The sequence below is a fragment of the Schistosoma haematobium genome, chromosome ZW (genome assembly GCF_000699445.3).
Source record: "Schistosoma haematobium chromosome ZW, whole genome shotgun sequence".
Classification (NCBI taxonomy): Eukaryota; Metazoa; Platyhelminthes; class Trematoda; order Strigeidida; family Schistosomatidae; genus Schistosoma; species Schistosoma haematobium.
In genome coordinates this window covers 17,925,919-17,998,007 of record NC_067195.1, presented here as the reverse complement: position 1 = coordinate 17,998,007, position 72,089 = coordinate 17,925,919, and the positions used below count along the sequence as shown (strand labels likewise).

Here is a 72,089-nt window from a genome sequence, read left to right as displayed (position 1 = left end):
TATATGAATGCTTTAGTTCTAAGGCTTTCAAAATCTCTCTAAAAATGTAATCAGACTCTATGTCAAGTACGAATCTGCTAGAACTATAATGAATGGTTCTCAGTCAATTAATATGTATAAGACGAAAAATGAAGCCCTACAAAGCTACTGGATTGTTGTTTAGATTTTCTTAACGTCGATGGAAGACTATAATAAACCAGGCAGCGTTTATGTCCTTAGTGTGATGGGATATATGTCTGAAGACGGTTTACACTGCATTCTTGGAACTATTTGTACCTTAAATTTTAAGTCTGGATGAAATATGCTTGAACTCGACTCTGTGGAAGAGGAGACTCAAAATTAATCTTGTCTTTTTCTGTAAAATACTGAACAAACTATCCTTTACATTCAATGAAATAATTCAATAAGCAGAAATCCCTAGTTATAGCATACGTAACCCTTTTTCATTGGCGAAACAATCTCATTCTAAATCTTCTCTCTTTATGGAGCACCTTATCAAGAAATTTTTGAGACCGGAACATTCTACCACAATCTGTCCGTGAGATAAAGTCACTCTCATCCTTTGTTCGCTGCATCGATGCTTACTTCGCGTCTGGAAATGCCTCAAATATTTTCACACCTGTACGTATACCCTGGTTCACAAGTGAGATTATAGGAACTTTAGATGTCTAATCGCCTTTGTTACTGAACACACTAAGTAAACCTCCCTATCTGTAGATACTTTACACTGACATCGTCCCTGGTAACCTTAACTAACCTGAATTATATATATATATATATATATAATTTATTTTGCTGGCTAGTGTGAACTGCATTTTATTAATTCCACTTGTAATAAACAAATCTGACGGTTACCTTAAGTGATTTGATGAAGATAAAATTTTATGGCTTATGAAGATGAATTCGTTAGGGAAGGTATCCTTCTCCTCATCAAAATTATTATCCCAAGTACCTTGTTGTAAATTGTTTGAATACTTTTAACATAGACCTCAAATAGGTAGTACTGTCGAACATAGCCGGCCATAACCTTCATCTTGGCACGTCATTCGTGTTTGGTTGTTGTCTTGAATCGCTCGACCTAGATAGACTGGAACAACTACTACTTAAGGTTTTATTGTCTCAGACAAGTCTGTGGGGAAGATGTAGTAACAAAAGTTTCAAATTTAAGGTCTGGAGGGAGATTCCATGCTTCAACTTTATTGATAATGCGCTAGGAGCATGGTATTTCCTACAAACAAAAGATGTCTCTAACAAAGATGGCCTCACAGAACAGAATGGAGACTGGAGAAGTTCAGTCACATTTTTTCACGTTGAAAAGACCGTCATCACATAGTCAATCATTTGGTCACAACGTAGAGCGTGTACGTATATACATCGGTTCAAGCCACCATACCCATTAGCACAGAGATGAAGTTGTCAGGCCAAATCCATGAATGGTAGAGGTAGTAACGATATTTGAAATTATAACATAGTAAAATTATCCGAAATTTCTTGAAAATGTACAGGGTACCACCGAACCCAAACATATTAGACAGTGTCTCCCCAGATGAATTAATGTTGAGAAGGAAAATCCTCACCCCTGTCGTTGTCTTGTACTTGAGGAAAGTAAAGGCTAGAAGTGCTAAACATCAGCTTCCTATGCGATCAATGTGCATAAGAAACATTACACAGTGGGAGGGTACTCGAATTTTGGGGATCGTTATAAGGAGCGTTAGTGACATGATTTGGAGAATGAACTCGCGAAGACAACATCTGAGACACATGAACTACATACAACCTAGAGAGTATATGGCAACAAAGGGAGCACCTGTTCCCCATTAGTTTGGTGAGAACTAGTTAATTCAAGAAATCAAAGGCAGTATGCAGACTCTAAGAAAATTGTAAAGAAAACGTTCCTCACCTCAACTCATGCAGCTGAACCCCGAAGTGAGGATCTGTTTTCAGAAACGGGGAGATGTTAGGCTGGGTAAAATCAGACATGTCATATGTATGCGCTCATATACTATCTAGAGGCTAAGCTCTAAGTGAAAGATGAAAAACGAGGCACGCTGCTGGATAATGCTGATTTTACACTATCAGGTCTTAGCTTATATATCTGGGTGACGGACGTATATATGTATTATTGGTTAATGTACATTTCATTTGGTTTTCAAATACGGATTCCTGTTCATTGTTAGCCTTTTCATCAGTTTAGTACATTAAGGCAGAGTATAGGAAGCGTTTTTATATAAGTATTTGAATCTAAAGTTAATAAGACGTAACTAAAATTAAGCAACATTAGACAATTGTTTCGTACGTATTTTCCTTGTCATCTTTTTCTTACCATATAACTATTCTAATTTTTGTATTCATAAGGTGCAATTATATTTCAGTTTATTGCAACCTTGGTAACAAAAAAGTCGAACATGTTTTAGTATAGTTGTAATTCAGCAGTGAAATCCAGAATCCGTGGGTCGTTTTATTTTCAGCATGCCGTTTAGCAGTACATTAACTAGTGCCGACATTGGTGTTAAGACATTAACTCAATACCCAATATTTTGAACACTGAAGCTCTATACTTTTCGTGACTTGGTCACGATAGCTGTGAAGTTGTTTAATGTATGTGCGATTTATTATGAATTTAGTCGATGTCTATTGGGTTCACTTTTAAGTAAGAACATTAACGTTTCAATGCTAATGTATTAAGCTAACGAGTTTAAAACAGCATGAAAAGCACGCTCTGCGTTTAACTCTAAGCCCTCTTATCGAAATATAGTCATTTTGCAAGAAGAATTATTATCAATCCATTCGTTAGAGTTGTCTTAAAAATTGGTTATACTTAGTCATTTAATGTCAGAAAAAACATAATGCAAAACAGTAGCATTTTTCCAACAACCCAAATTATAGTAGAGTTAATGAGCTACAACAAATATCCGTAATTTAATGGCGAGAAGAAAATATATGTTATTGATTCAACTCGATAGAAAATTATGATTAGAAACTACTTAATTTGGTTTAAGTAGTGAGATTCATTTAAATGCTACCTTATCCATAAATTCAATAGGAATTTTACAAATCTATGGGAAACAGTAGTCTCCAAACTAATACTAGTAATAATTATAATGATAATCACAATAGTATTAATGCTGTATTTAACATAATAAATGTTATGCCATGTTGTTTACTTTCTCTAAGCCAATGAAATTGGAAACAATTTTTTTAGAACTATTCATATGTTAATACTTATAGATGATCTGATCTTCAACGCCATCAACTCCCAACTAGGTCTAACCAAATAAAATTGTTAGGCGGTTGAATAGAGCATACAAAAAACAGGGCCACTATAAAAAGCAAAAACAAACAGACATAGCACTAGTTATACAGTAAGGACTCTTAAAATTCTCAAGTCTTATAGTGTAACTATATTACCATTCAGTTATTAGAGTGGGTATATTTTTCTAACAACAGCTAATTCGAGGCATAGTTCAGTTGAAGGGGTGTTGTAAAGGTGATTCTACTGCTAAGATTTAAATTAGGAAGCCATAACAATTTACACAACCAGAAATAAGAACACGAAAAGCTGATTCAAATAGGAATTTTTACTAACCCTCCAAAACGTCGTCTTAAGTGAAATATACACTTATCTATGCACATGCTTCTTATACGTACATACAATTGATCATGAAACATCGCCCATATATGTTGGGACCGTAGAGGGATGGATGATATTTAGTAAAGATAGTAAATTAGTCTCTGAGTTTTTGAACCTGCATTGATTATGGCAGTTAGGATACTATCTAAATCGATGTACTATGTTTTATGGCTTAGGATCAATTTAGAAGAAAGGTAGGGGCAGTCAAATCAAAATGTGGCTCCAGTCCATGAAATACCTGGGTGTTGAAATTGTCTAAGTTTGAGGTTGCCTTTGATATAAATTCATAATTAAAGTAAGAGAAATTCAAGAAGAAAAACTCCACCTTTATATTTTCTTCCAATTCATTAGCCTTAGCAATTAAATGTGAATTAGTTCTCACAAAAACAAAACCATAAACTTGCTAATATTTTTAACAAGTTTATTGGTCTCAAGCCGCTTTCTTTTTTTTTTTTTTTTGGATTTATAGAGTATTCATATTATCCTATACTACATATGTTTCAATGTTATTAAAATTTGGCATTAAAATTTATTTCATTTACACATATTGAAAGATTAGTCATCTGTATGTAGTGCAAACATTTAATCCATCACCTAACCCTTTCTTTTAGTAATTCTGACATTTTTCTGTTTTCAATAGGTTAGATAAATATAAACTGTCACAGTGAGAGTAATTCATATTAGAACAGTGTATTTTGTGTATTCTCCAAGTTCATATTCGTATTAAGGTGAACGAAATTCACTCAAATTGGCTTTAGTTTATTAATAATGAACTAAACTTTGATTACTGTCATGATTATTACATTCATTTCTGATGATCATAATAATCTCAGCTAATCAATGACTTGTCTACATATTTAAATATATATATATATATATATATATATATATATATATATATATTCAGTTTATAAAGCTTCTGAAAAGCAAAACACATTCCGTTCACAAAATCAATATATTCTTCCATAAGGTCACTAAAGCAATAATTGTTCAGTTCTACTGATTTACACCAAGATGAAGATTGAATGATTTGAAAAATTAAACTAAATTGTTTTTGCTTACTCTTCATAATCTTTATTTAGCTGAGAGAAAAATAATTTCAAAATGAATAATGTAAGATAGTGAAATGATGAAGGAAAGGCTTATTTAAAGCTCAGTTAAATGGTTCTAGTGTTGTATTCTTTCTCAATGTAAGATTATTTTGCAATAAAACATGTTATAATATAGTCCTTCAATTTGTTAAACATGTATGAAGATATCAGTAAGCATTAGTTGTTGTCTGTTGTTGATATCCAGGACTACACTTGATCACTCTATTCCCACATGTGCATCCTCAAAGATTATCAGTGTGAATATAAACATTAAAATGAAGGCGTATACCGGTGACTAGTCCTTAATAAGACAAAACAATCTTCCTGAATCCGATTACTAGACACATATGAAATATACCAAACTTTATGAAAAAAAGTTATATTAAGGTAATCTATTCAAGATGTACATTTGACGACAGAGTGATCACTTGCAATCCTGAATCTGAGCAACCAGAAATTATTAATCTTCACATATTTGTTCACTTAAATGATGCAATAGATTTCAGCGTATGCTATTGGAAAGTAGTCTGATAACGAAATATATATTAGAAATTACTACAGATAAAAGAACTTAGTGATGTCAACGAATAAGGGGAATAAAACCGAAGTGAAGAGACCATGTATTCGGTAGTTATAATGCCAACAATATTATTACTTAATAATGAAATTAATGATCTAGTTGTAATGTCTTAATCAGTAGAAATTAGAAATTCCAACATTTCGCAACTCCGTGTAAGCCACTTCTTGATATTAAAAACCTTTATATATATAATTACTAACTTGATGTTTTATCAACTGTATTAAAATCTATCGGTTGGAAGTGATATATGGAACTGAAAGCAAATTATGACTGACCACTGAGCGTGGACAAACACAAACAGCCTACAGACTATTAAATATGTGATTTCCCTTCCTGTTATTGATTTCTACTCTGGACTCGCTGTGACTGCTTGCATTTGTGTTGAATGAAGTATTACCTAGTGTTAATCTGATTTTCCATTTTGGGTTGTCAATCCTAGATCTGATACAACGTGACTAATGTTATTAACGTACTAATGTATTCTGGAATTATACGTGAAAAAAAAAGACGAATTATTTAAAGTATTCGTTATATCAGAAACTTAATTTAAATGATCTGAGTATATTAAAATGAAAGTATTCATAATCATCAGTCATATCATATGTTTTATATGTCACATTTGTGTGCCAGTTATTATCACAGGTATGCTGAAATCGATTTATCTCCTAATCATATTTGTTTTTTTGTTTTGTTTTAAATTTTCATTTTAACTCAAAAAAGTTTTTCACTGTAAAATCTAAGAGATTTTTAATCTACAAAACTGTTCAACATTCAAGTTCATGCAGATTTTTTGGTAAAGTGCACTTTGTCAATCAAATAATTATGACAGAAGATAATTTTAGTGATCATGAAAGACAGTATAATATACAAGTGTATCTGTGATTAGAACAAGAAAGAAAATATATGTAGTATAAATTAAAAGTATACATAGAAATTATTATATAAATGTTGAAAGAGATAGGCCGACAACCAGGATTCTCCAATCGACTTTGTCCTGGGCTCTCCAATCCAGTTGTTCTCAATTTCTGTTCATTCTTTGGATGTTTGCCTCCGATTCCTGACGCAATCTGTTCTTGGGTCTTCATCTTTTCCTTTGGCCTTCCAAGTCAGAAATTTCCTCGTGATGTAGTTTGATGACCTCTTCGATATATATCCTATCCATCTCCAGCGTCTTTTCCTCATTTCCTCTTAGCTTGCGTAATATATGAAAGTAATTAGAAAGCATTATCCAGTCTAAAACATTTCGACCTAAAATTTATTTGTAAAGATTTATATTCACTTTTGTTGACGATAAAGACTCCAGTAGATCGTTCTTTATTGGTAATGTACATCAATAACATGAAAGTACAAACCTCTACAAATAAAGTTTATGTCTGTTGAACAAACTACTGGCTAATTGGACTCAGTACTTACTTACTACTTAAGCCTGATACTCCTGGTGGAGGAGCATAGGCCGCCCACCATCACTCTCCATCCAACCCTGTTCTGGGCAATCCTTTCAAGCTCTTTTCAGTTGTTATGCATCATTTTCATATCTGCTTCTATTTCCCGAAATAACTTATTCTTCGGCCTTCCTTTTTCGCGCTTCCCTTCAGGATTCCAAGTTAGCGCTTGTCTCGTGATGCACTGATTCCCACAATATATATCCTATACACTTCAACGTATTTTTTTTATTTCTTCTTGAACTGGAAGATGATTTGTTCTCTCCCTCAGTAGTTTGTTGCTGATGTTATCCGGTCAACGGATACTGAGTATTGTTCCAATCAGTATTGCTTTTCATTTAGGTAGTCACAAATGTGCAGCAAACAAGAAAGTATCATAAAAAGAACGTGAAATGCTGTCCATTAAATATCTTCATTTCATCCCAAATTTACTACTACCCTAGGATTTTTGTACTGAGTTAGATTCAATTATCTGAATAAATTTGTAAATTGTAATAGTCTTGGGGTCATAATGCTAGGTGGTTGACTTCTGTTAATCCTTATAGCAAACATCTGTGTAATAATCCAGTTTTCCTTTAAAAAGTCCATTGATAGGGCTAATATCACAAGTTCAGGAAGGAATTGTAGTGACTCACATTTATCACGAGAACACGACTGGTTCAATAAAAACAATTATTATTATAACCAACTGTACCAGTGTTTGTTTTAATGTGCTTTTGTTTGACTGTGCTAATGACAGCTATATTGTGCTTCCATTCTTTTTCTTACACTTTGATTGTGACTTCGCGCGAATTCGGTTACGTTCTGTAACCAACCTTGTATCCTGGCACGATCTCGGTATCCTTTCGATACCACGAGATCGCCAGCAAATATATCTCGACTTGGTCCATTAATTGCCTTCTGATATTTGGCTTCTCGGGGATTTTATGGATTTATTTGGTTACGTTCAACCTTCGCCTTCTGATTTATTTGGCACGCGATCCTTTGTAGCGGTGTTCATAGTCAATCCCAACTCGACACCACGCTACAGAATTTTGAATCATTGAATGAAAACCCGCGACTTGAATTTATTTCATCTCGGATTTTAAACCATTTTAGTCCATGGCTACAAAGTGATTTCTCCCGGCGAGAAAAGTTCCCACTCTAATCACTATCCAACAAGATGAGTAACAATATCATATTGTCTTTAATTCTGCCGTAAGAACAATAAAATATCCAATAACCTCAATAACTTTTCACAATGGAAACTGTGGTTCTTTCATTGATTTAGTACCTAACTCTAACCAAATAAGAACCGGTGATACTATCTGGCTCCCGACCGAAGCTGCTACCTTGACGCGGTGGTCATGCTTGCCTATCGTGATGACTCAACCGAGCTATATTGGCTGGAACATACGTTCCTATAGGTTCTACCATGCCAGGCAGGTCGATTGGTGAACGGTAAGACTAAAAGCAGCAACTCAAGGTCTGAGGGCGAAGTCGTACTGCTGACTGAAGAGAGGTGTGACAGCAGTAAGGTGTTTCCCTCGGACAACCAGCATGACAGTGATGCTGCCTTCCCACAAGGAGGGGTGGAGTTAGAAAAGGTCGACCCTAAAAATGTCACACCTCATCTTACCTCACGGATTTCCGTCTCCGGCGGTAAGGCCCTTTGAAAAACGGAGCTAACACATTAAAAACCTTCCACAAAAAGGCCGTGAGCGACCGGCCTCAAGCAGTTGTCCCTTGGGCTCTGCGGTCACGCTCCCAGGTCTTTAAGACCAACACTAATCCAATTTCTTTTTCAGGTTCCTCAAGAAATACCCTTCCACGGTGTGGGCAGCCGGGAAGTGACATCAGCCCTCATACCCGTAACAGCACACGAGACCAAGTTGGTCACATTCAAATCCTTCCTACACCTCCTAATACCTCTCTTATCTCCATGACTAACCCTCCTCACGTCGCTTTATCACCTCGCACCGCTAGGGCAAACGATTCGAGTACGTGGAACGCTATTCTTGGTCTCCTGAAACCACGCTCTAAACTACACGTAGGAGCTTTTAACGTACGAACACTGTGCCAAATAGGACAACAGGCTTCCTTAGCTAAGACTTTAGAATCTCGCGCCATCGATGTGTGCTGCGTCTCCGAAACGCGCATACAGGATCTGAGTAGCATCATTCATTTGACCTCACGACGCCAAAATATAGAACCGACTCGATTTACGCTTCGTGTATCTGGAAGCCCTGATTCTGCTTCCCGTGGCTTCGCCGGCGTAGGCATTGCATTGAGTCTTAGGGCAGAACTAGCTCTCTTAGAGTGGATCCCAGTAGACAGTCGTTTGTGCGCTGTCCGACTGAACGGAACAGTAAGAATCCGGAAAGATAGGGACACTCGTCGTTGCCTCTTCATCGTCTCTGCCTATTCTACCACTGACTGCAGCTCAGATGATGTAAAAGATGAGTTTTACAGGAAGCTTTTGGACCTTCTCCGAAAAGCTAAGCGCTCTGATGTAGTAATAGTGGCCGGTGACTTTAATGATCAAGTAGGTAAACTAAGCGATAGAGAAAGACACCTAGGTGGATCTTATGGTGTCGTGGCTCAAAGAACAGATAATGGCGACCGTCTGTTGCAGCTATGCTCAGATAACCGCCTGTTCCTTGCACATACTAATTTTAAGCATAAGGAAAAACATCTTTTAACATGGCGACCTCCTAATTCGTCCCAACGTTGGACCCAAATAGATCACATCGCTATCAGCCATCGATGGAGAGGCTGAATAGAAGACTGACGCTTGTTGTGGAGCACATGCTTGGATTCACATGATGCTCTAGTGCGAGCACGTATTTGTATGCGTCTTACTGTACGTAGGAAAGATGCTGCAAGAAAGCCTGTTAGGGTTGTACTTAGTGGTAGCCAAGCTAAGTATATATTTGAGGAACAACTAGGAAACCAGTTAGGGAGTCATGTATGTGATGCCCACCCCGATACAGCATGGAATGATATCCGAAAAGCTGTGGAAACAGCAGTGATATCTGCTAGTAAGGTAAACCAGAAGGTTAGGGAGCAACACTGGATCTCAGCAGCATCTATCGCACTGATAGATGCTCGGAAACTCATTCTACCTGGCTCTGAACATAATGAAGAGCGGAGTCAGCTTAAGCGCAAGCTGACAAGAAGTCTACGCAATGATCGCGAACAGTGGTGGGTAGCGAAATCAAGAGAGATGGAAAAGGCAGTGGCAATAGGTAATAGCAGACAATTGTTCAGACTCGGTAAGGAAACCGGAATTAGGAACCCGACCGTTAGCGAAACAATCTCAGAGAAAGATGGACATGAAGTCACTGACAAGTGGACTGAGTCATGTTGGTAGGTGTAGACTACCTGGTTGGGGACCACGAGATGATAGCAACCGATGGTTAGAGACCTTGAATGACATGGCTCAAAATCGTTTGCAATGGCGCAGGTGCATCTACTCTTTGTGTTCTCCCAAATTCTAATCTTCTAAATTCTTCATGTCCCTTTTTTCCTCTTTCCAAATTTATTTCACTATATTATACTCTTTAAATAACACTTCCAAACCCTAATCTCCCCGATCACTGCTTATACTCTTGCGACCTCTACCACTACGGGATTTGAATCGACAACTGCATCTCTGTGCTAATGTGGTGTGGCAACTCGAACTGATGTACGTACGTACGAAGTTCTGTGTTGTTACTGACTGACTGACTGATGTGGCTACCCAAAACTTAATTAAATGGAGCTGCGGTACGAAGTCGGTTGTTGAATCAAATTTCAATGTGATTCCAGTCGAACCCTAAACTATCGACAGCCGTAAATTACTCAACATGTAAGTGTTATAGCGCTCAGCTTTCACTTTGTCTAATGTTATAACGGTTGGGTTTCCACGTTACACGTATGGGACGTTAATTTACCTTAAACGATTGTCTACACTAAATCCCTCCCAGTATCTATTCTACAGGACGTCAACACAACTCAGACCAAGAACACGTAATTAGCCTGACCACAACGTAAATATATTCCCACCGAAAACCGACAGTCCACAACAACGAACAATCAATTATAAGTGCCACAGTAATAAGAATAAGGGAATATATAACTTATCTGACACCTGTCAGACTATCTACATGTCTGGCTAAACAGACAGCCAATCATGATCATTCTCGCACACACATCACCTCCCTCGCGAAGTTTGATCGTATGACTTCACTTTTGGGTCTATTTGAAAAAGTCACGTTTGTTTTCGTTCCCTTGATGATCTTTGGCTAGCTTCTGACTTCAACTCATTTTCTCTCATTTCAACTTGTGGTGGTGGTGGGATATTAAATGTATCGCATAATACTTCCATTGGTAAAGGTTTGGCTTTAGGTGAGAGATAGTTGCATTTCTCCAAAAAGAGTAATGTTAATTCCTGTCGCAATCTTAGCGTTATAATATGTAGGGTGATATCGAGGTCAACCGAGTTTTATATAAGTCACCCTAGAAATTAAGGTTATGTCAGACCCCGTATCAATTTGCAGTTTAACAGGTTTACCATTAAAAAGGATAGTGACGTACTTCGTTTTAGATGAAAATTGAACACTTTTTGTGGCCAGAATAACATTCGAATTATGTGGGATCTCTTTTGACGTCTGCTTCTTATTTCCTTTACGAAATTTTTGCTGATGATCGACAATCTTTCGCCCACTTTTACAACATACTTGTGCATGACCATATTTACCACAAAGGAAACAAACTCTTTTTTAAATAGCAAACATTAGCAGAATGACGCTTACTGAATCACCAACAAAACGTTTTGGGTTTCATTTGCTTTGGGATTTGGTGAGAGTACTGATTCTTATTTCCATTAAAAGCTTTCCGCAAAGATTTAACTTCCACGTGTTCACTGTTCCTTTCTACTAGATTTGTATCATGCTTCAAATTAACCATTCTTTGACATTCTTCAGATACTGATTGCAGACTGATATTAGGATCTTGTTCTATTCTCGTTAAAATACGTGTTCTACTGCAAACCGTAACCGACATACAAAGATGAGGCATTTAAATTGATCTAAGGACATTTCCCGTAAACGGAACCATTCACATTCCCGGTTCACGATGCTTGCATATTTCATATAATCGTCCTGAGGCTTTTTCACAAGCTGGAGGTACTGGTATCTAGTGTGAAAAACTGATGATCATTCGCCGAATATACGTGTCAGGCACTCTGTTGTTTCTCTGAAGGTTATGTCTGTTGGCTTCTTTGGGGGGATGAAGTTACAGAACTTTTCATGTTCAGACACTCCGAGCTTCCGTAATAATAATCTCAGTTTTGAACCTTCGTCCCACTCTTTACAATCAATAATAAATAAATCCTCATAGCGTTTAAACCATGCCTCAAAAGTAATCCCACATTCTGGATCAAATCTAAATTCATCTATTGAGTTCGCGATAGAGTCCGTAGTCATAGTGAAATTAGATACATTGGCTCTTGAGAATATTGGCATATTTTTCACCAATAATTCGATAAGAGAATTTTGCTGTTGCAATAAAGTTTTTAGATCATCCATTTTATTGTTATAAAATCCACATTAACTGAATATATAGGCGTAGATCTGTTTTAATCACCGTCAGCATTGTTATAACTTGTGGTTTGTACCTTTGATTCTTTGTTTTTCACCCCGTCGCCAATTGTTATAACGCTCGGTTTCTACTTTGGCTAATGTTATAACGGTTGGGTTTCCACGTTACAGTAAGCGATTTCCACACTGAGGTAGTTTGTCATGATATCCAACTCTTAGTGAAACTATCTCAGATAGAGATAGGCGCTATTATTCACTCTCGATCCAGGAGAATGGACCTATATGCAGAACACTCCAGAGAACAGTTCGACTGATCTTTAGCCACACCTCAGTTACCCATCATATTCAAGCATTTTGAATGAAAATTGATGTAAGTTGAAAAGGCTATAGGCAATCTCAAGCAAGAGAGAGCATGAAGGCCTGATGGACTAACCACTGGGATTTTAATGATGGTGGTCCAGTTTAGGGAATTAGGTTAACTGAAGTCTTAGCTAGAATGTGGGAACTGGACATAATGACATCTGACTGGTTAAAATTGCTGATCGTTCCAATCTATAAGAAAGGACAAAAATCCTATTGTGACAATCACAGAGGAATGAGTTTAACCGATATATTGTCTAAAATGTTAACCTCAATCCTGCCATAAATAATGCTAGAACAAAATAACACATTTCTTGATATCGTTTGTGAAGTTCTTACTACATCAAACACAGTAATTTTCTAGTTTACTACTCTGTACATTTCACGATTTTGATTCAATATTGTGTTATATAAATGAAATTCCATCCAAACCATTATGCAAAGTACTAACAGGTGGAGTCGTGATTGCACACTACTGAGTCTCACACTAGAACACAAAAAACTGAACAATACTTCTTGGTATTCAATGTTTATTTGATTGACGTCAATTTGTGACGTAGGCCATAAAACTGAACTATTCCCATAACCGCATGTTCTTCATATTTACACAAGCTGTTTAATTTATGGAAAAATATAATAAAAATAAAATTTATTCCTGTTTTCAAAAATAATACTCCGCGCCTTTATAAATGGAATCTATGAATAAATTTCAGGACTCCAAGTAGTGAGTCTTGCTGAACAACTCAGTAGGCCGGAGAAAAAGCGAATAAAATTGTTTCATTTCACAGTTGACTTCATGTTGTGACCTTAAGTCCGGCTAATTATCACGTGACTTATTCGCCAATCGGAATACGACTTATACAACTTTAGCACTGTTTCAAACCAATGACGTCTGATCGGTATGAACAGCTCAGCGTAGTTACTGGTCCCTTTTCCTTCTAGCCTTGCCAGTTGAGTGCAGAACACCGATAACAGCTTCCACTATGCGAATCATTCATTTCAAACATACTTGGTTTATATACAAGCCAAACAGACATCATCACACCACGAAATAGGAAATAACATTGATGCAAGATCTGGTCAAAAAGTGGCTGTGATTGTGGGAGACGGTAATTAATAAACTGAACATAATTTTAAGAACGGTAAATCGTATAATGATAGTCTATAAGTCAAAATGAGGCTTATAATAAAAGGATTACAGATATACACAATCTAGTTACTGAATAGTTATGCAATAAGGATATATATACAATATTAGTTCATTAATAGTTCTCAGAAGTTACTCGTAATTTAATCTTCACTAGGATATAACAATTATGTATTTTTTCATGTCATATTTTATGTAAACAGCTTGGAAAAGTTTTTATTTTCTCTGTGTAGAAGACGATAACTGTTCGGTTTGTGCTAGTATACCGTGCTTTGACATTGTCATGTATCAACAAATTAGGTCCCTATAAAGAGCGAGCTACACCAGGTAGCTTGAATTTTTAAAGAAATCAACCCATTGCAATAATACCTCGAATATCGAACAAACGTATCTTGTATGTTTTTTTAATGTCTGTTGACTTTGGAAGTATTCATTGTGACTACTGAATAAATAAAAGTAAGCATACGTTTTCTATAAAATGTTTCGAACTCTCGATCGAAAGCTTCAAGTGCATGAAAATTTGGAATAGATTCCTCTTCCTTTAAATGAGAGTTTCATTCAAGATTGACATGTATCAGCGTCTAAATTAATTATAAGGCATGAAGTGGGAGATATTGCTGACTACTTAGCTCATCTTGGAAGTCTTCAACTAGATGCTTAGTTTCAATATTATATGATACGTTTTCTTTTACGAATTCATTTTGCCTTTCAAAACTAAATTCCCTATATCTAGTCTTTTTTAAACTCCGCCTGGAGTCCCTCCGGAGGCTACTGCCGGTCCCAAGCCCGGATAAAGGAGGAGGGTTGGGCATGGGGTTAGCGACTTCATCCCGTAGAAAACTAACTCGCTAAAAAAACGCTAACCAGAAAAAAAGTAAGTCTGTTTCTAAGTCATTACTATCATTATTGTTCTGGTTAATTTTATCTAGTTGTGATATCATTAGGCAACTTCGATAGATGCTTATTTTGTTCAAGTCTTCGTTGATCATTACCGGACTCGTTACCAGTGTATAAGCAAGACTCTAAACACAACTGAGCTTGGTACCTTCTAGTTACGTATTGAGGATGTCAAACTAAACGTAATTTTAGCTAAGACCCTATTAGTTAATTCAAAAACAATAAATTTGTACATTTCCATCTACTGATTAACAATTAATCGAATTAGAGTATACTATGCTGCTGTATAACTGATTATAACAAAGAAAATCAATACAGATTAGCATATCAGACTGTGAGCCACGTATGCCTTTTGTAAACAGTAATGATATTCTCTAGTAGTCCAAATCTCAACAGGTATTTTATTGTTATAAACAATAAACCCAATAGTTTGAAATCTGTTGCCTAATAAATTTGGTTATTAGTGATTTTTAGTATAATGGTGTTACAAACTATTGAAAAAGTTTGATATATCTCAACATCTTTGAAAAGTATATATATATATATATATATATATAAGGTTGTATGCTTAACTACGCCTTTGTAAAACATATTCAATTGGACAATTAGGACATGACTAGTCAGATAGTTAACATACATGTGAGTAGTCAATCATGCACTTATAGTGAGCAAGTACACTTTGTGATAATTTATGCGTAAAATTGAACAAGAATCAGATAATCAATTAATAGTCACTTTGTTCAACCCAAATGTTATGGTGAAAGTTGGTGAATATAGTCATTAAAATGATGATATATTCACAAAGTCAATTTGAACTCGTTGATCTACAATTACTTAAGCGAAATGGATGTCATTTAAGGTGATTCTACACAGACTGCAGATAATCAAACTCCCGAACCTGAACTCACATAGAATAGAACAGAAAACTAAAAGACACCGGATAAGTGTTCGTCCTAGTCTAAGACTATCAGTTATGTTCACCAGCAGTCCTATATAAGACTGAATTAGGTATCTTTCCGTCATATAATAAATAAGACACTGTTGAGTTATTAAATTAAAATTCAATAGTTTGTAACTTCAAGCTATTTGTAAATAGTCGCATTTTTATTCATTTTTGTTGCTCAAGTTTAATGACAGATATATTGTTACTCTTTACTTATCCATGATTGACTGATCTCTTCCCTACCATAAATTAAACGGCTTTCAAATCCAAATAATATCTTCAAGTAGTGATGATAACATGTGTTTCTGTCGAACAACCTACGTGTGCCTAAAATTTGAAATAAATAAACTGGTCCCGTAAACAGCTTAACAAACGAAACAATGATCATAGATAAATTCACTTGATGTTGTTATACTAGTATCTTCCCATTGTTATTTAGGACTGCTGACGAGTCCCAAATGGGACGAAACGCGCGTCCTGGATTCCACTGCTAGCCACTATCCATCTCCGCTTAATGAGAATAGATGTTGTATAAAATTGGTTAGCATGTCAACAACCATTTATTTGACTTCATAAAATAGAAAAGATGTTGCCAAAATACATTATAGATTACTTGATATTCGATGTTAACAATACTTTCAATCAAGTAACCGAATTATTTATTCTATAATACTACTACTGTTTAGTAATTTGGAAGAAGAAGTTACTATTTTATAATGATGAAAGAAATTAATCATCATCCGATACAAACGAAATAAATTAACAGGACTTTTCACTTAGTAAACGGTGATAATTCCAACTTGATAAGTTTTCATTCATAAAATCACCAAATCATCAGAGAAAAACTAGATACCACAGAACAGCTGTAAACCATATAAGTACTATAACGATGCTCTTGAACAAATTGTGAAAGAAAATTCAAGTGACTCTTGATGTGAACAAAAAAATAGAGAAGACATGGCAAACGACAGGAGCTATTTTGTGGGATGTTATTTCACTCAGTTCAAAATTTTAAAATACGAACAGTCATTTTTGTCAGAAATCTATTCTATAAACCATAAGCTTTCGTTTAATGGATGACTCACTGCCACACCGTTTTCTGTTCCAAACTATTGTAATTTAAACGTAACCTTTTGTACTCTATTTTTCTACCGTAATCCCCAGCTTGGACACAATTGTATTTTTCTAGTTGTTTGTGCGTTGTGATCATGTAAGTCATCTATTTATTCGTGTGTCTTTTACACTAATCCAAATCAGAAATACACCGAGTAGTGCTTTATTTGACTTGTCTTCACTCACGCTTGTCAACTAATCAGGTAGTTTTCGTCACTGTACAAGGCCATTTGAGTTCCATTTGGACGCACACATTCCTAGCCCCAAGGTTGAATCAGTTAGCCTATCGTGTGAAGGTCTTATATAAGATCGAAGCAAGTTCTCTCTAGAGTATTATTGAGTAACCTGATCAAGGACTCGAGAAGAAAAGCTCACTTAAAATTCAAGCAAAAAATACTTCCAAGACTTAATTAAAATGTCTTCAAATCAATTTCAGTTGAACAAATCGACAAACAAAATAATCATCCATAAAAACAATAAACGCCAACAACAACTACTAACATCTAAAAATTGATGAAATGAAATTCAATTAATTGTATCCGTACAAATTGTGCAAGGAATTCCAGGAGCTAACGACAAAAATTAAAGTAATTACGATCGGCTGAAGAATAGCAACAGTAATCAGTAGCAGCAGTGTTTGCTACTGTGGTAGCGTTTATTTTTGTTTACTTAGTACTTGTTTAAAAAAAAAACGGTTGTTTTAAAAAATAACATTTTTTGCTTATTTCGTAAAGGAAATGGAAGACGATTTAGAAAGTAACAACAGGAAAACAAATATAAGTAATTTAGGAATAAAAAAAATCAAAGTTTCATGCTCAAGCATCTGATCATAGTGACAGCTAACGCAGGAAATAGTCATTAATGAATCAAAAAGTTAAATAGAAAAGTAGTCAAACTTAAAATTACAGATTTAAAAATAGTATATAGTGTATACAGATTAAAGAATATGATAATATTATAACGAGACTATTTGTGATGTTGATACTGATTCCTGTTGCACAGGCAAAAGATAATGTGTCACTTAATACGATAATTGATATGCATATGCTTCGAACTGTTATTATTACAAGTTATATATGGTTGTATTAACTTACAAGAATCACAACAACTTTCTTGTACAATATTACAAACTGATACAACAAACTAGTAAACCTGAATACCAAATAATATACTTGGAATCTTTTAGGCCACTGAAGAAAATTATTAATTTTCATACTTTGTTTTTCTAAGTATACAAAAATAAACAAGTTGGTTTGTGAAGGAAGTTGAAATCTTTGGTGCAGTGTGTACATGCACACACACACACATACAACAAACAATATTGAAAACAATTTAGTGAGACGATTTAAACATAAATTCATTGTCCACTTACGCTGTTGCAACATTAGAGATGAATATAAAGCTAAATATAGATGAAGTTGGCAAATGGATACATATGTATGAATAATCATGCACAACAAAAAAAAATTGTTTATTGTTTACAACATTGTAATAAATAGGAATATTATAGTTTCTTTCGACAAACAAAACAAAACACATGAATGATTTGTATCAGGAAATTCATGATAGAGAAATTGTTTTTAAACAAAAGTGACTAATATCAAATGATAGAAGAGGAGAAATGAACATGAATTACATATTTTATTCATAAATAAACTACTATTACTACTTACATATGACGAAAGTAGTAGTTAGAAGTATTATAAACATAATCAATTACAAGGGATTTTCATAAATTTAGCAGTTTCTAATTGTTTAAAAAAAACCTCGAAAAAAGTGGGAGGATATGGATAATAATTTCTGTTGAGTAGAAAAAAAACAAGCACACTTAGAGTTGAACACAAATCGATTATTCTACATAACAGTTACATTATCAGTATCTAATTCTAATGTAGAATTATTCGACTTAGAATTAGCATCAGGTGGTGGTGGTCGTTTAGGTGGTAGATCTTTATTCAGTTTCGATTCATGAATAGTTGGTGGTGTGATCATTTGTGATGGTAATGACAATTTTTGACTATGATTAATGGTTGTTAATTCTGTGCAGTTTGTGGTTGAGCTACTTATAATTTGTGGAAGACTTTCATGATGAGAATGATGAATTAATACTTCTGAATGACTACTGCAACAAATGTTGTTACTATCACCATTATTTTTGTTTTCTATGTCAGTGCCAGAGGGATTTTCTGATTTTTCAGGATCATTATTATTCACATGAGTTATTGAATAATTCGTTGGATTTAAAAGAACTGGTGGTTTTGGAGCAGCATTTTTCTTTCGTTGAAGTATAGGAGTAGTACTTAAATTTGACATCCTTGTAAGACACATAAACCAAATCAAACAACAACGAAAAAGGTAATCTAATGCTGCGAAAAAAATGACACGAGTAGGAAAAAAACTAAATATACTCACTCGAATACTATATACATATGCCAGAGAAACTTCTGAGCTGATTACCAGGTTCTTAGTCTTTCGAGACAGTGTTTTTGAAGAGATACCTGGTAGATCTTTCATTAGTAACGATAGTCCTGGCATAAAAAATCTACGGACTTTACGGAAGTGCACTATATATTATGTCAAATATATATAATACTCAATGTTTTTCGGCGGGAACGATTACTGCGTTTAACTAATAACTTACTCATAGAATATTTCTTCTGAAACATTTCAACTTTGTTTTATGTATACGTAAAACGCTGAACGGCAAATGTAAAACTACTATAATAGATAAATTTGTATAGATTCCACTGTTACTTAAATGATATTCCAGAAGAGTCTAACATTTGTCAACTATTTACAAAACAACCTTGCTCACAAATAAGAAAAGTAGACCAGACAGTTCAAATCAAGAGGAATGCTGTTAACGTACAATAACACGAACTTTGTGAAATCAACGCACAGGATAATGAAAATGTGCAAACTCAATTGTAAATGTCCAATTTTGGGTTGTGGGTCCAATCTATTTTCAAGAAGCGACAACTTGCTAAATGCTAGTTTGCATGAAATAAAGAAAGAAATGTCTAGGAAAGTCGTGTTACACACCAGTCCCGAATTACTAGATTTAAAAAGCTGTATCAGTTCAAAAGTATATCAGTTGCTGAAAATTGAAATGCGTACAGAAGTTTGTCAAACGACCAGGTTATCAGAAAATACCTTTACAGTTATAGATAACACAGGGAGGTATACTGTAGATACGGATGTTATCGGATACAATTGCTCTTCTAGATGTAAAATGACGTTATTAAGTCGACATCTTATCAACTAAGCTCTTCAGTTCAATGAACTGATCAGCCAAACTAGTTCTTGTAGAAAACGATGGGTTTAGTTCAGCGAGTATTTAAACCCTAATGAATTACAACAACGAATACCAGACACGGTAGTCCAACGGCAGCCAACTAGAAATGATAAAATAAAACATATCAGTCAAATATTAATAAATTATCAAGAATTTTGGCTACTAGTCAACTACATATTACATAACTTATCTAGTTCAGTCGCTGCACCCGTTGATCCAAGTTCAATTCTTGATTTTATTCAATTTCTATTTGGTACAATTGACCATTTGTGTAACAAGACTAGCGAAACATTATCCATTTACGTAGACAAAAAATGCAAGAAATCAACAGTAAAAATGATGGTTTCGAAATGTAGATCTGTATTTTCCTATATCCAGTAATATCAATGCAGACAAAGGTGAAGCGAACGTGTATATGTGAGTGAACTATGAAATCCCTACACCTAGTGGAGAATCTAACGATGACAATGTTGATATTTGTGGTAAATGTTGTTTACTCCGACCGCCAAGAGTCGAAAGCTGTCTTGGTGAACGGGTCAGATGTTCAAGATGAAGCATATTCAGTCATCTAGTCTGTTCTGCAAGGACCGCTGGAGGTGACCTCCTGTGTGGAGAATTCTACGGTTATGATAAATAGTTATGGGTTCTGTACGTGGATACCACACTTAACGATACATCTCATCTCAATAAGCGTTCAGTAAGAACGTAAAATGACCCTTTCTAGACTCTCCTCAACAAACTGATTTAATACTCCAGCCTTTTTTTCATTCAATGTATTAACAATAGTCCGGTCAATAAATAGAAATAGCTATGTAAAAGCTGTTTACTAAGTGCGCACCACAAATAGTATAGAAAATATCAAGTATAATTGGCTAATAATAAGTGTGAATTTCTGCATTAATGACCTTTACATAATTTGTTGTCTTAATTGTGATCAGTATGTTTCCTAGACAGATAAAACTATTTTTAATGTTAAGCAGTTGACCTGTATCAGACAGTAAATATAAGCTATTCTACGTCTGATACAACTGCGGTTGTATTAATTCTCTGTTTGACATGATTTTTATATTTTTGTTTATACGTTACTGACACCTCATTTCACCACTGAATTCAAACTAGTGACGTTAACGAAATATGTGCGTACAATCTGAAGGACATGTTACAGTAAATGATTCATTCGGCGTTGTAACGAAATGAGAATTATGAATTAAATTTGTGATGAAATTAATAACAACTTACAACTGAGTATTATATTACACTTTACATAACATAAGGTAAAATTTTGTATAATTACGGTTGTGCAGTTTAAGAAAATGTCATTGTCCGAAACAACATTTTCTTCACTGGAACACCAACATTTTTCAAATTATTTCATTGAATTCATGAAGCAATCAACGTTAGACCGCCATTGAAAACCTGGAAGGATAGTCCGAACGTATCGTCCTGGAATAGGACTCTTCAGTAGTATTCATCCACAATCACATACGTGAGACTCGAACCCAGGACTTTCGGTCTCGCGTGAATCATTTAACTGTTCCTAGCTTGAATGTTGTAGATAAAGGATATGTCTATCATAATTAGCTTTAAAAAGTGGTTATCTTCAATTTTAGCTGATTAGGTTAATTTATATTCGGGCAAACTAGTAAATATGATCACGATAAACTTGCGCTTAGTAAGAGTGAACTTTCTAATCCCATTCAATTACTTTGTATGTACAGTGTATTACCAAAGAGATTTTATACAACATCTTGACATTATACATATTTCATCTATGCAATAGTTGACAAATGAACAGTCTCAAATGCTTTTTATTTTTTATATCATTTATACGTCTAGTGACTCAGTTGACATTTATCTCATATACAAATTTAATCATAGTGGGATAATCTAAAAATTACTATACATAACGGAAAAACCTTAATCTCGTGTCTACACAATAGATGATAATGAAAATGACTATTCTTTTAATTTCAGTATTATTTCTTGTAATCGTCTAGTAATGATGATCAGTATTTGAAATAATCACTTGTTCAAACACGTTCAAATGTTGCTTTTAAGTAGAGTAAGACTATGAAACGTGGTGGATCAAGTGAACTCTTTGGACAGGTAAACAATATACATAAATCCAATTCATTTTAAGTGACATTACAACACACTATCCTACTACTTACTGTCGCTGAATTGGTTCACATGATTAATCTCTTCATATGAAGCTGATGACTATGTCATGATCCAATTTATTCGCTACACACATACACATTTTAAATTTTGTTGGCATACCACATCAAATGACTTGAATTGTCACTATACATAAAACTAATTGTTAAACATGTTTGGACAAGAGTTCAGCATTAACTTGTGTTAAGCCTTGTATATCATCGACAATTATCATTTTCATTATTGAACAGTTAGCCCACTAACAAAAGTTAAACACCATTACTTGTCTTATTCACTACTAATTAAAGTTTGTTACTTGGAGAATACATTTTTCCAAATAAATGAACCAACTGAGACAGCGACTTGTAAACCTACGATTAAAACCGACCAATGAAAATGAGGCATTATCGACAGAACCCACCCAAACAAACTGCAATGAAATAGTGGGTATTAGTGAAACAGTGATTACATAATTTGTATGAATCATATAGTAAGGTTAGATTGGACCAATCACGTGAGTGATTTATTAAAAAACAGAAAAAGAGAAATAATTGAATTCGTTGAGCATCACATCCTTAAACTTCAACAACACGCAGTCTACGAATTACTGGATATTCTTTAAACTAGGATACGTATCTATCCTAAAAGATACGAGAAATAAAGTGCGTATTATTGAAGACCACTATTAGAAAGAGCAACCAACGGAAAGTTAACCGTTGAAAGAGGGAATAACATTTTAAGGTTATGAAATCTGTCCGATTCGTCCTCTGTCCCTTCGCCTATACAATCAATCAAAAACGTAGTTTTCTAGACGTCTAATGAAGAGTCAACTTTCAAAAAAATACTGTAATTATTCGAATATGGTGACAATTTGTTATTGTTGTTACTCTGGTCATTTTATTTCGTATGTCTATTTTGAACACCTATGGGATAATCACTTTAGAGAAAGGTTTGGAGAGTGCTTGAGACGTGTTTGGTGAATTTCACGTCCAATGAGTTTTAAATGCCTTAAATTTAAAATTAAAAAGGTCATAAACGATATTCATCATTACATGTATTCCCCAGAACATTTTGTGCGCTCTTGCAAAACTAAATGAACTATTCTGCAGCTTATTAATCTCTGTAATAATTAGAATCAAATGAGCAGGTTTTATTGAATAATGATTAGATGGGCATATAGAACCTAGCATTAACATATGATTATTAAGAATTATTTTTCCAGTTAAAATAATACTCAGATTTACAGTTGACAAGCAAAAATGTTTAAACAAGTTAGCTTTTACTAAAAATCCAACTACACTACAATATCTTATAGATAAGTTCGCTGCAGAGGCATAAGCACTTCGTTTAGAAACTGAAATACGAATTCACAGGTCGTGGAAATAACACTGTCGAAAATAAAGTTCCCTGTCTCTAAATCATCAATAATAATTATTTTCAGGATTTCATTCTGCCATAAATTGAACAGTATAAGGGAATATTTTAAAGCAGTCGTCTCACAGGAACTTTTTAAGTTCTTTATGTATTTGAATGTACATTGAAATTATTCTAACAACTTGAAGCTAATCTTCATGAATATCTCGAAATGTTCCTAACATCTACGTATTTCAACAAGTTATCAGTCTTTGTTTTAATATATAATTATGTCTATTAATCGCACAAACTATTCAGGTGCATCTACGTAAAGTTTACGACCTTTCGCTGTACAAGTTTAAAAAAAAAGTACAATCTGAGACATCGTGGTGGCTGACAATTTACATTGTAAAGAAAGAACATTATTCAGATATCAATTCCTGAATTGCTAACATCTAACTGGAGATTACTCAATATTTATCGTTAATATCGATCAAGAAATGAGAAACGGAAACTCGCTGAAATACTTTGTGCTGAAAATTCGATATTGTACCAAAAATATAATAATAAAATTTGCCTATTTATATTTTAAGACAAGTCACTTCTCTCTTAAAAACCAATCTATCAATTTTACATTTACGAGTGAAACGCTATATCCCACAATTATAATTATCGATTACTTACAACACTACAATTATTAGGACTAAACTGCTGTACAGTTTTAACTAAATAACTTTGATTTTGAGACTAGTAAATCTTTTCACATTTCATCCATTAAGACAAGAACTTTCATTGTTTGAAATGTCATGGTACTCTAGATTTTCAAAGTGAGTACATAACTAGTGGATGAGGACAGTGATCGAACAATTCCAGCTTTTCAGATGTAGGAAAATATTAGAATTCTTTTTCATGTAGCCCACTGTCATGAAGCAAGAATTTTCCTACACTCACACTTGTACTCAGAGGATAAATTTAGTACATTCATTGTCTAACGCTGTCCCTATTAGAAGTGGTGTAATACAAGGTAGTGTCTTAGGTTCTTTGCTCTTTTTAGTGTTTATCAATGATATTTGTGAAAGTTTTTGTGTGGGTAAACCCCTTCTATACGCAGATGATCTTAAAGTAGTGTATTCGTTTTCTCCACATGAGATGAAAAATATGCAAAATTGCATATAAACTATCGTTTACATGCAATCACGCGATTCAATATGCAGAAACTTCTCATTATGACATCCGTAATTCCTTGGCACTAGTGAAACAAACTCATTCTAAATCATCTCTTTATATGAATTACTTCACCTGTAAATTTTCTAGAGTATGGAATAACCTACCACAATCTATCCGCACGATAAAATCACTCCAATTATTTGTTCGCTGCATCGATACATACTGCTCCACTGGAAATGCATTGAATGGTCTAGTACCTGTAAGTGTATCTCATTCCACAAGTGATATTTTAGGAACTTTAAGTGTTTAGCCATCTTTATTAGTGAATCCCCTAAGTAAAACCACCCACTTGCTGTCAATATGTTAACACCGTCCCTAGCAAGTTTAACTAATTTGAATAACATAAACAGTATATCACTGTGTCACATGACATACGCATTTAGGTAGACCTGACTCATATATTTTGGTAATTACTGCTTTGTTTTTCCGTGCTCTGTGTTTTCGTTTTAATTTCTCTAGTTGTAGATAATTATCATTAATTCGATCTGGCACACGAATTGACCTTAATTACTCCGTTAATAAATCAACAGGCTGTCCATTTAGGAAATATTAAAAATTCCCGGCTGATGCATTGGATCACTGTAATACATGTACTACATAAACAATTACTGAACTTGTATACTTAAAACGTTCTTCTATCACATGTTTGTTCTGTACATCTAATGTTCCTCTTTATATCAAATTGATCATGCCTGTGAACTGGCGTGAATTCTGTAATTATTATTTTCAGAATATAAATTATTATTATTATTATGTGTATTGAGGACATTATGTTATTTGGTTAATTTGTGGTGTATGCTACTTATATTGACATAGGTAGTATGTGATGTTAGTCGTGAACCGAAGGTCTGGCAGAAGAGAGATAAGAGGATCGAACAGTAAAAGATGGGAACAGGATGAAATTTGTATGAAAATGCAAGAACAATAAAGTCTGAGTCATTTTGAGACAATTGGTAGAGATTTTGAAAGTTAAGCATTTATTTTATAATTGTTAGATTTTATTAACAAGTCCTGTAATTTTGTGTTAAATACATTCGGTTATTCCCACGGGTGTTCTTGTTCACTACAAATCTAACAAGTGATACATGTAACAAATGTCACACAAAGTAACATTTAGAAGCTACACATTAATCATCTGATTTTCAACTGTTAGCTTACTGAGATAAAATAGCTTTATTTAAGTCGACTACATAATAGCAAATACGATTGTAATTTAGCTCATAAATATTGTTAATCAATGTAGAATGCATGAAAGAGCACATATAAGTAAAAATTAAATACCTGACAATGAGTGAATCGTATAAAGCTAATCATCAGTAATAGGTGCAGATATAATAATAGTTTAACGTTAGATAACAACATTTTAGATTATAGATTAATAAGGTGTAGAAGTTTGCTCACTTACGATCTTGATTGATTGTACTAAAAGACCTATCGTTGAATTAGTGTGAATCATTGAACCATATAACAATTGCGATCATAGGTTGGTTAGAGAGATGTATGGAGAATTGTAATTTCGATAAATAATAAGAGATCAGATGTTATTAACTGATATTTCCGCAGTTCAGTAAGATGGGATGGAAAAGAGCAACTACACTTACAGATTCGCATTATCCGGTGAAATTCACTGTGATTTCTACATAAGTTCAGTCAATAATCATACAAGGACCGTAGATTGACATCCTTCAACAAAGATTTTATAGACAACTAATAACAAGAACATACAAGTAAGAATGGAAAAGAAATATTTTTAGAACGATAATAACTTATTAAGGTAATCTATTACCTGGAAGTTATAGCAGACTGAGTTGAATGAGAAGTAGAAACACCAAAATCATGATCAACACCAACAGGTTTTCTGGGAGCAATTGATTGGTTAACATTCTGAGATGATTGTTCATTTAACGCTATGGTACTGCTATCAAATCTATGAGAAACACCAGTGCCGGAATTCGATGACTTCAATGAAGGTACAGAACCAGTAGTAGATGGACAATGTGAAGAAACTTTTATTCCGAAATTAGGTGGAACATGAGTTACACGAAACGAGGCTGTCGTGCAGAAAGTAATCGAAAAAAATGTGGACAAACACTCTACGCTGTAAACGTGAAGAAATTTCATTTTTAATTAAGTTAATATATTAAAAATAACACACCATACATTCAGTGTGTTGACTAATGTGATCAATAGAAAAAGGTTAACTAAAATTAATTAGAAAGAAAATTGTACGATAATCTATAGTGCACAATATGAATAAAATATTAGGTAAAAAGTTTTGATACGGGCCAGTGTGGACTCAAACATAAACTAATATTTCAGTCAATGATTACAACAATTAATAGGTAATATGTATTCAGCTTCGATTCGACCAATAGTGTTAGGGTAGACAGTCCGTACAACGTTAATGTACTTACTTGGAATATCTTTTATAATTGATTACTGTAAAGAGAATTAGGGATATATCTTGATGAAAAGTAAAGAACGAACAGAGATAGAGTAAGCTAGTGTCTAGTGCTTTATAATCTTCGTATTCCTTCAGATGATGTAAGAAATATTGATTACAATCGTTTAAATCATTAAAATCAGCACTAACAATCTCTAATACATATTTGCTGTCAGATTTGAAGGTCATGGGTTTAATCCCCAGTAAGGCTGTGAATGTGTACTGAATAGATGAATCCAATACTATGGTAAAACAGTTATCTGCCGTCGCCTAGTTTTCAATATTTTCTAACCGAAGTTAGATCAGGTAGTGAAACTCCAAACTTCATAATCAATTAGGTTAATTCATGATTGTAAAACTACAAAGTTATGTATGAAGTAATGTATCAAATCAGTCGTTACCTTGCTCTTGACCAAATAACTGTTCTGCATTTTGGATAAGAATATCTACTAAATGAATTCCTGGACCATTGCTTTGTAAGAAATCTAAAGATTTTCCTCTGAATACAAAAATAATAAAAGTAATTGAATATAGTGTTATAACATTTCATTAATAATAACAGTCAATAAATGATAAAATAATGATGTATTTGTAATATTCCAATGGGTGGAAAATTGAATTCTTACATATTGTGACTGTATAAGTTTTATTACCACAAGGAATATCCATCCAGTTCTTAATTTATTTCTAAATTAAAAACTTAAACTTCAGTAAATCAACAGTTTTCAAGAAAAGAACAATTAGAAAAAGTAACAATGATGCAACGAATTTGTAAAAATAGATTAATTAAAATATCATAAACTTAGTTCCACTTTTTTTAATTGTGAAATGAGCAGAAGCAAACAATCGAGTACAATAATATGAATTCATTTTATTTTGTTAGCATCTCATCGGCTGTTTACAACGTTTATTTTAAAATCAAAATTATTAATGTAAGTTAACAGACGAATAACAGTGAAATTTGTTAGATGTTGTTATGTATCATGGTGGAATGGTGATTCCAATGAAGGTGATGAAATTGAACCCGATCGTTGTTGCTACCTTGACGTGGTGGTCGGGCTTGCCTATCGTGATGAAGCAACAGAGCTATACTGGCTGGAACAACCGTTCCTCAAGGTCCTACCATGTCAGACAGGTCGGTTGAAGAGTGGTAAGACTAAAAGCAACAAACCCAAGGTCCGAAGGCGAAGTCGTATTGCTGACTGTACAGAGGTGTGATAACAGTGAGGTGTTTCCTTTAGACAACCAGCATAACAGAGATGCTGCCTTCCCACAAGGAGGGGCGGGGTTAGAAAAGGTCGACTCTAAGAATGCACACCTCACCTTATCCCACGGACATCCGTCTCCAGCGGTAAGGTCTCAACAAGTACGGAGCTAACACAAAAATTACCCATAAAAAGGTCGTGTGTGACCGACCTCAAGCAGTTGTCCCTTAGGCACTGAGGTCACGTTACCAGGTCACTAAGACCACCTCTAATCCAATCTCCTTTTCAGGTACCTGCAGAAGAACCCTTCCACGGTGTGGGCAACCGGGAAGTGGTAACCGCCCTCATACCTCTAACAGCACTCAAGACCACTGTATTCATAATCAAACTCCGACTGACTGAGTGATGAAATTGAAGAAATGTACTGTTGTAAATAAACAGAATATGTGAGAGAGGAGTCTGGATCAGCAAATATGGTAATAAGAGACCACAAAGCTATAAAAATACCTGATTACACAATGAAGTAACTAAGCACACATTAATAGGTTGGTAGAAGCAACATGAATTAACATCAGTCAATTAGAAATGAAATTATTGGCAATACGAGAAAGAGTTAGAAGAATGATGAGATAAACTGACGATAACGTCACTATGGTAAGAAGAAATATGCATTTTATGTGTATGGGTACTGGGTTCGAATCCCAATGTGAATATTACCACTGAAATGTAGGAACATCCAACTGGAAAACCCTGAGTAAGAGCAAATGCATAGTATGGATTTCATTGCTAACCATTATCCAACCCTTGAAGGAAGATGAGAATAACAACTTTACTCATAAAATATTGTTACTCCAATTAAACAGAAGTCATATAGTCACTAAAATTTATAAGTTATGTATGGTAGAACAAAACAATATTTTCAGTACTCAAATGAATGGACTATGATAAATAACAATTTAACCGGAAAGTAAGAAATCAAGTTGACTAATCATATACACAAAATCAACAAAAATGTACGCATAAATTGTAAACAGAAACCTAATCACAAAAATGAAATGGAAATCATTTTTATGTGAGTTACATTGTAAATAAGACTTATATATATATATATATATATATATATATATATATATATATATATATATATATATATATATATATATCGTATTTTAGGCTGCATAGTTACGCTGACCTTAAATAACGAGACTATGACCAATCACACTTATGACCTAAAAGAATTCTGTATTATTTACAGTACGATAGAATGTGTTGTCGTTTTATAGGCCCCTAATCAATGAATTTATTATCATTTGTGCAGCCTGACTAATCAGTCTAACTAATAAACTAATCAACTTAACGATCTAACAAAACTTGAAATAGAAGTTATTTGTTTAAAATTACGATAAATTGTAGTTTGGTTTGAACGGTTTAATGGTGATTGGTCAAATTAGTAGATTGTATTCGTCATAGATTGGTAGTAGATGGTGTAGCAATGAGAATCAAGGAGCAATGAGAGGGTATTTCTTCCCAGTTTGTAAGATAGCCGTGTAGAACCATGATAGTGATAGCTAATCATGAATACGAGCATGATCATGAAAACTGGAGTGAATATCCTTCAATAATGTGACATTGTTGCTAGGGTTAGTTTTTAGAGAATCATAATTAGATTAGAACTTTCAAATATCAGGATGTTTACCATTACTAAGCCTTAAAGTTATGATAAACACTAATATGTTCAAGAAGTTTACGGTTTTCCGCCAGAACAAAATAGACTAATCACGCCCAGTAGTCTTGAATGTCGACAATGCAAAAAAAAACACACAAAGCCTTTACAAATAAAAGTAGTGGACCATTAAGAAAATATACTATGCCATGATGTAAGGATTAATATTGAGATCTACGCATAATAACTGGATTAGCAAAAATAAATTTAAAGATTCATTCAGATAAAAATAAAAACAATTGCTTACAAATCTTCAATTTGTCGTACTGAACTGCCATTGGCAATATTATTACCAGTACCCATGGAACAGTATGAAAGTCTATACACGTTTGGTGCAATCACTATTGATAAATTATCAGAAGTCATTTTATTCATATCTGATTGACTAGACAATTTCTGCAAGAAGCACATTAAATAGCCTAAATTTAAACGAAACTCCTTAGGCATTTTTTCAAGGCAACTATGAATTAACTGTAGATTAACCGCTGCTGAATTCGGTCTATAATTAAAAAGAGGAAAAGACAGAATGAATGATTTGTGTTTTAAAATAGTGATAGTAAATACAACTAAACTATTTCTAATTGTATGCAAGAATTGACTACGATTGAAAAAGGTATTATATCGAACTAGTGTTAATTTTTTTTACCTAAGCATGAATAATTTTAGAGAGAACCTATTGAAAGGAAGTTGGGTTATTGAGAAAATCCCTCTCCAGTGATTGTGAACATGAGTATTTAAATTTGAAATCCAAACAAATAACTCAACTTATAATGCAATGAGGTAATAAAAACTTAAGTAATCACTAGAGCTATTTTGACAGATACGTCGGGATCATCCGCAGTATGATTAATTGATCGATATTTTTTACTGTACTGTGAAATTTTGATACAATCATTACGAGAGTAAGCACCAAAATGTCGGGAGCCATGTGATTTCTTTTAAGCAACTATTTATCATTATGAAAGGGTCCCCAAACAAAGATGAATCAGTTTCCGTATCGAATAATTTTCGAATTCAAAACAGGAAAACTAAAATGTAGATAATCATGGGATAACGAGTTCGTCTGTTTAGTTAAATTGCCCAAAAGAAAAAACATAGCCATCTGAATATAAAATTATCTCAAAGATCAGAAAAGTACTAAAGAATAAACTATGAGGTGGTTACAGTTTTAAAGAAGGTATATAATGTATAACGTATTGAGAAATGAATTCGAGAAATAAATCGAGTTCCGATTTTCTCGGAACAAGCAACCTCCAAGGTCATCCTATGACTAACTTGTCGAAGCCGTACTAAAATCTCAACCTGTGTACGGTTGTGATGGATGAATGCTATTGAGGTTTGTCGAATTAGAACAAAACAAACTCATAGGACTATCTTACATCTAGTAGTTCTCCAATTTAACAGAATAAGAATTAACAAAAATGTCTTTAATTATATTAGTAATCTTATGTGGGTTCTTCACAGAAAATATTTTAATAATGGTGAGCAAGTTTTATGATTAATTAACTGACAAACAGAATGCTTACTAATAGATGATGAGCAACTAAACAATACGATTGACTGATAGCTATTTAAGTTATGAAAAGAGCAACTGGCAGAATAGGTTTCTCTTCGAGCAAGGTGATATACCTTTACACAAAAATCAAACTTGATTCAATATCATTAAATAAATAACCGGTTGAAAAAAGCGAATTTGGAGGTCACTCATTCGCTAAAAAGATTTGAAACCTGACTAACAGACTCAATTTTTACCTACTAAATATAAGTACTGAAAAAATGTCACCAAAATGCTACTTTTGATTTTGTAAGTAGCATATAAAAAAATGGACATATCTGTTAAATGTTTTCATAGATAACATAAAATAATTGGCGAGATAAGCAGAAATTTACGATGCATTTTGTATAAAACTTTATCTAATCCAAATTTCTAATAACGATCATTGGCGTATCATTAATACTATACGTCGATGACATAACGCAGTCATCATCCAGGAATACACAAACCAAAAAATATTCACAATTTGAGGGAAAAATATGATCATTCATTAAACGCAACACATCTTTTTTTCTTACAATAAAAAGTAAGGTGTTTCTAAATGAAATATTTTATCCAAAAAAGGAAGTTACTTTTTAGAAGCAGCAGCCCATTGATCAGCGAAATCATAAGTGATTAATGGTTCAGGAAGACTAAGCAAATATTGTTTCAAAGCAGCAGCAACAACAGCACAGTCACATTTTCTAAGTAAATGTTCATCGATTTGCATGATATTTAAAGCTTTCTGAATAATGATATAAAAAATGTTATTAACAATAAAAATATTAATAATAATGAAGTAATGTACAGAAAATGTCGATATGTTCATATCCACCAACCCGGTTTAGGCGACGTCCTCTCAATTTTGTAATTATCAGCCATCCGCGAGAACGCAGTAAGTAGGACTTCCTTGGCAGTGGCTGTATACGCGTAGCCATGTGAGAGCATTTCGAGCGGGAGAGCAGAGTCTCCTCACCCTCGGCCGTACCAGGGCATTTGGGGACTATTATCAACATCATTATCACAGCTGAACTGTGAAAATTCAAAATGAAACACGATTAGAGATAACTCTTCATCGTAGCAAAATTGAGAGGAATGAATGACAAAGGTGTTATCATAGAAGAATTTCTCAAAATCGAAAAGATAAACCAATGAATTCTAACTTCATGATCTGAACACATCATGAAAATCACGTTCTATAATTGATTGGTCGCTGAATAGTGATAAATACCATGTTTGTCAACTGATATCCTGTCGACGAACTTGCAATGTCGCAACTAGTATAAGTAAATCAACATATCTTGTACTCTGTAAAGATACCAAATGGTTGTAGGTAATCGGCAGGACATTGATGATCACTTAGTGATCAATCAATCGTAAGTATCTCAGTATCAATAAAGATAAGTCGCAGCCCAAATAGTCAATTATAACATCTCAGACTGTGAAGCTGGATAATGCAGATACAAATGCCACAGAGAGCACCGATTCTCCTAAGACAACCGGCTCGCCTTTCTGAAAAGTGCATGAAACAGGGTTTCCTGCCCACCTTTAACCGCCTGACATGAAACACCTCTTAACAAAACAAGCAAATTTAAGGTGGATCGATTGCATAAATATGATACAGTGGTGTAAACTATCGACTTCAAAGCGCTGTATTACAACTTAAGCATCAACCTACATCTAAGTTTAAAAATTGAAAAGATAATTGTCTTACTAGGGAACCCGTTACGTACGTACATAATTTTTGTGGCATTACTTAACTAACCTCGACCCGACCGCTAAGCATGTGAAATAGTGTTAAGAAAAATAGTATTCAACTTTTATTTACCAGTTTTTAAGGTTAAGGGAACTAATAATGAGATGTCGAACATGAGATATAAACTAATAATGAACCTACGAGTAATTTTCAAATCGTTATAACGAAAAAAATATGTCCTTCCTATGAGATTTCAATTCAAAACGTTTATTAATGTAAGCAGCAGCCAGTCACAACGTAGAGCCTAGCACGTAAGTACGTCAGCTCAAAATGCCATAGACCATTAGTACAAATAGATGAAATTGGCAGGCCAAATCTGTGAATGGCAGAGGTAGTAATAGTATCAGTGGTAAAAGGAAAGGTAAGGTATTGAAAATACCGTTTTGTCGGCTCAGTGGTCTAGAGGTTAGGCGTGCGCGTGCAAGACCGAAAGATCTTGATTTCGAATTCCTTGTGAAGGATTGTGAATGAGTACTCCTGGAGAGCCTCATACTAGGATGAAGCGGTTGTCCAGTGGTTCCAGCTTTTCGGTGGTGGTCTGATACTGATAAATTCATGATTTCAAATAAATTTATATCACATCAAGTGTTTTATTTGTTGAGATACTAAATGTTGGAGAAATAAAACCTAAACACCATACCGAAATGAAAGATAGATTTCAATTCATGGAAAATGCTTGTAGCAGCTGAACTGATAGAAAGTGTTAATGGTTGGTTGAATACTGATGACAGATAATGACTGCAGAAAAAGATTTTTAAAAAGTGTTTTGAATAATTACTATTTGAATGTATATTGAAAAGATATTTGTTGTAACGTCGCACAACTGGTGCTGAAAATTCTTCACTGTACACGGAATTTATAGCACAGGATAGAGCTATTATCAATATTATTGTCATGATTATTATTATTTTTATAAGGAAATACATAGGTAATCATAGGAAATGTCCACAATATTATTACTTGTAAACATTTTTACAGTCTACAATGAGTATTTTTACTTACTACTAAGAGGTCTGTCCGTTTTTGGGATCCAGACTTTCGAAAAAGACCCTGAAACAAATAACAGGATTCACATGTTACAAATTTAAATGATGTACTCTGCCTTAAATCTGGCCAATTTTATGGATTATTAATTTGGATTTATAATTGTAGAACCTGATGAGAAATTATTGGAAAGAATATTCTTCGTTCATGTATCTGTGTTTTAATTTAAAAATAATAGAATAACACTAATAATATAAGATACAGCATACAAACAAATAATGGATATATAGAAAAGCCATATATCAATGAATTAGTTTATTGAAATCTAAGATCTATATCAGTAGACGTTCCAGTATCAAACGAGAAATTCTCGAATGTAAAAATGCAACAAATAAACATTACCACCTTATTGGCACTGATCGATTGAAAATCGACACCATATAACATCAGTAATCACATATTGAAATCAAACAAAGTTCTTAAAGATTACAAATATTTTAGGAAGTGACTGGTTGTTGTGTAGATATTCACAGACAATTGTTTACTCGAAATATGGAACTCCTGAATAGTCAAACGGAGTGAAAACGATCGACTAACATGGGCGATAAGTCATCTGGCCCTAATTGCAGATGAACAATTGAAGAAAGGACTTATTCTATGTGAAAAGATTAATCTGTTTATGATACTTTATCCCAATGAATTGAAAATGAAAAACTCAATCAATCAGATAACATATATGATTACGATCTGCTAATATTGGTTAACTGAAATCCAATATCAACTAACAGTTCCATATACATTCAGTAAAAATTACCATTGAATAGTATGTAACCACCTTGATACAGCTAAGGTAACACTGGATACTGGTTTGTATGGCACTAGTGAAGCAGAGATTAGTTTTACATTTTCTCTCGATACACTCACTTTCTTCTAATTAGGTGTTCATTAACAGTAATTAGTATTAAATGACAAGGTATCATTCATATGACAGGTTCAAAGTTTATTGTCTAACCAATTATCAGGATTAATACGATAATACAGAAAAAATAACAAACAAACAAATATACCAGGCTTTGTGTTGTTTAGATAACTTGGATAGACATAGATGAGTGACAACCATAATAAAAAGAGATAACATATTAATGCGTGCTTCGATATTGTTTCACTGAAATAATAATAATAATAATAATAATAATAATAATAAAATTTTAATTTAAGAAAGTAATAAAAAAATTTGATGTAAGTTTATATATGAATAACATCATGACTGTTAGAATAAACATTAAGGAATTATCAAGAAAACTGTACAAAAAACTTAAGGTAGATATAAAATATGATGACCCACATTATACAATAGTACTTAGATACAAAATAGTAATAATAATAATAATAGTACTAATAATCAAATCGTATATATTTTCGTGTCGACAGACTATGTAGGTTAAAAAGTAAAGTATGTTATGTTGTAAATTCTATATAACCTATTGGTATAACATCATTAAACCATTAAACACATTTTTTCTAAAGACATCAATTTGTTTTTGAACACATGAACTTGACTAATCCGAATAGCGGTAGTTTACAAGACATGTTAATTTTATTTATTTATGATAGATATTCAGCTAAATACACAAATAGGTCTGTTTCCAATCATGAATACCTCACGTTCAGAACTTAAATTGCTGCTTTTAGTCTCTAACCGAGCTATGTGGTATGGTAAGACATAAAGAAACAATATAGCTTGACTGTGTCATTATGACATACAAACCCGACCGTTATGTCAGGATTAACACCTATGGTCGGGCGACGAAATACAAACGTATTTATATAAATATACTTAAGAGTATACAGTAAGAGATCCTCATTCAGAAAAGTGCGCTTCAGTTTGATAAGTTAGAGATATTTTGGTTCAGTTTATAATTGCAAAGAAGTTCCAAAAAGGAAAAAAATAGCATAAATGAGTGGTATTTGTACACAAAGAAGTACGAACATTTGTCGTAATGAGTGTAATAATTATGGTTGAACTCACATTATAGTAAGTGTTGACATTAAGAAATGTTCAGTTTCATTAATTTTAATACATATTTCAGTAAAAATCGTTTTCTATACTCTAATTCAAATAAATGAGGAAACGATTATACATAGAAATATATAACAAAACACCGTCTATTAAGTGGCCAAAGTGATGTGCTAATATATTTTATTCTTTCAAATACAATAAAAAATCTCGAAATCTAATCTAATATATTATATATATGTACTAACGTTAGTGAATATCAATAATTACAAAACTAAGGATAAAAATGAGTCTTGCCAACTGCTGCATCAGTTAACTACTTAATGGTCATATGAAAACATGATTCGATCGAAAGTATGGGGGTTGACGAGATTGTTAAGTGCTATTGAGATCGCAGACCAATTTAAGTAAGATAGCCATCAAAAACCTGGAAGCACTGAACAGTTAATTGGTTCAAATACAAGACTCCTTAGTAGTGCGCATTCACAACACTGACACTATGGGTCGAACCCAGGACCTTTGGTCTTGAGCACGAACACGCAGTAGTGTACAAGTTAAGCATTCGGACGCTAGACCAAAGGTTCGGGGTATGATCCCCGATGACAGTGTTCTGAATGAGTACTGCTGAGGAGTTCCAAGCTAAGATGGATCTGCTGAATTTCATCAGTAATAAAACCGTCTAGATAAAATAGTAGTGATTAACTAACTATATTCAGTGATCAATTAGCATTAAGATTGCATCTAGTCATTTAAGACAATCACCACCTAAGTCTGGTCATTTTGTGGTGTATGCTACTTATGTCGACAAACATAAGTAGTATGTAACACCAATCAGAAGTGGAATGCCTGGAAATAGAAGGTTAGGAAAATCAAATCGAAGAGATCGGGAACATAGAGTGATTGTTGTGACAAAGGAACGGTGAAGTTTGAGACAATTGATAAAGGATTTGCAAATAAAAGATTAAACATATAGTCTTCACATTTTACGAAAGAACTCTGTAATTTTCTATTGAGATATACTCGGCTGGTCAAATCTGTGTTCTCGTTCACAATAATTTTAGTAAGGATTAAGTAATCTTTTCTGTTAGCCTATTGCTACTGATAAATTCATATATGTTAATTCACTTTTAGGTGAACGGATTTATTTTACTTTTTCTTAATAATGTTTTACCTTAATAAGACATTTTTATGAGAAATCTGTTATAATTAACATGATGTTCATGTGATGTATCATTTTGTAAAATCAATTCATATACATGTATATACAACATAATCTAAAGGCAGAACCGACTCACATTCTTACATCAAGGTAGAATAAGAATTTCTTAACATAGAAACAATACCACCAATCATAGATACATGAAAATCTATGTACATAAAAATACAGACATACAAAAATGTTTGACATTATTTTTTGACATTTATTGATCGACAGAATACACAATGCAAAATGATAACTAAGGAGAGAGAGAGAGAGAGAGAAAATAATGGATGTGAAGTATTCAACAACAACATTCAGAATTCAAATCTACAGTAAACGAACAATGGTGTATAAGTTTGTTGCACATTAATTAAAGAATAATGAATACTTGTGTAAATCTATTCCATTTTTTGTTGGAAAAAAAGACACATTAAATCTCTTAAATAATAGCGCAATGTGTATTAGATGTAAATTAGTTAAATTCATTAAAGTAAATGACTAAGTGACTACATATAGATATATGTTAGCGTAGTTTAGAAAAAAACATTGAGAACTTAATCATAAAGATGGCAAATGGAATATTTTAAGAAGTATTAAGGTTAAAATGGAGATAATAAATAGTAATAGTTCAAGTATACTAGCTAAAAAAACAACGGAACATGTAATTAAGATAGGAGAATTTTTGACATTGTATATACAGGAATAGAACACGAAAGTCCTGAGGTCGTGGATAAGAAACGTTAAGAAGTTAGGTCAACAGGAAACCTTAGATTTAGGTTTTGTATTCGTTGGCACTAGTCAGCACAGAGTACATGCAATATCGAGGGAACTGATAGTCTCTGGTAAATTTGAAACTGGACCACTCAGTTTTATAAATTGACGCGCTAGTAGTAAGCTATACGGCCCGCGTATACGGCTGAAGTATTTACACTGACTGAGAAGTAGTCAATGTCATGTTTTTTAGTACCAAACTGGTATATGACGACTAATCTAAATGACTCAAACACTGCATGAACTATGTTTTGATGTCTGGTTGATTTTAGGCGATTGAAAGAAAATCCTTGATCAAGATTTCTTGCAACTTGATCATGTCACTCGATCAGAAATAATGACAGGATAAATATGAAATTAACAGCAATCCAGTAGGGATCAGATCAATCAGTGTAAATAAAATCTATAAACCGTTAAATGAAAACACCTGCTCCTATAGGAGATCTTAATCTCAGTTAGTCTAAAGTAAGAGTAAATTTCAATTAAACGTAATTAAACTAAACTGAATGAACAGTGCAATAAGACGTAATATATTAATAATCAAAAGCGGTACTTTGAATATGTTGAAGAGTAGCCGCCACACTGTCATGTCGTTGTGCACGCAAACATATTGTAGATCTCTAACGGTGACTGATGATAATATGGTATATTATATCTATGATACATCCCAAAGATCATATTAATAAGCAATCTTAATTAATCGTAAAACAGTCTTTTTAATGGATTCAAACAAAATAACAAGAAAATTACATGATATATATGAAGTTTCCTGTAACATTCAGTGGCTGGATTTTTATGAACAGGTAATTTTGTAATGTAATAAAAAATATTAGAAATAGAGCAGCGATTTAATGATTGAAACATTTGGCTTTTACGTGCTGAACCTCGAACTCAAATTTTGCTCCACTCACTTCGGTAGATACGTAATATCATTTAGTTTTTGCATGAAAAATGTAAAGGTTGAAACTAAATGCTTAAAAATAATTGACAGATACGAAGAGAACCTTGGCGGCCTGTTTAAATATCTGGGTAACCTGTTCCTACCATCTACGTATTTCAACAAGTTATCTGTCTTTGTTTGCCCCCGAATGCCCTGGTACGGCCGAGAGTGGGGAGAGTCCGCTCTCCCTCTCGAAATACTCACACACGGCCGCGCGTATACAGCCTCTGCCAGGGAAGTCCTACTCATTGCCTTCTCGTGGCGGGGGTGTTGTTTACGAAAATGAGAGGACGAAAAGCGAATGTCCGGCGCTTTAACCGGATCACAAACCAATGGTGCACATGGGCTCCAGTATCCTGCGGGAACAAATGGCGTATGAACCAATTGTTGGTCACCGACTGCCATGGGACTGCATCTCCTTACGATGCTCCACTGCCTTGTGGATTAGACCTTTAAGTCAAAGGCTCGGGGAGTGGCCCCCTAAGATAACCACCTGCTTCGGTTTGGGCACCCGGGCAGTATCACAGCCCACACACAAATGATGAACTCTTTATGTCTATGGAAATTACTTTTCTCACTTCGAAAAATAATCAATTGATTCAAATTATTATCATTACAATTATTGTCATTATCAATACTATTATTATTATTACTATTATTGTCATTATTATTATTATTATTATTATTATTATTATTATTATTATTATTATCCACATTATTCACCCTCTTTTATACTCATACAGCGGCTCGTCTTTGGTGGAAATTCGACTGTATCTAAACGTTCTCGAGTCACTGTCCGGTTGAAAATTGTATGTTACCACCGAATACGAGAACTGAAGCAGTTTTTCTGAAACCACGTGCACCATTCAAACTGGCTGCCTTCAACGTTCGCACATTTATGCAGGTCGGACAACAGATAGGGCTGGCTATGTCTTTGGAAAGTCTTAATATTGATGTTTGTTGTCTATCCGAGACCCGTATTCAAGACTCTGGCGAAGTACTACAAATTCGATCTCCATCTGTCGCTTCGAAAAGCTTGTTTTACGTGCGCTTATCCGGGGACCCTGTGGCATCTTCGTCTGGTCTTGCTGGCGTTGGTGTCGCACTAAGCGCTAGAGCTGAGGCAGCACTAATCGATTGGATCCCCATTAACAGTCGGTTATGTGCTGTTAGATTGGAAAGTTCCATCAAAGTGAGAAGAAATCGGTGTGAGAAACGATGTCTTTTCGTCATCTCCGCCTATGCCCCGACAGATTGCAGCCCGGATGCAATCAAGGATGAGTTTTATCACCAGTTATCTGTTCTTCTCCAGAAAGTGCGTTCGACAGATATTGTAGTATTAGCCGGAGACTTGAATGCTCAGATCGGGCATCTAGGCACGGAAGAGAGTCGTTTAGGTGGCCGATGGGGACTCGTTGGTCGCAGGTCAGATAACGGGGACTGTCTACTGCAACTTTGCACAGACCACAACCTGTTTCTGGCTAGCACTAACTTTCGGCACAGTCATCGCCGATGTGCCACCTGGCGTCCCCTTTCTGCATCTCAAGCCTGGACTCAGATTGATCACATCGCGATCAGCTACCGCTGGCGTGGTTGTGTACAAGACTGCCGCTTCTTTTGGAGTACCTATCTGGACTCTGACCATGCCTTGGTCTGCGCCAATCTTACCTTACTTTTCAGTGGACAACGAAGTGACCGCCATCAACGGATTGATATTAGCAAGCTGGTTGCAACTTCTGTTGCAAGTAAGTATCGAACCGAGCTAACTTCTAGGCTAGCTACCACTCCACCGAAAAGTATAGATGAGCATTGGTTGCAATTGCATGACGCCATGAAAATGGCGGGTACAGTCAGTTGTGGATTCGCGAAACGTCCCGCTTATAAGCACTAGGTTTCTGCAGGTTCCTTACAACTCATTGAAGCCCGTCGGACTACTCGGGGTGACCGTGAGTTTGACCACAAACAAAGGCTGTTGCGTAATGAAATTGGACAAAGCTTCCGTAAAGACCGAGAAGCCTGGTGGTCGGAGCGTGCTAATGAGCTAGAAGCAGCAGGTGCATCTGGTAACTACCGGAAGCTCTTCCAACTCATTCGAGCCACTGGCAGCAAGAAGTCTGGTGTGAGTGAAACAATCTGTGAGGATGATGGGATGCCAATCACTAACATCCATCGACGTCTTGGACGATGGGCAGAGTTTTTCGAAGGGCAGTTCAACTGGCCTGCTGCTCCGGCAACATCGGTCAGACTGTCCTGTCCTCCATGGCCAGTGACGACTGATCCACCAAACGAGGAGGAAGTCCGCAAGGAACTCCAACTCTTGAAGCGTTACAAATCACCTGGCCCAGATGACTTACCTCCGGCTCTTTTTAAAGATGGTGGTGACTTTCTGACTAAGGAATTGACGACGTTGTTTACAAAGGTTTGGGAACTAGAGAGTGTACCAACGTCATGGAATGAGTCGATAGTTGTCCCTATCTTTAAAAAGGGTTCACGTCGTTCCTGCAACAACTATCGGGGGATAAGTCTACTTCCGATTGCGTCCAAGCTATTGGCTTCCGTCATACTTCGTAGGTTGTTCAAAACCCGAGAAAGATTGACTCGTGAGGAGCAGGCTGGGTTTCGTTCTGGTCGAGGATGTGTTGATCATATCTTCACCCTCCGCCAAATGTTAGAACACCGCCATACCTTTCAAAGGCCAACAATCGTAGTGTTTCTTGACATCAGGGCTGCCTTCGATTCGTTGGACAGGACTGTTCTCTGGAATTGTCTATTGAAGTGTGTGCCTGAGAAGTTTATTAACATTCTAAAGGCCCTATATACAAACAACTCAAGCAGAGTGAGGGCATACAACCACCTCTCTCCATTGTTCCATTCGAGCAGTGGGGTTAGGCAGGGTTGCCCAATCTCACCATGTCAGTAATGCAGAGGTTCGGCATCGTGTGTTCGGGCACAGAGATGATAATTCAATTGGTGTCACCATCTTGAAACACCGACTTCGGTGGCTTGGACATGTTCTCCGAATGTCGTCCCAGAGAATTCCACGTCGTGCATTATTTGTCGACTCTGGGACTGGTTGGAAGAAGCGGAGAGGTGGTCAGTGCATGACATGGTGTCGTGGTATGAAAGAAAGCTGCAGAGGACTGGCCTGTGTTGGTCCTTCACGACTCCCTGGTTGGGGTCCGAGAGATGGTGCTACACAGTGGCTTGAGACGTTATCAGATATGGCTCAGAATAGAAGCCAGTGGCGATCCTGCTGTAACCTTCTTTTACTTTCTTCATAAAAAGTGGTTGTGTCTCCCTTACCTGAAAGATTTCTTCCGATTGTACCTTTCCGTTCCCTCGTTACTACCACACTACCTTACACCAATCTCTTCGTTATTGTTCTGTTTTTCTTTTTGCGCTCCTTAGTTTTTTTTCTACTTCTCTTAGAATTCTCATTGTTTTGTGTGGCGCATATATATTGGCGCTCTTCTGTACCAATATTCATGTGTTCAAATAAATAAATAACGTCTTTGTTTTAATATATAATTATGTCTATTAATCGCACAAACTATTCAAGTGCATCTGCGTAAAGTTTACGACCTTTCGCTGTACAAGTTTAAAAAAAAAGTACAATCTGAGACATCGTGGTGGCTGACAATTTACATTGTAAAGAAAGAACATTATTCAGATATCAATTCCTGAATTGCTAACATCTAACTGGAGATTACTCAATATTTATCGTTAATATCGATCAAGAAATGAGAAACGGAAACTCGCTGAAATACTTTGTGCTGAAAGTTATATATTGCACCAAAGCCACTAGTAATAATAGTAATAATAATTTTTGATAAATGATAAAAGCCCTGACAGAACAATTAATCATTAAAAAATAAGGTTGGTAAATAAAAGCCTCCACCAATCAGTACAGAATATGGGGCTTTTTTAAAATTCGAAATATGAGTTATGGTTTCAGAATAGCGAGAAAGTTAACTTTTATTTTATAAATTAGGTGAAAATACACTTTGTAATATATATTGTGAATAACGGAGCAAATAAATTAATGAACATTTGAACAACGCGTAAAAGATATGGACCATTTAAGATATGATTTAGCAATAATTACTGCAGTATTCCAGCTTACCTCTTCTTGCATGATAGATTCTTGATTCAAATAATTAATACATACGTCTAGGACATAGGCGATAGATCGTTTAGTCTCGGCTAAATGATCAGGTAGATGTCGGCCAAATGTAGTAAGACATTTCTGTAGTCCTATAGTCCAGAAAAAAAACCAATGATAAATAAATGTATCGGGCTTGTACAGCAATCAAAAGGAAAAAGGACGATCTAACAGATAGAAATGATAGATTAAAAGTTTGTAAAAAAATATGTTATCGAAGGATAAAACAGGCACTAACGAACCCATTTAAAAGAAATGTGACAGATCTTCACAAAATATTAACTGTCCAACTTTTTGATACAAAAGAAAACGAATAAGCTTATGGAGTAAGCGAAGTTTAATTCCTAGGGTATTTTCCTATCTTAGCATTCACCACAATTAATAATTTAACAAAACCCACATTTATCAAGTACAAATTCACGTGTTCAGTTTTGACTTGTAATTTAAGTATGAGATCCAATGACACTAACTGAATCGTGTAATCGAAGTAAGGAAGGGTTCAAAACTTAAAGTCAGCTATGGTAAATTAAAAAACAAAATGTTTTAACCACCAAGTAGTTACGCCTTCCATACCTCGACTAACTATCACAAGATCAAGTGAAAATGTAAATAAGTAAACAGGAAATGTTCTAAAATATATGTGGACACTGAATACCATAATGTATTCATAAGCTTTCACATTTGAAAAGATTCCGAATAATGATTTTTATTATTTTGATAAAAGTTCTTTTATCTAACTGGAAAATATTATGCGATTCAGTTGCGTATATGTCAAGTCAGATATGACAATACATAAAATTTCAGGTTCAAAAAATTTTTCGTTCTTGAGTTGTGAAGACAGTTGAATCTCATGGACCGATCAATGTTAGAGTACCAATGAAAACTTGAAAACAGTGGACGGTCGATGGTCGTGCAATATAATGGATTGATTGATGTTAGACATTAACACTGTTGGATGTCGACTTAGTGGCCTAGAGGTTAAACGATCGAGTGCGAGACAGAAGGTCCTGCGTTCAAACCCTAGGTGTGGGATCATGGATGCGCATTGCTGAGGAGTTCAATACTAAGACGAATCGGTCATCCAATGCTTCTGGGTTTCCAATGGTGGTTTAACATTGATCGTTCATGAATTAAATGAAAAAAAAATAACGAAAATTAAAATTGTTACAGCTTTGGATTATTCAATTGTTAATATATTTGGCTGAACTTTGATCGGTCTCAGTTGGTATTGTATATCCCGTACGGAATGCCTTGGTGAAGCCATTATGTTACACGTTATTATATGATAGATGGGATGTAGTTCGAGGTAGAATGTAGGATGCACTTTCCGTTTTATCCCATCTATTCTATGTAACATAAATATGTATCCTTTGATTTTGTGTATCAATTTTTTTTGAAAAATTGTTTTGTTAGTAAATGATGCCGTCAACTATGGATTTTTTTAACTGAGAATTATTTTTTTCAACGTTCATCAACAAGCACCTCGACCTTCAATAAGTGTGTTGTATAAGGTAATTTCAACCATTCTTCTGATTACTTAGAGGGCGTTTTGAGTATCGGTGTGTAATTTTCACTAAAGATTCCATTTAAAGCGTCTAGAGGAATCTGTAACTATCTAGATTGGGCATGGTAGTGAAGCCCAGCAAAATATACTGGATGAAGAGACAGTTATAGTGAAAATTACACTTTAATATGTAATGAATACTTAATGAACGAGAGAAAAGTTCAAAGTCCAATGTGCAACACATTTACTGAGCGTTCATAATGGCGCGCATAACGTTGGCTAAATTTCGGTTCAATAGAAAACTTAACGACACAATAAACTGTTAGTTGTTTAAAAAATCTTCAGACATGGAGTATGGGGTAGGTGGTACAACGAGACATCAGAAAAAAAAGCATTTCAACCAAGCTAGGGTAATATTCAACTATCACCACAACAAAATACCAGCTATTAATAATCAGACTACGTTGTTTGAATGTCAAGGAGTTATAACTTAGTTGGCTATATAGTGAATAGACTTTTATTACAAATACGAGTTAAGTTCGTATTTAATTAATCGAAAAAAACTATAATCTTAATATATAAAATTCAAACTGATCAGAAAACATGCATAAAAAATATTTTGTCATGGAATAGGTAACATATTACATGGTTGTAAGTTTAAGACAGGTTCGCTTGTATAAATATATTTTACATTATACAACTACACAATGATGGCGCACAAACACAAATACGTTATGAAAAAACGCGAAACATTACCGCCTATTATAAATAAAAAAATATATTTGTAATATTCCAATTAATTTATTTATAACAATCTACCCAATGCTCAATTTATTCGGAATTATCAAGTCAGACCTTGGTAATGATACCTACAAATTACCATCGATTATTAAGATATGACAAAATTAACAACAAAACTATGATTTTATTTATATGAGCTCAATGTTTTATTTTGTGCCTGATGTTGACAATAAGTTTCAGACTAAATGTATGTTACCATATTTGTTTTTCAGCTATAATAATAATAATAACCGCGCAAATATGCGGAAATGTTGTAAATTTATTTAGTGTATATAAGAGAATTCGGAAAAAGTAGTTAGATATTTAAAATAATATACGTTAGATACAAATTGTGATCTGTAAAACTACAGCTTACGAATTTGTAAATTTTTATTACTCTAATGTTGACATTCAAGAATTGAATTTTAATCAGCAACTGTTGGTATATATGAATTCTGAATGAAAACCTTGAACCACGTTTATCGTCAAATTAGCGGTTACCCGGAGTAGACCAACATGCCTCAATGAGTTGCAAGGAGCCTGTAGAAACAAATACTTATAAACTGCCACCAAAATGACTCTCTCTCTTGTGCCTAAACGGCCGACCTGTGCATTCGAATTTCAAGCTAACACTACAATGCACTTTCTGAGAATCACTTAACTGGTGGCAAAACTGATCTTAGATTGCATCCGGACTGCCGTTGGTCGGAGCACAGGCAGAGATAACGAGAATACATTATATTTTTCATCGACTTACCGCTATGATGGAGCTTCCTAATCTAACAAAGCATGATCGACTGTTAGTGGGGACTTAAATTAGTGCCATCTAAGCTCTAGTGCTTAGTGCGACACTAACACCAGCAAAACCGAACGAATATGTCACAGGATCCACGGATAAACGCACATATACCAAGCTTTTCGGGGCGTCAGATGGAGTGTGAATTTGTAGTACTTTACTAGATTCTTGAGTATGGGTCTCGGATAGATAGCAGAAATCTATGTTAAGGAATTCTAAAGGCAGCCAATCATGTCTGTAGTCCGATCTGCATTAGTATGCAAGCGTTGAATGAGGCCAGTTTGAATGGCATATGCAGTTTCAGAAAGCCCGATTCAAAATTCCTATTCGGGGGTAGCATTCGATTTACGACCAGTCAGTGACCTGAGATCGTTTGAATAGAACAGGTTTTCAACTACTGGCGAACTGATGTATGAATTGACAAATAAAGGAATATACAAAGTGGGGATGAAAAAGAATCGAGATATGATGCAATGTAACATAAAAACGAATGTTACCGAATAATTGAGTATAATTTATGAGAGGATTGAAACGAGAATAATTCTTTTGAGTTTTTAATTATCATTCAGTTTTTGTGTGGTATAGCATACTGTCCAAGTGCCTAAACCGAAACAGTTGGTTTTATTAGAGGACCACTCCTCGAGCCTTTTACTCAGGGGTATAATCCACAATGTAGTGGAACGACGTTAAGAGATGCGGTTCCATGGTAGCCGGTGACCAACAATAGGTTCAAACGCCATTTGTTCCCTCAGGATCCTGGAGCCTATGTGCATCACTGGGTTGGAATAAGGATCTCCAACTCCCCTAGATGGATCCTCAGTACTCACCAATGCGATCTAAGTGCCGGACATTCGCTTTCTGTCCTCTTAATCTCGTAAACAACACTCCCATTGCAAGAAGCCAGTGACTATATACGCATGGCCATATGGGAGGATTTTGAAAGGGAAAGTGAACTCTTACATTTGTTTAGTTACATAAAATAGGAAGTTAGTTTTACCAACCACCCATTTTCCACATCATCACCCTTTTCGAGTGACAGTGAATATACTAATCAAAATTCAGTAAAGTACATCAGTTATTAGTAGGTAGGATACAATGCATAGGGTGGACAAAGCTTTATCATGTATTATTATATTCCATTACAGTGTCGAAACAATAGCTCACTCACTATGTACGCCTGAATTTAAATATGGGAAAAACGATAGTGTGTTGACGGTTGCATATGTGTAGTAAGATAAAATTTAAACGAAGTGTATATTAAAATGACAACTTACTGATAGTTTGAGATATATCGGAAATCACTTTTTGAACCAACTGTAAACTATCCGATAAATAATTTTCTTGTAATTCAAAGTACTTAAGTATAAGGCGTGAATAGTTTTCTTCTTCAGCGGCGAATGAATACAGATCACGAAGTAATTGTTCCTGGATTTTTTGATAAGAACAAAAAAGGGGGATAAATAATCAACTTACAAATTTTAGTTGGGTGGAATTATCATTATTAACACTGAATTTGTACCGAGTTCTACACCAAACTGAAGCCAATAATTTGAAAGGAATTGTAAGTAGAGCCTTTGTCGAAATAAATGTGTTTAACACAGACTGGTCTTAAACAACCACCGAAAAACAAGAAGTGCTGAACAATCGTTTAGTTCTAGTATGGGACTACTCAGCAGTGTCCACTTGTGGCCCCACCGAGAGTCGAATCCAGGACCTTCAGGCCTCGTAGTGAGCGCTTAACCTTGGGATCACTAATCCAGTTGTCTATATATCTAGTTTGAACCGATTATCGATATTTTCCACTCATCTCCCAATGACATTAATGGTTAACTACCTCACAGTCAACAAGGTTGAACTTCACTGACCACAGCTTCTTTGTAGGACTTCTGGAGATTATTTACTGGGGAGCACATGATTATCACTATTGTTAGTATAATTTATTGAATCCAGAATCAGCCGTCTAAACGTTAAACGCTAGCTGAGAGCCCTTAAAGTCCTGAGTTCGACACTCCGTAGAGTTGTAGATGTTCATTGCTGAGGAGTCCTATATTTGAACGAGACGGCCGTCCATTATTTTTCAATCTCGGTGGTTATCTAACTCAGGTCATTCTGTGATACAAAATCTGAGACTATGAAATGACATTGGGACATAAAATCTATGAAAAGATAAAGAATGAGTGCACTTCTGGGTCTCTATAATTGATTTCTAACCGTATTACTACTTTCATACACTGAATGTTTGCCAGGAATACCTACAATAATTGAGCGTATCTTCCATGTCTGTCCTCGTTTCATATAGAATTCCTACTTATTTATATCACTTTCTGACAAGTAACTTTGATTAGCGTATACTACTTTGATTATATTGTTACTTTTTTATTTATTATTACTATTCTTTATTTTAAATACTCTTATGTATAAGATAAATATCGTGGTTGACTTAGTGTCTCAATACCCTTTCAACAATAGATTATACTAAATACTAGACTCAAATCTCCAATACACAAGAATTACTCTGCTTTCTTTACTTATTATGTAGTACACATATAGAACATGTTCAATTAAAGAAATATAAACTTTATGCTTTTAGAATGACAGCAAAACTGTAAAAAAAAGATTATTAATCACGAATTTAGGCGTTTTCAAAAGAAAAATAGACGTGGCGTAATATCATCTTGTTGCTTAGAGATTCGTAAGTTTTATAATTTACTCTAAGCAACAGCTGGGATATGAGACATCTATAGGTTTTCATTTACCCATGTAAAGCTCTCTATCCCTAAGTAGTAAGTATTAATCCCAGGATAGATAATTTTACTTAGTACTAATCACAAAACTATTACATAAAGTGTTCTAATAGAAATAAGTACTAAGTAAATAGGGAAAATGCATTCTCGTTTAATAAACTTTACAAAAGTATCAAAAATGCAATCGGAATTCAATATTCATAAATTCAATGAAATTAAACAATCTTCACAAAACCTATACTGTAAATATGTAAAGTTCCAGTACAACCGTTGATTAGAATAGTCTTTAAAAACTACAAATTAAAGAAAATTTTAATTATATTAGCTTGTTATTCAATTTGCATTAAGTCTGATACGGCTGCACACCAAAAATAATATGTGCCAAACAAATGAAGAGATTATATTGTGAAGAAATAAAGAATGGAGGGGAAATGCAAAAAATAACTGGATAAAAATAGTGTATGATGGATAGTCACAGTTCGGTTGAAAACACAACTAAGCAAGACTTTTCCTTAAGTAAATGAGGTTTATTTCAGTTTTGTGAATTTAAAAAAAAAACCATGGCAGAATCGATATTAGCTTTTATACTGATCTGTGTTTGATAATGTCGTAAGTTATTGAGTTGCATCATCTCTAAGACCTCAATCAGAGGTTGAGATGAACCAACAGATTCCAGTTTTTCATGCAACGGCATCAACTTATAACCAAGCAATCCTTCTGCTTTCTCCATAAAACCTTGGTTTACAGTAGATCTCTATTAAAAACATACATTATCTAACAAATATTAACCCAAGTAGTTGTAGGAAAATTTAAGTGAAATATATATGTTTTAAGAAAGTAAAAGAAAACAATGAGTTTTCCATCCGTACTTTTGAAGATTCTAATTCACTTTTTTTCTCTTCTAATTGATGTTGAGCTTGACTAATTCGATTGACTGCATCAATTGTCACAGATGGATTACAAGAACCAGGATAACTTGAATTTGTATTTGTTTGTATACATTGCATAGTTTTTTGTAATTGTCCACGTGCATTACGAACATCTGTCAAACATTTTTGTAAATTACGTCGACCTTTTGTAATGTTGACACATGTTTCTTCAGTTAGACGATTTAATGGTTCAACAATTTGACGTTCTACTCTATTCTCATGATCTCGATGATATGTAGATAGAGTTAACAAAGTTTTACTAGCTTCACGAGTGACACAACTAATGAGAAAAATAAATAAAAAAACACCTTTTATGAATTATTTCTCAAATCTAAACGACTAGTCTCATAACAATCGAGCATCGAGTGTATGGTCATAAAATACTGTCAACGGTCTTTTCACATCAGATCATACATCAATACACATACTTTACTTTTATTATTACAATTTAGCTACATGTTACTAAATAACCCATATCCATATTTTAATACAATCCGAATTTAACCACTCGGCATAACTGGACAGGCGTTTAGTATATAGCTGTGTTGTGAACACTGGGTATATTAGATAATTTTGATTACTTCCCTGAAGCTCGGATTAAAATGCCGAGTAAAATGTTGAAGTCATTTTTTGTTTTGATCACCGCGATTTTTAAAAAATATTATTTGAGTTTTAAATACACTGCAACCCATTAGTAGATAGATAATATGTACAAATCACCTATTATTGATTATCAATCAGTGGTCGGATTCATTTTGAACAATGGAGTTACATGAATTGTTTTACACTATAGATTGTCAATATACAGTATGTTCACCGGAGGCAAATGGTGCGTCAATGACAATATGAACGTACACTACTGAATCTTTGGTAGTATTCTGACAGTAATCAAGGAACTAAACGAGTGTAGTTTAAATTATCAGTCTTAATGCTTGACTTAAATTTGTTTAAAATATAATAACCTATAAAACACAAATTTACGTATTCGGTTTTGAGCAAAACATTTTGTGTTACGGTTAGTGATAATATCAAGGTTATCCAAAAGGAAATACAAGTCTTACGTAAAACCATGTCAAAACTTTATGTACAAATAAAGTTCATTAATAACTCATTTACCAGGCACAGACTGGTGTTGAAATTATGAAGAATATTTGTAGCTCTAGATGAGGATTTTGAAGGTATCGTGTTCTCTTGGCCGGACGGTTTGATCGTGAAGCTAATATTATCTTTCTCGACAGACTCTTGTCTTTGTAATGGGAGTAATGGCAGCTAGTGATACTATTAAGTCACTCGAACTGAAAATCGAGCGATATTCAAGCTTACTACTTAGTGGCTGAAAGTCATTTGCATTATCCACTGAGTCACTATATATATGCATGGCAGAGTAACGAAAAGACAGATTTGATCTGAAAAATGTTACTTATTTGCTTTAGATGCATACATATATACCGTCCCCTTTTATATCACAGCTAGACAACAACAGGGTAGCTAGCAAACCACAATGCAATGTAGACCAGGTACATTCCATAAGTCAAATCTTTGGCGTCCGAGATTACCGATAAAACAAGAAAATCGAGTTGGGGTTTGTCTCCCTGACAACATTGGAGACTCAACTTGAGTATTTAAAGGAACAAACAAATACAAGAAAAGACACCGAGGTGATAGATTCACAAATAACATCACATAAGACATCTTGTGAAAAACTTCATCTGAAAGTGTTTAGAAATTAAAGTTATGGTCTATGCTCCTCCATGAGGGGTAACAGGCGTAAGTAAGCAAGTAATTAACTATCAATAGTAAGACTTTGTAGCATTTTCAGTCATTTTCGTTTAAAAAGGTTACAACTGGGTTTTTTTCAAACATTGTGCATTGTTTATGAAAGGGTGGTCTTCGACCAAGAGGGAAAACTTTATTATGTCCACATAAAATGACTAGAAACCTTTATCAATAATGAAAGGGAAGAGTAGTGTTAAATGAAGCAGAATAAAGTTAACCAAATAATATAATCAGTAGTAACATGCGCAAGAAGTAACAAGCTGTGAAAATTTTCCACAGATTGTAAAAATAAGTAACACTGACAAATGCATTTCATCTGAAACAAATAACAGTCATAAGGACGAAGGGATATTTGAAAGTTTTAGGTAAAAAAAAAGAAGGTTTACTTTATGGGAAATTAGAAAAGTAACATTCAGAATAGTACATCTATTATATTTAGTGACACATATGATCGTTCACAAATTGAACACTAACCAATCGAGAAATATTTTAAAAGAAAAAGTACGACATTGTAGAACATCACTAACATTGTTATAAAAAAGGAGGTAAGATTAAAAAAGTTCTATAGTTTTCAAAATGTACAGGAACAGGCAAAAATGATACTGTTGATATCTAGACCTAAAATGATGAGAAAGAAGCTTTAAATAATAAATACATAAATAAATAAAGTAACTACTGAAAGTGTTCAATAACTTATAACTATTCTTTTTATTTCATTGGAATGTTATGTTAATTAACTAATTCATTTTGTACGTAATTAATAGTATTGGTTTACTCATATGTTATTAGTTAATTTTATCAGAATAAAAACAGAAAGTAAAATTAATGAGATAATCACAAATGTGATTTTATTCCGAACTGGTTTGATTTAATTTCTCTATCAAGTACAGACTGATAGACGTCCTTAATATATAGCCTGACATAGATGTGCACTAGCCTGTTGCCACACCTCATTAGCGGGATATGATGAAAATAACAAAGATAGAAATAATGTAGTATCAAGAATAAGCGGAGAGACTACACCTGGTTTGAAAATATAGAATGGAAGGATAGAATGAAAGGATACTGGTATTCAAGATCAAGAGAAAGGTAAAGAGCCCCCAAATGCCCTGGTACGGCCGAGAGTGAGGAGAGTCCGCTCTCCCTCTCGAAATGCTCTCACATGGCCACGCGTATATAGCCTCTGCCAGGGAAGTCCTACTCACTGCCTTCTGACACCACGGGTGTTGTTTACGAAAATGAGAGGACGAAAAGCGAATGTCCGGCGCTTTAACCGGGTTGGTGGACATGGAGAGTCCACCTAGGGGAGTTGGAAAACCCTGATCCCAAACCAATGGTGCACATGGGCTCCAGCATCCGGAAGGAACAAATGGCGTATGAACCAATCGTTGGTCACCGACTACTATGGGACTGCATCTCCTTACGTTGCTCCACTAACTTGTGGATCAGACCTTCAGGTCGAAGGCTCCAGGTGTGGCTCCCTAAGAAAATCACCTGCTTCGGTTTGGGCATCCGGGCAGTATCACAGCCCTCACACATATCGAATGAGGTTTGTGTGGCGCATATGTATTTGGTGCCTCCTTGTACCAATATCTATGTGTTAAAATAAATAAAAAAGAGTGAATGCATCTGAGCTATGTTACCCAATGTCACCAAACACTGAAAACCATTATCACGCGAACCTCAATCAAATAGTCTGCAATCACCAAAATGGTTCAAAGCAAGAGTCAATTATTTAATAGATTGATGCTCCTAACTTCCTTCCAACCTACTTCTGCACTAGAAAACATCGCTCGTTGAGGTAGGCGGTGGTTAGGCACACGTAACACATGTACCAAATACCTCAGTTTGTGAAGATTCATTACCTTATCAATCTATTTACCATATTTACCGAGTACCCCATGTCTAACACTCAATCACGACAGGAGCACAAGCTTTCTTGTACACTCGGCTTGTGGAGAACTGTTGGTGTGCGAGTGTTAGCGAAAACTTACGACTCCCAAATCGAGGTGTTGTGGGGTTCTAAGATGAGACTTAGTAGTCGAGTACTTTAATCACTAAAACATTGCCCTACTCTAATTTACATGCTTCCTAAACAAATCTTTAATTAAGTAATCTTCATAGTTTTAAAATAATGTCTACTGTTGATTTTTAAGCCATGTACAGTGAAAGCTTTACATACTTTCTAATTGTTTTCTAGTTCATAGAGATTTTCTACTCTTGAAACCCTTATGGAAGATAGAAGGCAATAAATATTGAAGTTTACCTTAAAGTTAAGAGGACATACAGAAAAGCATCCATAAAATGATAGGTAGTCTTGAGATTCTAGAGTCTTCCACAGAAAATGTTAAAATTGGTAGCAAATTCGACAGTTTTACAATCAGAATAAGAAGAGGGTAATTAATCATTCTCTTAATTTTTCTTGAAAGTTTTCAAAAAACACCTATCAATCGAAGTATTTTCGGTCCTTTCCCTAGCTTCTACAAAATTATTGAGGACACTCAACACTCGTTTTTTGACATGGCTTTGGAAAATAAATTCCTCGGATTTATCTGAAATTTTTAAGATTTTTGACAACATTTCATCTTCTGATGTGTTGGAATATTTTAATCATACTTTGCCTATTTGGTTCTAAGAATAGACCGAGTTCATTAAAAAAGCGTCCAGTAGAGTGCTTAGTGGAAGTGTCGCGGCAACATGTGTTTATTTTTTTATCTCGTCGGATTAGACTCATATGCCTTGTTCAAAAGCACCACTAGTATTTGATCCTAGAAGATTAATGTTATACGTAGCGCTGCTAATTGTCAAACAACAACTTAAACGACTTAAGAAGGTTGGTGCTATCGGCCCACTAACGTTTTTAACACGGGCTACATTAATTACAATTAGAAAACCTAAGGGTACTGTCCACTTGCTTGCTGACTATTCAACCGGACTTCATGCACTTCCAGAAACCCATCAGCATCCATTACCATCGTCGGAAGACTGTTTGACAAAATAAGTGGGTAAAAAATTTCTCAAAAGTTGGATTTATTTAAAGCTTATCTATATATCCACGCAGCTGGAGAATGAAGAGAAACGCTTACTATCAGTACACACAAAAGTTTATTTCAGCATAACCGAAAACATTCGAGGATAATAAGGTACTCTCAATTGTTCAGTGAGTAGTGGATAATGTAATAATCATGGGAGCAGATCAAGTACATTTATGTGTAGCTGTATAAGGGTTTCGACTTCATAAAGAAAAATGTGTTTTCTACATGTGACAAGTACGATGCCGGAAATTCATAGTGGATAAATACGGAAAATTTTCAGATTCAGTGAACATTAAAGCAGTTAAGACAATATCTAGACTGACAGATGTCCCTACCTTACAATTTTTCGAGAACTTGTTAGCCATTATAGGAAAATTAGCTGGAAAATAACTACTGAAAATCAGGGACGATTGGATAGAATTCTCAAACCGAGGCAAAACAGCTATCAATCCTATTTAGTTTTCAATGCCATTTACAGTTAATTACAACCCGCAACTGAAACTCTCCTCAAATAAACTTAGTTTTGGAACTGTATGGTAATTTAAACATCTTTAAAAGTATATTTAGTACAGAAGACTTTAAGACGGAGAAATTTGCACTAGTATTATTAATCCATCGAAAATCTGGTTCGCTGACAAACGAAATCTATTATATATGATTAAGGTCAACACATAAAGTGAATACAAAGTCATATGACTTAGAGGATATGGGTTGGATCCTTGATACAGACTGTCAATATGATGAGAAAGTCAGATTAAATTCGAATACATTGCATACAGCTCTAGAACAAATCAGACAAACATCTGCTGAGTATAAATGGACTTATAGTAACATTAGGAGTATGGGGGAAATTAAGCATATGAAAAGAGCAACAACCTAACAAGGAAAAGTGTCTTAATCTGAGGTAAAAATAAAGGATGGATCTCATGGATGATTTTGATGTTAAAGAAACCGAAATCTAAATTTAAAAAATGGGAATAATAGTATAACGAGTAAGTCGGTTATTTTGGCGGGAGGTGTTTAAATATCTTTAACAATCACAGAATCGATTGTATTTATGTATTACTGAGAAGTTGGCTTTTTGAATTTTCAATATTTCTTTCTTAACTGATACCAGTTCATGATAAAGACAATATTTAAATAAGTGATCTATAGATGTTTATCATACAATTCAATCATTTTTGATTGAGACAAGTAACCTTTAATCTGTTAAGAAAACTGAACTATTAAGTTTTTTTAAATAAGCTATTTTGTTTATTTTTAATCTATTAAACTGTTCACATTTCCGAAAAGACAAGAAAATACTTTTATAGAATATTTAACATAACTAGCTTATTCAATGAAATGTGACTCTCCGAAATTCCAGACAGTTTACAAAAAAGGTAAAGACCATAATGAAATAAGTGAGAATTAAAATATTTAGGAAGGTAGGCAACAGTAAAATGGAATAGTCTTGAGATGAGATGGAACTATTTTTCTTCAATGACTTTTCCATATGCGTACAAAAGAGGTACGTCCCATCGTTATCGTTACATCGGCCTTAATTATTATTATTATTATTATTATTCCATTCCCCACTTACCTATGTCTCATATTCTCATTAATTTATCTATAAATGCTCATCATATCACTTTATTTATTTTTTACACCTCCATGACCTTTAGTTATTGTAACAAAAACATTTTAATCATCCTACTACATTCACGTTATAATTCGTTACTAACTTATTAAGTATATTGTTAGTATTCGTATCATGTAATCTAGTATTATAATCTTTCTATTACATCATCTTTCCCATATACGTTAGTTTGTGACGAAAAGCACAGAGACTAGGAAGTTAAGGATGGTTGGGTAGTCCAGATTATGTCGGTTGCTTGGTTAAATTAGTAACCAGGTAGTAGGGGTTATAACTGGTGTTTGATGTAAGGACTAGGACCACGCCGGTGTCCTAATCGAAACGGGACAAACAGAAGTCCGAACTAGCAACCTAGTCCCCAGATGGATGACCGAGTGCTTTAAAAAAAACCATCATCATCTAGAAAACTGTTCTATCTCCTTCCTAATAAGCTTCTATATATTTCACTAATAGTTAGTAGAAAGTGTCCTCTGTGTTAGGAATTAATAATAGTTTTTAATGATATTCAAAAAATCTAAGTAACCCCTCCTCTTAGTAATCAATCATGCATGAGTAACTAATTTTGAGAAGTAATTTCAGCGTTCTTTTGGGAAGTCGTGACTGTTGGAGTTCGACTATGTTGAATATGAGGCAGTGGTTCACCAAGTACACTAGATGGTTGCACGGTATTACAGATTGGTTGATGTTAAACGTTTAAACTATTGGAATCCGGCTCAGTGGTGTAGAGGTTGAGCCTTTGCGTGCAACACTGAGGGTCTTAGGTTTGATCACAGGTAGTGGGTTCATGGATATGCACTCCCGAGAAGTCCCATATTAATGTGAAACGACAATCCAGTGCTTAATGATTTTCAGTAGTTGTTTAACTAAGATCAGTCAGTGATGTTAATTATGAAATGAACAGTCATCTTCAGTGACTTTTCTTTATCTTTGGAATGTACTCTTGATCAATGTATATTTAATATGTACTTGTATTAGACATAATAAGAATAATAACCAATAATATTAGAATCTTCATTGATGAACAACTCATCTGCTTCAAGCAGTCACTTTCATAATGAATCTGTAATTTATTAGTCTGCGGGCTAGGGTTTCAAAAACTGGATTAGCAAACTTTAACTCCAAAAACTTGGTCATATGATCAATATAATGTTTTCATTAAAATTAAATGAAACACTTTTAAACAAATTAAGTGTAGCACATATATGTAAAGGTTTGAGTTCTCCCATTGTTCATATTTAATCGGTAGCTCAGCCGACAACGTGTTGTTAATTGAAGTGATGGGTACTAGGTTCGAATCCTAGTGTAAACATCAATACTGAGATGCAAATCTATTCAGATGATGGGTCTCAAACATGAAGAAACGTGTGTTCTAGATTTTTTAGCTACCCACAGTTCACTTTTACTAAAGATTAAGTGCAGCATGTTATCTCAAAAACACTATTTTACGCTTAAAAAACTTATTTAAATTGGTTATAAATAGAAAAGTAGGGATATCTAAATGGATTTTTTTCATCCTCTGCAAGCACATTTTACTTATTTGTAATCATTTTAATTTGCAGCAAACTAAATCATAAACAGATAAGCATATAATAAAATAGCTTAAATGGGAGGTTACATCAATTTTTAAATAGAGTAGTATAGTAAGAAGTCAAAGATTGGCACTTACACAAAAAGTCGGTCATCTGTATTGGGTTTATCGACGGATTCTTTTAAAATAGTTGACAGTACATACTCAGGATACTTTTTCTACAAAGAAAACGATCAATTAAAGCAGAAAAAGGTGTTTATTATGCACACATATATATGGTCCTTCAAAGTATACTATCATCGTATATGAATCTGAACACATGTTTTTGTTAATGCTATCACGATAATTTAGATGTTTTGCATGTAACCAATTATAAGAAACAATGCAATTACTGCGGGGGAGTTTGTAAAGATAGCTAGATCCAATGGTTTATATCACGGACTGAACTTAGTAGGACAGACAGTGAAAACCAGGGGGTAATGGACAGTTGTTTCGTCATAGTGCGGCACTCAATAACGATGCGCAACCACGACCTCACTGATGAGGAAAGCCCACCTACGACAAAACGGGTGTACATTGGTCCGTGATTCTTAATGGTTGTCCAACTGTGATCGTTGTGTGATGTAAATTATGAAATAACGTAATTGTCAACCATGAATCTATGATGATCTATTGATTATTACAACAAAACTTTTTGAACAATATCACTGAATTGTTAAAATGATTATGACAACGCAATAAAAAAAATAGCTTTCGAAGATCGAAGATATAAGTAAGTTGCTGATATTTCTTCATACGTATCTTAAAATTATTACCAGCGTATGATTAACCTTATTTATTTATTTGTTTAGACATACAAGCATTGGTGCGACACACGAGGTAGTTATTACCCAGTTTTTTTATGGAATGGCATACTGTCCAAGTGTCTAAACCGAAACAGTTGGAAGTCTGATCAGCCCTAATGGGTTGGTGTCTGACGAAATCTTAGCACGGATTCGAAAAGCTCGCTTGGCTTTTGCCAACTTGCGTCACCTTTGGCGAAGGCGAGATATCCGTCTATCATTAAAAGGACGGGTATACTGCGCGGCAGTCCGTTCTGTTTTACTTTACGGCAGCGAGACATGGCCATTAAGAGTAGAAGACACTCGTAAGCTATTAGTATTTGACCACAGATGCCTCAGAAATATTGCTGGCATCTGCTGGGATCACCGGGTAAGTAATAGTGAGGTTAGACGCAGGGTATTAGGGAATGATGGTAAATCAGTTGATGAGGTCATGAATCTTCATCGACTGAGATGGTTGGGCCACGTGTTACGTATGCCTGAACACCGACTACCACGACGTGCAATGCTATCCGGTATTGGAGATGGTTGGAAGAAAGTTAGGGGCGGCCAAACCAAAACGTGGCATCAGAGCTTGAAGACACTAACTTCTAGTCTGAGCCATGTTGGTAGATGCAGACTACTTGGTTGGGGTCCGTGTGACTTTCGTAACCAATGGTTGGAGACTCTTGGTGACGTGGCTCAGAATCGATCACAATGGCGTCGGTGTATACACTCCCTGTCTTCCCTTAAACTAAGAGATTAAAGTCACTTCATATCTTTCTTTCTACGAACCAATTCTTTCTTCTTGTACTATATCTCTATATGCAATCTTTCTCTTATATATTACCACCTTTGACCTAACCACTTCTATGAATCCGGTGTTCATCTTGTTGTGCTGATGCGGTATGGCAACCTGGACCGATGCACATGTGTGCCTGGTCCTACGTTGTAGCTGACTGACTGACTGACATTAGAGGACCACTCCTCGAGCCTTTTACTCAGGGGTATAATCCACAATGTAGTGGAACGACGTTAAGAGATGCGGTTCCATGGTAGCCGGTGACCAACAATAGGTTCAAACGCCATTTGTTCCCTCAAGATCCTGGAGCCTATGTGCATCACTGGGTTGGAATAAGGATCTCCAACTCCCCTAGATGGATCCTCCGTACTTACCAACGCGATCTAAGTGCCGGACATTCGCTTTTTGTCCTCTCAATTTCCCCCGCCGCGAAAAGGCAGTGGGACTTCCCTGGCAATGACTATATACGCGCGTCTGCATGGTGAGACCATCAAATGAGTAGTGGTGTTGTATATAGCATACTACAATACAAATGATATATTTGTCAATTAGGTTGTGAACTTGCATCGACTAATATGGTTGAGGCATGTGATGCGCATCCTCAGCCGCTAACTTAAGGGGTTATCCTGTTTGAACAAAAGTAGATTAGGAAACTAGGTCTATGGAGTCACTGTTCCGAGGTGTGTAGCACGTACATGAACACTTCTTGGTCCTGCAAGTTTGACGTAGTCCATGGCTAAATGTTATACAGCGTGGTTTGAAGTTAGTTCCTTTGGTACAGATAAACTTATTTTTATCTTTTCCTACATCTTGAGCTGAATATTATTCCATACTTTTTGTTCCTCGAATTTATTTGTTACTTTTGAACTACATTTCTTGTTTAGTTTCCAATACTCCAATACCTGCAATTATTTGTATTCCCTCTTATTTTTTTCTGGCCATGGAGATGTAGATCATACCAACTAGTGTACACTTGTGTTTGCTTCAAAGTTATCTGTTTTTCCACTTTTGAGCCACACCTTTGTGTAAAGGTCATATTTACCATCCAGCTGACATAATTGAAATAAGTAGAGCGGATTTAAAATTTGCAGATTAACGGATGGAAAACTAGTAAGTCAGACTAGCTTATGCATCACTAAGAAATGGCGAGATGATAACTAGATGGACTAAAAAAGATAATCTTTACAAAGCAGTCGAAATACAAACGAAAATTTGGAAAGTAGTTTGTAGAATAAAAATGTTTCACGGTAACTGTTGTTTTTATAAACTCGTTTCAGAATTTTTATTAAAATCGTGAACAGTTTGGAGGTAAACATAAAACGTCTTATAAAACAAGGTAACATACATTTTTCTTACTGACGAGAACATTTTGCACTAGACCTCTGTGTACATCACTTGCGACACGTCGTACATCGTCAACACAATGTTCTAAATGTTCAGCATATTTTGGCCAATCTGTAGGTTGTTCATCTTTTTTATCCCTAAAAGTTAATAACATGTTAAGTGATGATAGGTTCATAGAGAGACCAATAGAAAATGAACTTGATTAACAAAATGTTTGTTAATACGGTCTGAATATAAATATAATCTAGAGTTACTTGTGTTTTAAATTTTGAATTTCCTCTAACAGGTTGAATTCTGTAAAACTAATAATATTGGTTGAATCATTTAGTAGGAAAACACAATGAAGGTTAGAAATTTAGTTGATGTGCTACATAATTTTTAGGCAAAAGTTAAAAAGTGAAACGTTAATGCAACTAAGTCCTCACATACATTTTAATTCATGAGTGTGAAACATGACTATTGAGAGTAGAAGATATTTGTAGATTAACAGTATTAGATCATAGGTGTCTTGGGTCATTGCTCGTATATTTTGGGACCACCAAGTAAGCAGTGACTGGGTTAGGGACAGTGTACTAAGTAACTATGGCAACCCGATTAATGAGGCAGTAAACTTTCATCAACTGGGATGGTTGAGACACATGTTACGTATGCTAAACCACTGCCTACCTTGACGAGCGATGTTGTGTGGTGTAGGAGTGGGTTGGGAGAAAGCTAGGGCTGCCAAATCAAAACGTGGGACCAGTCTACGAAGTCACCGACAATTAGAGTAAGCTATGTTAACAGGCGTGAACTACTTGCTTGAGAACTGTGTGATCATCGTAATCAGTGGTTAGAGATTTTGAATGATATGGGTCCAAACCGTTTGAGATGGCGTAGGTTCATCCATTCTTCGTTTCCCCTTAGGTTCTAAGCTTCTAAATTCCCAATAATTATTATATTTCACTAAATTTTTATTTTCTTGAGTTGCACCTCCGATGCCTAATCTTTTCTGTTATCACTAGTACTATTGTTACTTCCAATATACTGGGATTTTTCCTGACAATTTCATCTCTATGTACTAATGGAAATGGCAACTTGAACGGATGTACACAGGTGTCAGGTTTTACGCTGCGACTGACTGGTTGACTTTCTATGAGGATCTGCACCGAACGATCCTAATTCTGGAGGGAATTTTTAATATCCCAGGATTCGCATGATGAGAATTCACAGAAAAGTTAGAAACCAGTAACTATCTAGCTGATACCATACCTGATTTTGGTATATTAATACTGTGACAGTTCAAACCATTTTGAAATTGTTGAATCAAAAAGCTTATCATGTATGTAGCAGTTGACGTTTACCATTTCTAAAGCCTATCCAGACTAAATTGGTAAGAAAAGGTTATTTGATATGCAACTAAATCAAAGCAGAGTTTATCACTAAGTAGATTAAAAATAAGCCCAACAATTCTGCATCTCGTCATTGAAGAATTACTTGGATTTGATAGTAACTCAGTGTACATAGAAATAAAATTTGCCAACGTGTTTGGATGTATCCGAGGTTATGATCCAACAAACGTTTTCATTTGGAAACAGTCTGTTAGATTGGTCATTTTTAACAAACGTCATCTTGGCGGCGCTTGAACCGCGTGTTATTTGTCGATTTTGTAGGTGGAAATCGGTCTGTAGCTGCTTTTTACACCAGTAAGGTGGACTTAATAACAACAAAATAAATTTTGGTTGTATTTTTAATTAAACTATGCCTCAGAAGTATATTTACTCCCCTTCTGTGCGAATTTGTCTCATTCTGTCGTAGTAATATCGCTTTGTTTAGTTTGACAGGATTCTTGATATATTAACGAATTAGACACTTTTATGCCATCGATAAAAATTATTAACTTGTCTCTCACACATGCAACAGTCAAAGTGGATAAATCAACTGATGAAATGTACATGGATCAATTACGGTGATTGAAACGTCAATAACTAGAATTGAGCTACTATCTGGGCTGAGTGGTTGTCTACTAATAAAAGCACCCAAATTTTAGCCACTATACCCTAGACTCAAACCCTGCTAAATCTACTACAGATAGGGCAGTATAGAAGTATCACCTATCACACAGAATTTTGGCTCCCAACTGAGTACATGACTTGTACTTAAATATCAGGTCAAATTATTTCAAGTCTTCGACTTAAAACAAGAATACAATAGGGCTAGCCAAAAAAATTCGTGAAGAAATAGTTGGCTTTTGTTCTGTTATGTTTGAACAATATGAGGTTGGAGTTTGTGAAAGAGTAGAAAGTGATGATTGAGGACTTCTCATGTTACGGGTTGAAACCAGCCGAGATGAAAAATCAAACCTCAGGTTAGGAATAATAATGTTAAAAACAACAGATCAGTGTCTGTGATCGTAAAGATGGGTAACTACTTTCTTAGGACAAGCAGCATGCCAATACTTTGAAAATCAAAAACTACGGAAATCGACTAAATCTTAAATAGTTTTGAAGACAAAATGCATTAGCTTGGCAAACACATGGATCAAGGGACTGACTTAGAGTGCACCATATATTTGGTTTACAATCGATGTCTAAAGGAAAGTTTGGTTATTTTTACAACAACCTGACAAACACAAAACCGTTGACAGGATTTATGAAAACTATAGGAAAGACCTGTATCGCTAGTATTCCAGCTCATCAATCAACATAAATTCGTTTTAAGACGTCAGAATAACCCAACCACTGATACTAGTAACATGAGAGAAAAACCAAAATGGGCCATATTATACAAAAACCTATAAGACTCATCACTCATTGTAGGGGATATAATACCGAAGAAGTCGCACTTGCAATGTTGACCACTTGTGGGAATTGTGTAAACTAGGAAACCTACTAGACACGGATTAACACAAGAATAATGTCCCGAAACTCAGAACTTACTTGGACCATTTAAGCATGATAAGTACCTATTTTTGGAGCATCGCTTGTTCCGATAACCTTGATATGATATAGATAAACAGCCTTCAGTTCTGAGCAGTGATGATAAGAGGTCTATCGACCCATAGAATTCCTTTCAATTTGAAGTACTATGAAGATACAGCAGAAGGTAATGATACTACGCGTTCTGGTAGAGAATTCCACTAATTCGCTACTCAGTGTGAGAAACGGAACTCCAGACGTAAAAAATTTGATCCTGGTCTTTGAAATCTCTTGAAACGTCCTTAAAGTGATCAGTCATGAACGGAAGTAGAAGGTAAGACTTATTGCAGTATACAGTAAGCGAGTATTAGGTCACCCGTAACCTATAGTAAGACAACAGAAATAGGTTTGGGAGTATCAGTTTGTTTTTACAAGATAGGCCAGAGAGACTTGTTACCACTTCAGTCCTTCATCATTAAAATTGTTCTTTTATATCTACCTCATGCTAAGAACAAGGACTAGCCGCTTGAACCCCAAAATCTAAATGTGTTCTAAACGCTCCAATATATTCGATGTATCTGTAACAGCTCAGGTTGGTTGGTTAAGAGTTGACCCCAAACAACCAAGCTTATGCCGAAACAGTATTGTTCAAGTATTCATTCACTTCCTTATTTTTTATAAGCGTTATATTCCCTATTATCTTGAATGTTGAGAGACTTTGTTTGTCTGAACAGATAATCCCACGCTCCACTGTGACTGCGCGAAGATCGAAATAAAGACATATTCACTACTTCTCTGGTTTCTTCTATCAATAGCACGAGGGTTACCTTAAGGCACGAAATTGGTGAGCCCTTTTGAACACAAATTTAACCTCATTTCTGTTATTAACATTTTTTTTTACTCAATCGTAAAAGTAGACCTGATTATCCGTAAACTAATTTGAGTATATAACTAGTTTATTCCGTATTATCTTAAGTTATTCGTGTCATAGTAACCACTTTTTGTGCTAACTTTATTGCTATATTTGTCACATACCTCATGTCAGACTCAATAGAAACCCATAATCTGGAGGATTTGTCACCAGTGGAGATAGACACTGTTATGACTACGAAATCCCGACTTCCAGAATTTGATCGTAGTGATCCTGAGTTGTGGTTTGCTCAACTAGAGCATTATTTTACGAGACACAATATCAAATCTGAAGGGATTCGCTATAGAGACTTGTGTTCTATCCTTCCTCCTTCAGTCGCCAAAGAAGTCCGTGACTTGATTTTAAGTCCACCATCACCACAACCATACACCATCTTAAGACGAGAGATAATGAACCGTTTATCATTATCAGATAGTCAAAGAATCCAAAGACTTTTTCAAGGTGAAACACTAGGTGATCGGTCGCCGTCACAGTTTTTACGTCACCTCCAAGTCTTAGTGGGTGATAACACAGTGGGTGAAGCAGTCCTAAAACAAGGATGGATACAAGCTCTCCCATGCTACGTCCAACACTGTTTGGATGCACAAGATCCTGAAACCTCATTATCTCACTTAGCGCGTATAGCCGACAGAATAATGGAAAGAGGTCCTCCAACTGGATCAGGCACAATAAATCACACACAAAAAGTAGAATCAGCAAAAGACCCCGTAATAGAAGGACTCATTGCGAGTGTTAAGAGTCTCACTGAGGCTGTCACCAGAATGCAAATGGGTCATAGAAACAGGAGCAGGTCACCACAACGACCACGATCCAAGTCACAAAACAGGTCACAAATGTCCAGACAATCTGGGCAGTTTTGTTGGTACCACTGGAAGTTTGGTGTCAACTCAACCAAGTGCATGCAACCATGCGCCTGGCCTAAGCATAATTCTAAGGCAGCGGGAAACGAGTAACCCCTCCCCAGGTCGCGACGACTGAGGAGGGGCGCCTAAACAGTCGCTTGTTTTATGTTAGAGACAGAAACTCGGGCTTGAATTTCTTGGTGGATACTGGCGCTGCTCTTAGCATCATCCCTCGAAATAAAACTGAGATTAGTCGAGAAACATCATCAATTACACTTCAAGCTGCAAATAAAACTAAAATTGCGACATTTGGGGAGAAAACTTTAACCCTAGATTTGGGGTTCAGGAGGCAATTCCCTTGGGTTTTCACGGTAGCCGACTTAGATCTGGCAATACTGGGGATGGACTTTCTAGAGAGATACGAATTTCTAGTTGACACCAAGAAACGGCGATTAACACTAAAAGAAACTTCGTATTACACAAAAGGCAAAGAAAGTCACATCAGCTCTCTTAACTTGATTCAAACTCCCCCAGTAACAACAGCGAAATCCCAAGATATACTCGCGGAATTTCCAAACTTAACTAAACCAAACCCACAGCCTTCTAAAGACAAACTAAAAGTAAGTCACACTATCAAAACCGAAGGTGCACCGGTTTTTGCAAAACCCAGGAGACTAGCACCAGATAAGCTCAAAATCGCTAGGGCCGAGTTTGATTATATGCTACAACTGGGTATTATCCGTCCCTCTGATAGTCAATGGGCATCCCCTTTGCATATGGTCCCAAAGAAGAATGAAGGTGACTGGCGACCGTGCGGGGATTACAGAGCCCTAAACCGTCAAACCGTACCTGATAGGTACCCAATACCTCATATCCAAGATTTCACCAACGGTTTACAGGGTATGAACATATTCACTAAAATTGATTTAGTCAGGGCATATCACAATATCCCGGTGGCTGATGAAGATATTCCCAAGACAGCTATTACTACACCCTTTGGCTTATTCGAGTTTGTACGCATGCCATTCGGCCTGAGAAATGCGGCACAGACATTTCAAAGATTCATAGATAACCTACTTCGAGATATGCCATTTGCGCAGGGGTATATAGACGACTTGTTAATTGCCAGCCCCGATTTGCAATCACACGAACAGCATGTACAAGCAGTGTTGAAAAGACTGGATGAACATGGAATAAACATACATCAAAGTAAGTGTGTTTTCGGTGTTCAAACTTTAGAATTTCTCGGTCACACAATAAGCCCAGAAGGGATTAAACCTATAAAAAAGAAGTGGATACTATCAAACAATACCCCGTACCTAGTTCTCTAACACAACTGAGAAGTTTTCTAGGCCTAATTAACTTTTATCGCAGATTCATACCAGGTTGTGCACAATTAATGCAACCTTTGACAGATTCACTTAAAGGAAAACCAAAAGAATTCAAACTGTCTTCTGACGCCATCGAAGCTATTAAACAGCTTAAAGATAAACTGGCTCAAGCAACTACGTTGATATATCCGAATTCTCTTTCCCCACTTGCTTTGATGGTGGATGCTTCAGATAAAGCAGTAGGCGGTACCCTTAACCAACTGGTTAAAAACGCCTGGAAACCAATTGCTTTCTTCTCGAAAAGACTCGCTCCAGCCGAAACAAGGTATTCTACCTTCGGGCGAGAACTTCTTGCAATCTACCTGACCATTAAACACTTCCGACACATGTTAGAAGGTAGGGAATTTATAGTCTTTACGGATCACAAACCTCTGACGAATGCTTTAAAAGCGAGAGCCGATAAATACTCACCTCGAGAAGTCCGACACCTTGACTATATATCACAGTTCACAAGCGATATCCGACATGTCAAAGGTCAGGACAATCAGGCGGCAGATGCTTTATCCAGACTAGAAATGAACGTGCTACAGCAGTCTACAGTAAACTTCGAGACGTTAAGACACGAACAAGAGCAGGACCTAGAATTGCAAAACCTACTTAAAACAAACAATTCAAGTCTTAATTTAAAACAATTCCCATCACCTATCGATGGTATTCTAATTTATTGTGACACGACCAAGGCAATGCCGCGACCTTTCGTTCCCAAAAATATGCGAAAGTTGATATATAATAACTTTCATTCTTTGTCTCATCCTGGCGCGAAAGCTTCAACAAAACTAATCAATGCCAGATATATATGGCCGAATTTACAGAAGGATGTACACAAATGGGTTAGAGAGTGTTCAGCATGTCAACAATCAAAGATTAATCGTCACACAAATTCACCCATAGGTGTTTTCTCGCAACCAGATGCACGTTTTGCCCATGTGCATATCGACTTGGTAGGTCCTTTACCACGTTCAAACGGTTTCAATTATCTTTTTACATGCATAGATCGATTTACCAGATTCCCTATAGCCATCCCGATAGCGGACATCACAGCGGAAACAGTAGCCAAAGTTTTCATGCAGAACTGGGTAACCATTTTTGGTACACCCATAACAATAACGACGGATAGAGGAGCGCAATTCGAATCCGAACTATTTAATAACTTGGCTAAACTTCTAGGCTCCAATAGGATACGCTGCACTGCATATCATCCTCAGGCTAATGGGATGGTAGAACGTCTTCACCGTCAGCTAAAAACCGCCCTTATATCTCACTCAAACCCCAATCAGTGGACAGAATTCCTACCATTAGTTATGTTGGGAATACGAACATCTGTCAAAACTGACGCACAGTGTTCAGCTGCGGAACTGGTTTTCGGAACAACTCTGAGACTACCAGGTGAATTTATTAACCCTAATACTAACAGTCAAAAACTTAATTTAGAAAATTATGTAGATCAACTACGGGACCACATGTCTAAAATTAAGCCGATTAATACTCGTGAACAATCGCGTGCCGTATATGTACCTAAAGACCTAAGCAATTGCACGCACGTCTGGATAAGATGTGACAAAATAAAAGCACCACTTAGCCCTCCATTTGAAGGTCCTTTCAAAGTCGTCTCAAGAAAATCTAAATATTTCGTGATAGAAAAACACGGAAACATCGACACAGTAAGTATTGATAGGCTAAAGCCGGCTTATCTAGATCATGAACCACCATACGTGTCGTTAGATCGTTTAACTGACAAATCCATTACGGAATCGAAATGCAAAAACGATAAATCTTTACAAATGACTAAAATGGTTCGCTGGGCACATCCGATTAGCCAATCAAGGATGTTGACAGTTTCAGCTGCAGGATAAAATCTAACCACGTAGCTAATCAGACCCTGCATCTACTTAAAAATAACTTTTCTCCTCATTCCGCCTCACCTACAACTCCCCAGACCTTTTGCCTTTGATATATAAGTGTTATGTTAAATTTTTTTTAAATACTGGACACAAGCTAGGTATTCCGAAACGATGGCTGCGGATTTTAATCAAATTCATACAACTAACACTGGCAAATACAACGAATTCAAAAAGCAACCCAGGCGAGTTTTATAATTTCTTTTTCTGGTTAATTAACTATGTTGGCTGTACTTCTTATATATCTATATACATTTTTCACGTAGACTGGCTATACATATATACCATATGAACTAATTCTAAAAGTTTTCGGTCGAAGATGTGTTCAGTAGCTTGATACGCTTAATACTACTATTATTAAGTGGTTTTCTAGACAAAACATTTTGGATTAAACCATGGTCAAATACTTATTAAAGTTCTCATCATTTTTTTTCATGTTTAGGAAACTTACATAATGACTTAACCAGTTTTCCTACAGCATGCTTTTTAGTGTGATCATATAACCCATCATTATTGGCAATATTCAAATTTTTTTTTAAATTTCTGACATTTAAGAATCAATAACCGTGAAGATATAGTACAGTGCGTTATTGTAAGGTTACTATGTTAGCCGCATTGATTCCACATACCTAATTTTAAACACAACTTATAAGGGAACTGTTAAGTAATCACAACATTGAACTAATATGAATATCACAGCTATGCTAACGTTAAACCAATTATTATTAGTGGTCCATAAAAAATCCTGGAACTTAACACTAGCGTTATAAAAAAACATGTTATGTCAATAACTTATATATATATATATATACCTTTTTTTCTCGTTGGTTTAATTATAACGTAAAATGGAAATCTACCACACATGTAGTTTTTTTCTATAGCATTATTATTAATAAAAACAAAGAACTTGTACTATTCCAATATGGCACTTTGACATATCAATCCGTCCTCCTGTTATCTTTCTCTCATATCTGAGCAACATATGGCCAACAAACATCGTATTGAAGGGGTTTTGGTGAACGAAAACACTAGCCCCACACGCACTCGAACCTCTGCCCTCCTGGATGCTAGACCGTGTGCCTAGCCATTAGACCACATCAAACCACGGGCGAATGACTGCAATCTTTCCTTTTACCGATTAATCATATATAATACTAACGAGTAATAGGACTTACACATTTCTAAGGTGCAGACAAAGTCGTTACTTGGATGAATTGACGAAATATTGCTTCAATATATCATACATACTTAGATCAAACCAGAAAAGAGTATTTGACACAATTGTACTTAATCCTCATAATCTACACAATTTTTTCTCCTCCTTAACCGTATATTCTTTTCCGTTTTGTGGAGTACAACTATGCACCCTTGGTTACGTACCTGGTTATAAAAGGCGGTCGTCATAGGCCCAAGGTCATACATTTGATCGGGTTTGACAATGAGTCCAACTTCTAGCAAGTTTACACTTTTACATATATGCATTATAAAAAATTTTTTTGTGTTCATACCTTTTCGTACATAAGATGGCTACACTATGTCTATTTTCTTCCAGAATACCAATCCTTTCTGGAGACCAATCACTTACGTGGAACCGAACAATTATAAATTATATTTTTGTATTTCCATTTTGTATCTTATTATTTTTATGCAGGCAGTGGAGCAGTTCTTCAGGTGTGATTGGTTTTCACCATTACCTTTGAAGTAGATTCTTCTTTACTTTTTACTTGAGGGCGACTAAAGAGGCAGGTGAGTAAACACCTGATAGCCGGTCTGAGCATGGAAAAATCGTACCTCACCAACATGGTGTTGGGTAGCCCGCTCGCGGCACTTCCTCAGATATTCTTATTCCACATTCTCACACTCTTTCTCTTGAAAGCACGCAGTAAACCGTCAGCGATAGTTGTAGAATAGATCACATGCTACAAAATAAGATGACAAGCTAGTAAATGAGGAGACATCCATGGACTATCGTTGACAGCGTTAGTCGTCACTGATTGTAAGTCAAATAGTGAGCGAGTTGATAATTTTCCCTTGGGATGAGAAATAGAACTAAGGTGTTTTCGATAGATAGGTTAATCGAACCGACGTTCCTACGGAAGTCGATTCTAGGGGAAGCTAATGTAACAGCTCAGGTTGGTTGGTTAAGAGTTGACCCCAAACAACCAAGCTTATGCCGAAACAGTATTGTTCAAGTATTCATTCACTTCCTTATTTTTTATAAGCGTTATATTCCCTATTATCTTGAATGTTGAGAGACTTTGTTTGTCTGAACAGATAATCCCACGCTCCACTGTGACTGCGCGAAGATCGAAATAAAGACATATTCACTACTTCTCTGGTTTCTTCTATCAATAGCACGAGGGTTACCTTAAGGCACGAAATATCCACTATCCAGTATCTTTATCACGAGCTTGTAAAAAACGATTAATTTATCTGTGATTGCTTCTTATTTTTTATCAGGGTTTCAGGCGTTTAATAATATCCCGTATTTTTTAGTCTAGCCACTCAAATTCACTATTTCCATCCAGTTTGGTAGTTATCAGTCGGCTTGCCATCATGTAATCTAAGCCAATGCGTTTGTCTCAGGTCAGCAAGGTTTGTCAATGCAAGCGGCTAACATACTGTCAGGCGGAGTTTTGGTCGGCTGAAATAGGAAAAATAATTCAGGGGAAATGCAAAATCAAAGAGAAAATGAGTGTTTTGAGAACAAAGTAGGTAAATAATTTAGTTATTTATAAAGAAGACAGTGTGAGAGGACTGAAATGTAAGAGTGAAAGGGGAAAAGGAAATAATGGCGGGTGATATAAGAATAAGGTAACAATATATGACAGTGATAATGCCGGATGAGCTACGAGACATACATCAGGGAAAATTAGTCCGAGAGGGAGAGGGTAATCCATAGGTG

The 72,089-nt window shown here is 35.3% G+C and overlaps 1 protein-coding gene across 2 annotated transcripts; it reads right to left on the bottom strand.

The window, feature by feature from the left end:
- Positions 1 to 15,655: 15,655 nt before the first annotated feature.
- Positions 15,656 to 69,919, bottom strand: ARHGAP17_1 (Rho GTPase-activating protein 17). Of its 2 annotated transcripts, XM_051210574.1 has the most exons (13): positions 69,636 to 69,919; positions 64,144 to 64,505; positions 61,230 to 61,365; positions 58,400 to 58,479; positions 50,227 to 50,566; positions 47,888 to 48,038; positions 43,495 to 43,625; positions 34,461 to 34,508; positions 32,296 to 32,447; positions 30,416 to 30,667; positions 27,642 to 27,739; positions 26,584 to 26,848; positions 15,656 to 19,079 (listed from the first exon to the last, which is right to left on the bottom strand). In XM_051210574.1, exons 2-13 carry the CDS (start codon positions 64,158 to 64,160, stop codon positions 18,620 to 18,622), a joined length of 2,130 nt encoding a protein of 709 aa, XP_051070584.1. In that variant the 5' UTR covers positions 64,161 to 64,505; positions 69,636 to 69,919; the 3' UTR covers positions 15,656 to 18,619. The 2 variants fall into 2 exon arrangements, with proteins under 2 accessions (XP_051070584.1, XP_051070583.1); XM_051210575.1 differs by lacking the exons at positions 15,656 to 19,079; positions 26,584 to 26,848; positions 27,642 to 27,739 and having other exon boundaries at positions 29,635 to 30,667; positions 34,461 to 34,655.
- Between the last annotated feature and the right edge of the window lie 2,170 nt (positions 69,920 to 72,089).

Bases quoted from the DNA above. Each gene is read 5' to 3' on its own strand.
- ARHGAP17_1 (XM_051210574.1), bottom strand. The intron at 48,039-50,226 runs GTACGGATGGAA...CAAAAAATCCAG, and splicing joins GTGAATTAGAATCTTCAAAA to GAACAATTACTTCGTGATCT. The intron at 34,509-43,494 runs GTAAGCTGGAAT...TATTTGTTTCAG, and splicing joins AATCTATCATGCAAGAAGAG to GGTCTTTTTCGAAAGTCTGG.